Here is a 59503-nt window from a genome sequence, read left to right as displayed (position 1 = left end):
GCAATGTGGTTTGACAGTGAGCAATGAGATTTCCTCAAATGGAGAGCTGGAGGAAAAATGGGGAGAAGGCAGCTATCCTGGAAGACAGAAGACCTGGGCTGTTCAGTGGTCTGGCCACAGGTGAGCAGCTAAAATTACTGATTAATGGAACAACCTGAGACCTCAGTTTGGACGACACCAGCGGGACTGCCATGGCTCAAGCTGCCGAATGTTCTCTTGTACTAAATATAGACTTCCTCAGTGTAGGAGGTTAATTGAGTCACATCTTCAGTGGATGTATAGGGTAGCTGAATCTGTACCTGGTTGTACTGTACAGTCACAGCCTGTTCAGGGACAGGAGTCAAACAAATCCAAGGGGGCTAAGGCAGAAAGGCAGGGAATAAAAGGCTGAAAACCTTCGTGTACATTATAAGAGCACTCAGAGAGCACAAGTCCCCCCGGCTATTGTAAAACTTTGTTTTATGCTGATGTCAGCATTGTTAGTATGGAAACCAGCTCTCTCCATGACCTTTCATTTGATATATTACTCGATATGGTTTCTTGACATTTTCTTTCAAGGTTAACTTTGACCTTGTGTGTTAACAATGAAGGTCAAGGACAAATGCTTAGCCATCCTAAGTATTCATGAACCCCAAGACCTAGTACACTGTCAAGGGTGAAGATGATTTAGAAAAAAATTAAGTAATTAATTTTCAAATGTGGTGTGACCTTGACCTGATTTTCACCAAAATTAAATCAGCTTATTATTATCTACCATCGCTGAAAGGTAAGGGATCTGATTGAATAAAAGTGAATTCAATTGAGTTTTTGCTTATAAAAATGACCCAAAAGTCTAATTTTAAATGAAACTCAGAATGTAAAATGTTCTGTAATATTTCATTCATAACAGTTTGAATAGAAGCAGGAGAAATAAAGAATATGTTTAAATGCTAAGCTAAAAGGGAAAAATGAATTCGAGCATGGATATTAGACCTGAGGAGGAACTACAAGGCAAGTTCAGCAAGGACATGCTTTCTTGGCTCTCGTCAGACATAGCAGGATTATCTTTGTATTTTGCTAATCCAGGCTTTTTTTAAAATTAGGAATTAAGAATAATAACTGTGGTGATCCAACCAGAAAAAGAGAAACACCTTCATGAAACGATGAAAGTGTAAAGTCTGGCTTTTAGACTCAACATATTTGCCAACCATTCATCTCATTTTGCAGTGAAGCCTTGAGACAGACTTTACTTACAGTATTGTACAGCGTGATGTTTACTATCTTCACTGCTTTATTATGTAGTGAAAAAGTTCAAATATTGGTGAATAAGTTAGCTTACTAACCTTTTCTAATGAGCACTGGATATAACTTGCTAATTATTATGTGCCATTAGTTTGTTTAGTAGTAGTGGTAGAATGTTCATTTAATCTACTTTGACTGCTGGCGTGCAAAAAGCGATTTCCTGTATTTGCTAAAAAATGATCATCGGTATTTAAAAGATTCTAAATGAGCCTTATGTGAAACATATCTCCCACGAATGACATCAAGTCATTTTGATGCAAAAAGCACTTTTATATCACAGCGTAGATGCTGCAGTTAATCTGTGACACCGGGACTTTCATACGGGCTGTTCTTTATTTATCAAGGTAAAAACTCTCATTGATGCTAAAAAAGTCTGTTTCAAGAGAGATTGTGCAGGAGAAATTGCAACAGATTCAATATCACAGTTCTATCAGGATATTTTAAGTGAGCAAAGGAGTTGATCAATGATAACATAGAACATAACGTAGGTACAATAACGCAGAGGCATTACGATTCCTGCAAAATATTTCATTTCTTTATTTCATATATACCACTTTGTAAATCCTGCTGCCTAAAACATATTTATCAATTGAAGCAAATATTAAGAATTAAAAACCCCACAGAGAAACATCAGAAACTTCTTACCAGATGACTTTTTGGCTGAAATTTTGATGCGAAAGGAGGAAATGTTACAGAAAAGGTCATTGGAAAAGCATACTTACATCAACGCTACAAATGACGAGATTTTGGCAGTGCAGAAAGCAGAAATGACAGTGGGCTACAATAACAAGACAAAAACAAGGCATAAGACAGAACATGGGGAAAGTTCAAAGAATGGGGATAATAAATATTTGATCTCCAGCTAAATTTGTAAGTTTGTTCAAAAAAATAAACGCTGTCTATTTTTTTTTTATTGTAGTTTAATTTTAACAGAATATTAAAAAAGAAAAATATGAAAAAAAACACACTTTGCATAAAAGTTTTAAATTGATTTTAATGGTATTTATTTGACTCCCAAGCAAAACATGACTTAACAATTGGTGGAGAAACATCTGTTGGCAAGCACAGCTTAACACGTATATTAATGTTCATCATCAGGTTTGCACACATCTGAGGAGGGATGTTGGCCAACTCCTTTTAATAGAAATTCACCAAATCCTTTAGGTTTTTTGAATGCTGCTTGGTAACTCAAACCTTCAGCACCCTCCACAGATTTTCTACAGGACTGAGGTCTGGAGACCGGCTAGGCCCTTCCATCAACTTAATGCTTAGTGCTTCTTCTTTAGCCTCTCCATTGTTGTCTTTGTGGTATGTTTTGGGTCACTGTCATGCTAGAAGATCCATCCCGATCCATCCATCTTCAGTATTCTGGTCGATGGAAGAAGGTTCTGGTCCAAGATTTTACGGGACATGACCGCTTCATTGCCATCTCAAGGCGGTGAAGTTGTCCTGTATCCTTAGCACGACAACATCCCAAAGTATAATCTTTCCACCTACATTCTTGACTGTGGAGATGGTTTTCTTTGGGTCATCCTCAGCATTTCTCTTCTTCCATACATGGTAGGTCAAGTTGATACCAAAAAGCTCGATTTTGGTTTCATTTTGCTTTCCTCTCTTTCCTCACTTTTCTTCTCTTTGGTCTTCTCTATCGTGACGGAGAGGTCTGATTCTGTGGACAGGTGTGCACAGACTTGAGATCAGGAGTTTCTGTAATTGATTGATTAATATTAATCTCTGTCCCTCTTGGGTACTTACAAACTAACAAATTTCTCCCACTGTGCATAGCAAATGTAACGGCGCTCCACTTGGCCATAAGCTGGATTATGAACATGCAACTAAGAGAGTGGGCTCTTTGAAAACAGCCACATGACGTAACTGTCAGGGTGCAGTGCAGACATTGGGATTCATGTCAGAGAATAAAATTAGGGGGTGGCTGTTCACCTTCCTGAGTGCCCAGAGAAAACAGGCCAATATACGGGTCTTTGTCTAAATTTAACAACGTGTGGTTGGTGAAAGGTGTTAATTTTCCCACAAAGTTTCATGAGCTCCAACACCACCGTTTCCTTCTTCTTTACCTTTGTGACCTTCCTTTTACTTTCTCTCTTGTCTGGTATTCTCGTATTTGGCAACACCAGCAAGCAAGCAAGCAAGCAATTTATTTATACTGTATAGCGCTTTCAGATCAGCCACCAGCTGAACACAAAGTGCTGTACACTTGACATGCCAAACATGATACATTGAGCATGTTAAAAAAAATGAGAAAAATAGTAATAATAATATAAGATAAGTAATGTATATGTATATATATATATATATATTAATTAATTAATATATTAATTAATAAATTAATATATTTAAATATAAACACATTTAAAACAATAAAATCAGCACATTAGATTAAAACAATAACATCAGGGTCAGACTGTGTCATAAGCCAAAGAGTAAAAATGGGTTTTAAGACGTATTTTAAAAGTGGACAGTGAAGGGGCCTCTCTAATGTGCTGGGAAAGATTGTTCCACAGATTAGGAGCAACAATAGAGAAGGCCCTATCCCCTCTGAGCTTTCTCTTGGACCTGGGTACCTCCAGGAGCAGCTTGTCAGCTGACCTGAGAGACCTGGGGGGTGAGTAAGGATGCAGAAGCTCAGCGAGGCAAGTTGGGGCAAGACCATTTAAACTTTTAAACACAAACATGAGAATTTTAAAATGAACTCTAAGATATACAGGCAGCCAATGGAGTGAAACCAGGATGGGAGTTATGTGCTTTCTTTTACGAGTTCTGGTTAAAAGTCGTGCAGCAGAATTTTGGACCAGCTGCAGACGAGAGAGAAGATGCTGACTAACTCCACAATATAGTGCATTACAGTAATCTAAACGACATGAAATAAAAGCATGGATTACCGTTTCAAGATGCGGCCTGGATAAAATAGGTCTTATCTTTGCCAAGCGCCTTAGATGACACTTGACAGTACCCCTAATTTGACTATCTAATTTAAAATCACTGTCCATCTTAAAACCCAGGTTTGTAACAACAGATTTAAAATACTCTGCCAGGGGTCCCAAATCAATAGCGAAGGGTTCACAAGGTCCACAAGGACCAAACAGAATGACCTCAGTTTTGCTGGGGTCTTGTAGTGGGGGAAAACCTGTTTTCCATTTACTTTTGGTGCCCAGCACAAGGGTTAGTTAAATCAAATTGTAATGAGTTAGCACTCCTCCTGCAGCTGTTCTGTTTGAGATCGCTTTTTCCAAAATTGTATCATTCTACCAACTCAATTGCTTTTGGAAGAACATTTTAATGAAAAAGACATTTATTTAAATGATGACAGACTGTTATATAGCTGCTAAAATTAGCTATATTTTGAGCTTTGCATTCATGCAAAATTATTCAAATTGTTCACAAATACCAAGCATATTTCATTTTGCTATTCATGTTTCTCAGCTATTTAAGATGATCAAACTTTCTGACCTCCATGTTTCCATATATGATTAAAAAAATATATTGTGAGTTTTAATTAAAAGTCCTCATATATATATATATATATATATATATATATATATATATATATATATATATATATACAACAATGTGATGACCACTACAACAATGCGATGATCTGGGGGGAAGGGGGTGACTGTCCTCCAATGTAGGAGGAAGAGAAGATGTGAAGTCTGAGAAATGACAAGGGGTGGGGTAGAGGTGGAGAAGTCAGGACTGCAACTGAGGCATGAGTGACGATGACAACGGCATTCATTTATGTTGAAGAGGGTTTGTAATGGCTCCTGCATAGTTTCGCAAATTTTTTTCACAAGGTAACAAATCGAAACCAAAGCCTACCTAACAGATACCCGTGAGCTGACAGTGTGCACATGCTTTCAAAGAGTCACAATTCTTGTTATTACTTAAAAATGTAGAGTTGTATAAAAGTCATTTTGTGTATGCAGAGTGTGCAGCCTTGCATCGTGTGGGTGTATTCTTGCATAGTAACGCTGATTGGCACGCAAAGTGATCTCACGTTACACAATGTAGTAACTTTTAGCAAGGCCAGCTGCAGGCATTTACTCATAGTGTGGGTCTAGGATCAAGTTAAACTTACATGTGTGTTCCAATACTAGTCTTATACATAAGTTGAATATACCTTTAGGTCTGAGTACAATGAGGTCTTTATCTATTGTGAAAAAAAGACATGGGCAAATAAGGATCACAAAAAATTGTGCTCTTAGTTATGCAAAAAATGAAGGAGGTTTGTTTCCTTCTTTCATTTTAGTACTTGGAAATCTGGACAATAGGGGAAAGCTGTTAAAGCTCTTAGACAAGCTCTGCAAACCCTAAATCACCGCACCATGAACTGATGTGGATCCTCGTGTGTACTTCCATGTAGACTTCCATCAACGAGAAAGTCCAGGCACCGAGAACCCAACTTTTTGGCTTTTGCTGAATGCAAATTAGAAGTTACTGCACAGTCAGCAGGCAGCACTAAATGTAATTGGTCCTATTAATTGCTCACTCAAAGGGTTCTGCTGTCTTCTTCTGGTGGTAAGAAAAAGTAATGAGTGACTATGACTGGTAACAACGAGCCAGACAGAGACAGGTAAGGAGATGAATGAATGTTGAAGTTTATATCTAATTTCTCCTTGTTTCTACATTTTGATATCCAGACTATGAGCACATTGCCTCTCTCTCACACACACATATGCGAGGTCATGTTTAGTGATCTAACACTAAACTTAAACCCTAAGAGTCTTTAGTGTAAATCATACAGCTTTTTCAGAAAGCTGATAATTGGCCCAGTGTGCCTCTGCTTTGCTGCTTTAAGACCTAAACGTAATCAATATCCACTCAGCCACGTGATTCAGATGCTATTTAATGTTTTTGTTTGCAGTAAAGAGATCAGGAATAAAAAGCATCAGTACATTGAATTGCACAGCAATTCACACTCTTGTAAAATCAATACTTACAGTTTTTCCTCCTACTTACAGTCTTCCATTCAACCCAAATAATCATGATGAAACCTTAACCGTAAATCATTAGCATGGCTCAAATTTGTGGGAATGCGTCCATGACACTAGAGGGCGCTGTTTTACTGCCTAAAAAATGTGAAGCGGATTAAACTGATGCTGCAGGTGTAAAAGTCAGAACTGAGGGCAGACCATCGTAACTGTACATGATCAGACTGTTTAAAAATGAAAATAAAACCTTTTAGTTTAACACCAGTTCGATTTAATTAAAGTTGATCTTTAAAGGTAATTTCAAAGTGGCTTTTAAAGAAATACTCTCTTTCAAAAAAATGAAAGAAATGCAAGATTTTATACGGTTTACTGTTCCTAATAAGAAAAAGTTAAAAAAACAAAACAAAACATGAGGACACCCGTATGTGAATCTCTTTTATCAGCTTAAAAATTTCCAATCTTTGCCACAGAGGGGCGCTCTTGTTCCGCTCATTTCAGAGGTCAGATGACAGTGCTGCAGAGCCAGTATCCTCTTCATCAAAGTAATTATCATCATCATCATCGTGATCACGGCGGTCAGCATCAGGAGCACTACCATTAGCAGCATCCTGCAGATTAGATTCTAAGCAAAGAAAACACAATTACCATTTACCGCTCTCCACACTGCTTTCTCTGGGAGGTGGAACACATCATGACAATGCACTGACTCCTGCATGCTTCATTACTGCCTGTAAACTTGTCTTCTCCATTTAAATATTTGTGCTTTCCTAATGAGCTGTAGACACAAAGCCGAGGTGAAAAATATGCCCCGTGGTTACCACATTGCAGTCAGAACAGGAGCATGACTGGATAAATCTGTACCACACTGCAGTACATTTTCCATCAGACAAGAGAGGAGGAGGCGAAGGAGGAGGAGTTTTTATGGAGAAATTGATCAATACTGCCATTTCCACTTAGAGCTGCAGAGTTTGAGGGGATAGGCAGACAGTGAAGGAGAAAGAAGGGGCAAAGAAAATAAGCAGAGACAGCCCAGTGAGCAGTACTCAAGGCGAAAATGTTCAAACGGGGCGACTGGAGTCACACAGATGGCTAGACACACACAGAAGGTCAATTATGAAGCTGTTGAGGAGGCAGAGACTGCTTGGAGTCTGTTGTCAAGAACTTGGCCTGAGATGTTGGTGTGAGGATGGTGTGTGTGTGTGTGTGTGTGTGTGTGTGTGTACTTGTGTCAGTGTCAGAGGGTGTGTTTCTGTTTTCTGCATGAACTTTAAATCTGTGTCTCTTTGAGATATGAAAGTGGGTGGAGGGAAGTTAGGACGAGGCTGAGACAGGTTGGTGGAAGGTGAGAAATAAAACAAGACAGAAAAAAGTGATGGGTTGACAGGCGGGGGGGTTGAGACTGAGGGGGCAACAGAGACTTATGATGCACATGACAGCAACAGACAAAAGAGGCTGTGCCAGAGATTTAAGTAATAAATCTGTTACTGTCTGGATTACAGTAAGCTGGGCAAATTGTTTATTTCGTGTGTGTGTGTTTGAGTGAGTGCGACAGTGAAGATGTGATTAATCAAACATCAAATGATGGGGAATGAAATTATTTTTTTAAAATACCCAAACGTGGCAAAATCGAATCTAAAATTCATGACAAAGTGCGTTCAAAACAAAAACATCTCATCGTCTTTTCTTTCTATTGCTCTTTTCCTCCATCTGTAAAGGCAGAGGTCAGGAGGACCTAAACGCACTAGATAAAGTTGTTACTTTCAAATAACAACCATGTAATTACATTTGATTGTTGGCAGCCTTTGTTTTAGGGTTATTATTAAGATCTGTCCTTATTTGTGATTAGTTTGTTAGTTATGGGCAGATTTGCATGAAAACACAATGAGAGGTGGACCTCGGCCCATCTCTGGAGTCAGAGGCAGAGCCCCGCTTTCAGCCCCCTATTGTGGGGAACAAATTCTTAGTTTGAATTTAGTAGACTGACAGCCTCTCTGCCTTTAAGGTTGGGCTTAAAACCTTTTTTTTATAAAGCACATAGTTGGGGCTGGATCAGGTGACCCTGAATCCTCCCTTAGTGACACTGCAATAGGCCTAGGTGACAGGGAATCTTTCTTCTTCAACACTTGTCTATGTGTTTATACGCCATGTAATCATTGGCTATTATATATAATCTCTCCTCCCTTCCACAAGAAGTCTTTCACTTTGTTTCCCTTCCATCATCCCCAACTGGTCACAGCAGATGAGTCCTTTATATTACAGTTGAATTGCATTGAATACAATTTAATCTTATAAATGATGCTAACTGAAGTCTGGTGTGGATCTTTGGAAAGTTTCTTTATCATTGTCGGATAGATATTTCACATCAGATCTTCAGAAATACAGATCCACCATCCACGCCATCTCTCGGCTCATGATAGGCTTTAACACCACCACAAACATGTGGTTGGATAAGCAGTGAATAAATTAGGATGGATAGATTAATAGATGGATGAAAGCTATCTTCTTGATGTTCTCAACAAAATGTCACAAATTAATCTGAATCCAGTGATTCAGTTCATTCATGGTATGAAGGGAATTTTCAGTCTTATCAAAGATAAGCAGGCTGTGATTGTTGTTGTATTTTGACCATATTTCCAAATTACTTCCTACAAACAAATTTGCTTTTCTGAAGAAAATAAACATACAAAGGCTGCTTACAGGATATTAAATCCCTGATTTAACATGTAATACAACAAGAAAAATAAATAAATGAAAGACAGCATTTCTGTCAAATCCAACCTAATGGTAGAAAACATAAAATACAGAAAGGCTCTAAAGATCTGGTCAATGTGCCGACAAAAATATCCATCAACTCCAGGGTGTCGGGGGCCAAACATGCAGAGTAGACCTCTGAGTACTGCTGATGGTTACCTGATGAATGTTTGGCTGAATAACTTTCTAGATAACTTGATATAATAGTTATGGTTATTTGATTAATAACTGCAAAATTAGCCTATTTTACCAAAACCATTTATTTCTATGCAAGTCAATGGCTGTCACGTTTTAGGAAAATATATATTGTGCATTTTTTTATTCAAATATTGGAGTGGGCAACATTGGAGCCTATCCCAGCTGTCTTAGGGCAAGAGGCAGGTATACCCTTGATAGGTTCCCAGTGAGTCACAGGCCAGACGTATGTAATAACTGCAATCATTTAATGTATTTACCACATATGCACATTTGGCTTTCAATTTTTCTTTAAAAGGACAAGAAAAATATCAACCAAAGCTCAACAATGAGACAGACATCCGTCATAATTCTCTCATCCTCTAAATGTCCACTGCTAGAGTCAAAACAGCGGCAAATTTGGAGTCCAAGTACAAAGGCAGAAGCGGAAATGTACCATAAACACGCTGACATTTCTCTAAATAAACTCACACGCATCCTCACCTCCACAGGAACTGTCTGTCCAATCTACTGACAAACAGGAACAGACGTGGCAGATTTCTTTGTCGCACACATACACGTATAAGAATAAACTGTTATCACCATAACATACCATCCCCACTCATCAAAATAACCGTCTTAAAAATATCCCCCCCACACACACCCGCACATGGAACGTGTTCAGACATGGGTGTGGGTGAGCTGGCCTCCTGTCCAGTGCAATGCAGAATAGACCATTGTTAACAGTAAGTGACAGAGAAAGGAAAACAATTAGGAAAAGTCCCCCCTGACACACACATGCACACACTTCTGATACGTCACTTTGGTGGAAAATGACACAACTCACTCATAAACTATGTGAAATAAGTTTCTGTGTTTTATTATTTTGGTCTTCTTTGTCTGGTCCACCAAACTTGCTCACATTTACGCTACGCTCCTCAGATACGTGTGCACACTCCACCACCCGTCCACCCTACATCCATCATTCTTATCAAGTTTCCATTTTTTGTTCATTCTTGTCTGTCTCCTTGTCTCGCTACGCCATTTTTGTCTCCGCTATTGTCTTCGTCCAATTCTTTTTTTCTGCCAGCGCTTTCTAAATCCCGTTATCTCTCCGCCGTTTCCTCCTCAGCCTCACACTGCTCTCGCTGTGCTGGCATCTGAAACAAAGGGAAAAATGAAAGCCTTTGTACTCCAGTGACTTTGTATTTGATGTCAGAGCGGAAGCCTTTTCATGATGGTCCAAACTGTAATTAGGGTTTACCCATACAAAGAGCTGCTGCCCTTGATGGGCCTTGTGTGGATATACAACTGACAAACTCACACCTTCAGTGTTGTCGGGGGTGGTTAAGTATCTGTGGCCCCTGACAGAGGTGTCTTTGAGCCGGTTTCTGTGGTTGCCTTGTTGTGGCACAGCTGAGTCTTCGGCTTCTAGCTCTTTAATGTGTACACTGCTTTGTATCATGCTAAATGTTTTATGTGGTTAGTTATGTTTGATATTTTTAAAGAGATTTTCAGATAATGAAAGTCAAATAAAAGGCACCCAAATTAATCAATATTCTTTTAAAAATCAGAAAATGAAGTGCAGTGCAAGAAGTCATGTTCCCATATTCTATGTGTAAAAATGTCTAAATAGAAGCAATACATTTAGCCAACACTAATTAGATCATCATCAGCATAGCCCACCCATATATCCATCACCTGCCACATGCCCGGTTGTCTTGGTCTGGGTTACAGGGGTAACAGTCTCACAAAATATACCTGGATCTCCTTCTTCCAAGACACTGACTCCAACTCTTCTGAAGGGATACCAAGGCATTCCCATGACAGCTAAGAGATGTAATCTCTTGGCTTGATTGGGTCTGCCCTGCACCCGTATCCTAGTAGGAACACCTCACCTAGGAGGCAGCCAGGAGATGCCTGAATAACTATAACTGGGTCCTTTTAATGAATGACCGAGCTCCTCATCCGATTTCTCAGGGCGAACCCAGCTGCCCTTTGGAGAAAGCTAAAAAAACCCAAACTGCCACTTTTATCTGTAATCTCATTCTTTCAGTCACTACCGGTAGTTTGTGTCCAAACGTGAGGGTAGATCGACCTGTTAATCAACAGCTCTGCTTTCAGGCTCAGCTCTCTCTCTAGTCTTGTAGGGACTTGTTCATGAGTGAGGAGAAAGTTCAGCAGGAGAGTGACCCTCAAACAAACCACATGTTGATTGTGTTTCCCTGGAGTCAGGTTAAAATCAACATTCTGCCAATGAAAATCATCTGCATACATAGTCATCAGAGAAAATGAGCTGAATACTACTGCAGTAATGTAGGGCTTTACTATATAACCACCCAGGGAACTAATGACTAAATGAGTTTTCATAACTTGATTTACTTTTAGCAGGTTGTGGTTTTGCATTTAACACATTCTGATGCTCACAAACACTGATTTAGTGAATGAAGCATAGTTGGTTTAGCATCTCTGCAGTTTAACACTACTGAACACTGAAGTGAGAAAGCTGTCACAAGTCAAAGCTTGAACTAAGGTGTTGCATTTTTTTTTCTCTTTTCCCCTGTCTTCATATATAAAATATAAGATTTAAAAAAGTAATGTAAAAGCATTTTTAACTCATACAGGGGAGGGGGTCAATATGGGGATGGACGATATACAAACAAACAATTTATCTTTATTTCCCAATATACAGCAGGTTAAATGTAATTGTGTTTTTTTAGTTTCGTTTTTTTTAATGCTTCCCTAAATGCGTCTTTTGTGCTGCTAACGTACTGCAGCCAGTCTTCAGCACTTGTCGAGTACATTTGATTCTGTAAATTCCTGCAGTCACAGCCTTACTTTGCTGATCTTCTACTTGACCTTTAATTTAAACCCAACGTCTTCTCAGTCAGGCTGCATGAGTGGCTCATGGTGTAACTTTACACTGTTTGTATGGCTGTGTTTAGACTGAGTCCTATTTCATTATGATCATGTTGCTGCAGCAAGGATTACTGATGAAAGAAAAGGTTGGTCACCCTCATGGTATGTTTCAGCGTTCATTGATTGCTCTTATTTGAATTTTGTAGAAATTATTTTACACTGGGTTTACAGGCTGTTTCTGGGATTTGGATCTAAGGTGTTTAATAAAATACTATATACCCCCTTTGTGACTTTAGAAATCTTGGAGATCTCTAAACAAATCAGTCCAATGGCATCTGTCAGACAGAGGTAAGTGGGAAAAATGTCTTCCTTGTTATGGTGTATATTTGTGAACAGAAACCAGCAACTGCATGGAAAACATATTCAACAGTCAGATGTCAATGCATACTTCTACAAGCTTTGATAAGGTATTCCCAAGGAACTAAACACAGGCCCTTATTGCTATAAATATTGCTCTGTGGTTGTCATCAAAAAACAGTCAATTTTCTTCTCCTTATCTGGAAAGTGTAAAGCACTACAACCTCTTTAAAACTGTCAGTTGCGGTTCAAGGAAAGGAGTCTCCGCTCCTACTTTCATGTGTGTTTTGTGTTTTGTCTTTGCCTACATGCAGCATGCAGCTGTGCCTGCACCAATTGCACATTTACACTTTAAACAGCAACAGATGCAGGTTAGGATGCCGATGTGTTTGTGGGTATCAGTCTGAAAATGTACCCATACACACAAGAGCGAAGACAGAAAGAGATCAACTTTCACTTTCAAAACATCCTGAAGAGGGAACACATGCACTAATTCTTTAGTGATGCCCTTAGAGAGTGCATGAAGGATAGAAGTGAGCCAAAGTGCATTTATCCCCTATCAACAACTTGATGGGAGGAGGATCCTCTTTCACTCACAAACCACTACCACCACAGCTTTCAACACACTGAATGGTAGACACTGGTATAAAGGCCCTGCCTATACAACCCCAGGAATTACCACCTCTTTTGCTTTACAGCAAATAAAGAAAAATCACATATTTGACATAGATTATTGTATCTATGTTAACATTTAGAAAAGGCTTGTGATTTGCATTTCTAAAACAAATACCAGCACAAATTGAATATATCTTAATAGTTTCCAGTTTAAAAAAAAGAGTTTTTGCGGTCCTTAATGAGCTGTTTCACCTGGCTGATTGAAAGGAAGCACGGCCCCAACGGCAGAACTGTCAGGTGAAACAATGGAGGGGATTGTAAAGCTGCAGTGAGACAGAAATCCAACACAGAAAATGACAAAACATGGTGGTTGTTATCAGTCAACTGTGTGCAAAATCTGGAACGAGCATAAAAAATCCGAACGGTTGTGAAAGAAAAACATACGGGTAAGTGGAAGACAAAGTCAAGTGTCAGGACAGAAAACTAAAAGCAAGATGCCTTGAAAATAGGAGATGCAGAGCAAAAATTAAAAGAGTCTGTATTTGTTATAGAGCTGTAAGAAATAGGCTGGATGGAGCGGGATTTATGAGCCATAGAGGAAAGCTAAAAGTTAACCAGTATTAACTTCTAAATGGAAGAAAACAAGGTTTCACTGGGCTAAAGAAAGGCAGCCGTGGACTGTGCATCGGCCAAGAAGATAATGTTGAAACTTTAGTTTGATGCTGTTCAGTGATTTTTTTAGAAAATGACTGATCAAAAACAAGAAAGATTAATTTATGATACAAAGCTGCATGTCAGGTAAAGGACCAGATGTAGAGGTGTACTCAGATTTTGAACACTGTTCTCATTTTGCTGATGCAAAGTTTGGTTATAATGATGCACCCTACCACAGGCCAAACAGTCAAGCTCTCACAAAACATGACATTATGGGCTATAAGATGTTGGGGATGTGACGAGTGACTCCACACTTGAGATTTATTGAAATAAAATATATTTTATCAAACCTCCTCCCCCCCAAAAAAACTATTACAAAAAACCCACAAACAGTAAAGAAGGTTGATCTCAGGTGGAGTGGAAGACAGAGTGAGGTGTTCATTTGGGTCAGCTTTTATAGCCTAAAGGTCCAGGTGAGCATCAGCTGACAACCCTCCAATGTCAACCAGTTATCAGCCAAGAGTAGGCCAGGACTCCCACAGGGACAGAGAAAGGGCGTGATGCTGAGATTGAGTTGAGGCAGCCAGGCTCACCCTAAATCAATTATGTCAGTCAAGACATCTGCAGATGTGGACCACATATAGGCCAAGCACTGCTGTCTGGGTCCTGTGTATAGGTAAAGTCAATGTGGCGAGGATGGCGGACTTCTCATGGTATAGGTTCACAAATGGGAAGAGCTGCCTAACTGGATTTGTATTTCATTGGCCTTATGATATGAGATACAATAGTGAAGTTTTTAGCATTGTTACCAGCCACCTATGTGGAGTTTGTCCCTGTTGTACAGTTCAACAATGTCCTATATTCCTCCTACAGGTCAAAAATATGCAAGTTAGGTTACCTGGCGATTCTAAAGTGGCAATAGATGTGAATGTGAATATCAGAGGTTGTCTGTGTCTCTGTGTGAGCCCTACAACTGGTGCCATGTGCAGAGGGTACACTCTGCGTCTCACCCTGTGGCAGCTGGCATACACTCCAGCAGCCCCACAAAACTGAAGTGGATAAGCAGAAGAAAATGGGTGGCTGGTCTAATGAGACTAATACGGTCAAATCCTTTCAAAGTACAGTTTATTAAAACCCTTTTCTAGTGCACTAAATACATATCCTGTTTCAGTTCTCACAACTGGTTTTCTTTTCAAAGACAATAGCTTGCATGAAGTCACTTGGACGTCTGATGAGTTAGCCTGAAGTCGAAAGTTTTTAAAGTTTCCAGCTGTCAAGTAAAGCAACATACAACTCACTGCCTTTTTCTTCCAGCTCTGAATGTGAGCACATATTATAAAATCTTATCATAATAAACAGACTTAAATGCTCACTTCTTTCCTTGCATCGTGGCGATCGTGGTTCAAGAGTTGGGATTTAATCGGAAGGTTGCCGGTTTGAGCCCCGGCTTGGACAGTCTCGGTCGTTGTGTCCTTGGGCAAGACACTTCACCCGTTGCCTACTGGTGGTGGTCAGAGGGCCCAGTGGCGCCAGTGTCCGGCAGCCTCGCCTCTGTCAGTGCACCCCAGGGTGGCTGTGGCTACAACGTAGCTTGTCATCACCACTGTGTGAATGACTGAATGTAGTGTAAAGCACTTTGGGGTCCTTAGGGACTAGTAAAGAGCTATACAAATACAAGCCATTTACCATATTGGCTTTGTTCCTGCTTAATCTTGACAAATTCCACTCTGGGCTTTTAAACCTGCGTTTCAGACTGTGCAGTCATCTTATGAAACTGTGTTGACACATGGAGATAGGCAATCCTCATAAAAGCGCTCTTTCCAACACTTGAAAAATAATAACTGTGATGACATTTTGATTCACTTTTGCATGTGTACGTATCATTGTGTTTTCTATTGGATGAAAGATAACAGCACCTTAAAATAAATGGCAATCTGAGCTGCTGTTATAGAAGATGATAGTGGAAACAGAGCTATTACACCAGCTATCTGTGCCAATGCAATCATAAAGCACAACAGCTTCTTTATAAGAGGAGGTAAACATACCTTGTGCCGTTCAGCCCCAAGCAGAATGGCTTTTGTGGCAAGAACATTAGACTTATTTTTAATTTATTTAAATAAACTGAAAAACATAGTAGAGACAAGCTATAGCATGCTATGAGCACTTAGATTACTACTAGAGTTCTTTGTTAGCGCGTAACTGAAATGTTGTCTAATAACTTATCCATAGAGCGTACATGCTCAAACTTGAAGGGAAACACGTTCTCCTGAACTCTAAATCTCATCCGTGATCGTGCTCCATACAAATAAACAACTGCAACAACAACACCTGAGGGATAAACTATGAAGCAGGTTTAACGTAGGCCTTCCAGTTAACCCCTGCTTTCTGCTTCAGGCTCTGTGGATCCTCACATTAAAGTGACTATTTGACTTGTTTTCCACAATAAAGTGGGTCAGTTGAGCACCGCCCCACAATCAGAAACATTATCAAAAGAAAAGGTGATAGAGAGCTATAAAGATTATTAAAAAATATAACAAGATATAACAAAATGGAGCCTTTGGGTGCGAATAAAACAAGACTAATGCCGTACAGAGTTGTTAATATTATGGTTTAATAGAGCGGAAAAAGGAAAGCTGTGTTGAGGTAATTATACTTATTTTGCTGCTCAGTGGGCTGCATGTTACAGTTACAAATTACTGTGACTGGCTCTGAAACTTTAAAGTGTGGACATTTCATGATAACTCAGTGTGTTCGTGTCTGACTGTCCCACAGTCTAATAAAGGAGGTGAAATTAAATGCACTGACTGAATATTATTGGTTATAATTAGCCTATAATTACCCTACAAATGTAACTGGGAGATCAATACCCATAACTTACTCCATATGAGGCACAGATGTTCCTGTATACTATCTCAGCCACTAAATGTATCCCATCCCAGCTTGTTAATATATTTTGGATAGTCCTGTCAGGTGTGGTTGACTCCTGCTGTTCTTTAATCCTGCCTTTTCTAGCCACTGGTAGGATTTCTTGATGTTAGCCACTTCCTTTTTCATGTCGATGGCACTTGCTTATTCAAGCAGGGGCATGAAAGTTTCTTTTCCTCTTCCTCTTCCTCATCGTCGTCTGTCTCCAGCTGCCCGAGGCATTCTTGGAGCGGCTCATCTTCATTATATCCAAATAATGGATTATTATCGTTATTGTTGCCACTGTGTAGTCTCTGGATCTACAGCTTTGATAGTAGCTGCCATCTATTGATGTCATTGCACCAAGCTATAAGGTGCTTCTTAGTAAGTGTAGCTCAACACGTGGTGTCGAGGAACCTCGGTGATATGGCGCCAGTTATGTATCTCTCACTCCTATTCAGAGGTAGGCTTGGGTAGCATGGGGCACCTTGCCTTGTTTTTTTTTTTTAAAAGGTAATTGTAAATTACAAAATACAATAACCTTTATAAAGAAGGGAAGAAAACATGGATGGAAAGACTTTCAGATTCCATGATTACACGGGCACATTTGTACTCCTGGCTGCTTTCTCCAAAAAAAAAACACAAAAACACAAAAGTGAGGAAGAAGAGCTCGTTTACTTAGTTCAAAGCTTTTTATGATGCTCTCAATGAGTCCTACACCATCTGCAGTGTGTACGCCAGTGCGTGCTTGTGTATGCATGCGTGTTAGTGTACTGCCTTTGATGTGTACAGTAATGGGTCTGTGCATGTCTCCTGCTCTGTCTCTCCAATGACATCTGGATGGGTGTGAAACAGCTGTGTCTGCTGCAGTCCCTCTTGGGATTTATTGGTTATACACACACACAAATACTTCTTCACGTAACCCCTCATCCCTTATCTTTCCACAACATCCCACCTCACGCCACTCCCCGCCCTAACCCATCCTCCAACTCTCTGAGCCTGTTTGAAGGAAAGTATTTGGGGATTTTAAGATGCCTCTGGATATGATATCTTAACGTGTTCTGTGTCGTCATGTGGATTGTTTGTCTCTGGGACTGAGTCCATGTCTCTGTATCGGTGCATTTAAACATTTCCACAGAGACACAAAACCCCTAAAACTCCTTCTGTATCTGTTTTAAATGTGTATATGTGCGAGCACATGCATGTGGACATGCACAGTTTCATGTGTTCAGCACTCATGCACCCCCATGGCGAACATTCCTCAGCCTCTGATCTTCCTCGCTTCTCCTCCTTTCATCCCTGCCTTTCCCTCCTCCTTTTCTCATTCTCCTCAGGGCAGCCATTCATAATCAAGATCATTTTGGAAGAAAAGAGGTCTGTTGGGGGGATAAATACTATTCTTTCATCTTTTGCCCTTTTCTCTTTCTGCCATTTGGATTAAAATCAGATCCAATAATTTGCTACAGGATTTATGGGATGAAATTGGCATTATATCACGATGAATTTATTGTGTGCATATCAGTATCTACAAAACAGAATAAGTCTGATTAAAGAAATAGGGAAAAGAATATCACAAAAGCCCAAAATGTGTATCTTGATTCAGTTGTGTTAGTTAGTAGCTGCGTGGACCACGTGCACATGGATCTAAACTGTTCTGCCTCATTCAGCATTCACAGTACCATGAAACGATCTGGCAGAAACAACAATGACACAGCCACACCTCAACCACAGTCAGGTTGATCTGATTAGCACACGCTCTGTCGGTCCCTGACATCTCCTCCTTTACTTTGAAACTGTCCAGAACCAGCTAAACAAACCAAGCTTCCCCTTGGAAGGTTATCCCTTTCCCACTTTCCAAATCTGTCCTCCCTAACTTCTAATTCTTTTCATATGAGTGGACCAATAATGAGAAAATTTTATAGCATGGCTAATGCTATTCAAAGTTTTACTGCTTCATCCAACAGATGCTTAATGGAGTTCAATTCCTGGCCAATAAAAACTGCAATAAAAAAGAAGTGCAATAAACAGCAATAAAAACATTTTGATGTTCCTGGAACAATATAGAGATCAAACATCTCTTGAACTGATGTGGGATCGCTTCAAAAACACATTTATAACTACAACCCCAAATCACAGTGTTCTTTACAATCTGTAAAACATCATAAAAATGCATTCTGTAATATATGCACCACGCCCTCAGATACAGAAATAACTTTCTGTGGTCCTGTGCAATAATTCTGGAGGCTTTCTGAAGGTCCTTCGAAGTTTTCGTTGGACATCGGCTGCTTTTTCACTCATTTATAGCGTCCAGTCCTTCTGCCTGAACATTTTCAGAGAAACACTAACCTGACTGACTGAACACTGGATGAACCAACCAGTGTTGTGTCTACACATAACAGATAACTTAGCAAATAATTTATTTTAAACTGTAGTGACTGACGAGCAGATTTACTGTTACTAGCAGCCTGATACAAAAACACATTATTTGTTCTGATTTCTTTTTAATCTCTGAAAAATGTTACAGTTTGACAGGCATAACAGTGTGCTTGTACCAATTAGGTGATGAGTTGTCAGGCACAAACTTGGCATATCTCAGCATGATGTGCAGTGTGTCTTTAATATATTTGAGGAAACTGGGTGAATGGAGGACGAAAGAAGATGTGGCAAGCGTGAAAAACTATCAACAGCAGATGAACAGCATCTGAAGCTCTTTTAAAAATAACAAATAAATCCAGAAAAGATCCAAGAGATGCATCTGGCCCTCCATGGTTCATTTAAGGTTCACCAAAGCCACATCAGAAATGGTCTCAGTGTAAAGGTGGCTGTCAAGAAGCCATTCTTAAGGCAAAGAAAAAGGGAGAAAAGGCTGAAGTATGCAAATTTAAAAAGTACCATCAGATTTGGATCCACCATCTAGAAAGCATCTGATTGACAACACTTTCATTTTTCAGATAGCCAATGATCTAAAAAAAAAAAAAACTCTCAATGCAGTAAAAGCATACCTGGGTAGAAAAACACATGGACCGGCCTCCCCAGAGCCCGGACCTCAACATTATTGAAGCAGTGTAGGTGATTTTCAATTTCCTAATAAAAGAGATAGTTAGTTAGATATAGTTAATTGTTTAAATATAGTCTAATATATTTTGCTTTACAGTAATTCTTGTTATTTAGGTGAACAAAAATAAAAACATTTTAGATACGTCCAAATTTCTGACCTTTAGCGAAACACTGGACTTTAAGAAACCGACAACACATCACACTTTTTAAAAGTTCATGCCAAACAAATAAAACCTTTTTGTCAAAGCAGACTGAACCAAGACATGAGCCTGAAACTGTAATATTTGTTACCATGGTGTTTTTGTTTTAGCCATAAAATCTGAATAATCTAATGTGCCTAGCTGCCAGCGGACTACTTGAGTGAAACTTAGCGTCCTCATGTGAACTCTAACCTAAGAAGTGTTTTTATAAGCTGACTCTGAGTAGTTAATAGTCACGTCCTTCTTAGTAAACACTTGATACTCTTAAAAGCCCGAGATGAGAGCCGTTTAGAAGATAATGGGGTCTCATTTTTCTCAAAGGTCACACTTTTTGTTTGTTTTATATTTTACCCATGAGTGCACATCTGCCTGACTTCCAGCACACACACCGTGATAATGTGATGCATGGCTCTTTGGGAGGAACATTTTATGTTAAAGGTGGGAGGTGCCTGACAAACTGCACACTCTCGTGTACCACAGTTTCTATGAAACAGCATTTCTGTACGAGCTAAACTTTTTATTATGTGATTCATGGGAACACAGTATACCGAGGGAGAGAGGAAGTGATCGACTAATTAGAAGCCGGTGTGTGTGTGTGTGTGTGTGTGTGTGGTTTGTGTCTGATGGACTGCAGCTCCCGTTATAGCCCCAGTGCAGAGATTAGACTTGTCCGTGAGCTGATTAATATTCCCCAGAGACGTCGGGTGAGGTGGGGGAAATGATTATGGGATGGACAGATAATGGAAAGATAATGCCTCCATGGATCACACTGTCAGAGCAGAAAGAGAGGGAGGGAGGGCAAGGAGCAAAGGGATGCAGGTACAGCAGGCAAGCCAAATGGAGAAAAAAATGACTTTTCAAAAGATTTTTAAAGTGCTCTGTGAGAGGAGGAGATGCTGAGGAGGGTGGAGAGGAAGCCGTGAGAAGATAAACAATGGCTTTTGGATGTTTTTACCCCATTTTCTCTGTTTGTTGCAGAAGAACTTGATCAGTCTGCACAGGGTCCTAACTTTACTTACCATTTGTAGGCTGAATGCAAGTGCCAAAAAGAAACCAAGCCCTGTTGTCCATTGGTGGACAACTTAATCCATTCTGTTGTTATCAAAAACGTTCCAAATTACTGTGACAAACCTTGTGCATGAGGCTCTAAATCAGATTGAGTCTAACTGTTTGTCTTTCAGTCTTAATTCTGGGCACCTGGATCAATGATATCTCTTTGCTTTTCTGGTTTGTAGACCAGGCTCCATCGAACACCTCTGAGCCTAAAGAGACAGTATAAACAGTTTTGCAGAAATCTGCCAGCACGGCTGACACTATAAACAACACTAATGTAACACCTTTTATATTAGTAGCTGTTGTGATACACTAATATCTCTATTAAAAATGGCCATATGTTGTAAATATGCAATGACCAGTGTGTGGATATAATGCAGCAGACGTCAAAAATCCACACAAACACACTATTTCATACGTTCTATATGTATGTGCTGTGAGTGAGTGACACATGGACGGGGAAAAGAAGAACAGAAAGGGGGGAGAGGAAGCAGGAGGAGAAAAAAGGTGTTATAGCAGTCAAGGAAGATGAGGACAGGGAGGAAGTCGGCAGACTGGGAGGAATAAGGAGAAAAACTGGTGGAGATGAAGTCAAGCGGCGAGAAATGGAGCGTAAGATAATGGAAGAGAAGGGCCGCTGAAGAGACAGCGAAGGTGAAAGTGAAGGGGGGGGGGGGGGGGGGGGGGGGTGGATGCAAGAGGAGGGTGGGAGAGGTACAAACACTGAGGTGGAGCAGCGAGAAGGGATGTGGAGAAACAAATGGGACTGCTCTGAAAGAGAGAGAGGAAAGATGAGAGGGGAGGAGGGCAGCTGCAAAGGAGTAAACCCAGCTGGTGTTTGGCCTGGCATAAACTATGCCAACATAATAACGTCAGCCGCAAGCCGGGCTGACAAACAACGGGGATGAGCGTGCAGAGAGGGGAGGAGAGAAAGGGCGGTGGAGTGAGAGATGGGAGACAAGAAAAAAGGGTGAGTGAGGTGATGCGAGGGCACACAGAGGAGGAGGAGGGAAGCTGTTTGATTAAAGCAGAGGGAGGTCAGAGCATAGCACCGAGGAACTGCAGAGGAACACAGCAGGTTTTGTGGTAAACGACATGTCATTAGATTTAAATGTTAGAAGAACTCGGTTGCTGTTAAGACCTGCTGGCAAAAAAATGTTTCCTCAATGCACGCGCAGACATGTGGCTAAAAATATACAGGTGTAAATGCATCAAAGAGAAACTGATCAGCCACAACACACATGGATGAGCTCAGAAATGCTCGTCACCACGGTGTGTGAGCACGGATGAGTCCAGCTGAAAGTGAATGAGCTTTTTTTGTTGATTGCACGCTGTCCACTGATGTAAAAATAAGATGATTACAGTCATGTTTAATACTGAAAAAAACTTCATTTTCATAGCTCACGCTATAATATGCAGGATCCTTCTCTGAGAGCAGAGATGGAGTCGGATTAATGACTTGAAACGAGTCTGTATAACATATTGTGTTTTGATGGGGCAGCAAAATCCAATCACAAGTGGTCATGGGATATTGAGCTTGAGAAGATAGCTGATGCCAGGAGTAAATGCAGTTGATACTCAGTGAATACATTCATTAAAAGTTTGTTTCCTTCTTTTCTTAACACAAATGTGCCAGTCCTAATAAATACTATGAAGGTGACCATGCATACTGATCTCATACTCCTGGGATTAAAATTACTACACTTTTGTCAACAGGTAAGTTCGATGCACTATATAAGTAAACCACATAGTTATGCCATTGTATACAGAAGTTGCATACATATGGGGGGGGGGGGGGGTTAATAAAAACTCAGAAAACTGATCTTTTTTGCTGTCATGTATGTTCAATGTAAAGTGAAATGCATAACCGGTTTGTAGCTACAGTAGTTTCATTATATTAGTAGCCTTATAGTCTTATAACTGATTCTTATTTTTATTTGACCAGGAGCTAAGGCTCTGACCAGAACGGGCATTATTATCACAGCACATGACTTTCTGTGTACCACAAGCTAGCCGAGAATCTTATTGCCAGGAGCTCAAAGCACCAAACCCCGACAGCTCCTCATGTGGTTGGTGGGCCCACAGGGGAGGGGGCCCATGCAGCTTAACAGGGTCTGTATAGTGACCAAAAGCTCGAGGTTACAGATACAAGTAGAGGACATGAGTTTCATTCAAGGACTGGCTGGGCTCTCCCTTAGGAATAGGATGAGGATTCAGCCATTTCAGTAGAGCTCCTCCACACTGATAGGAGATAGTTGAGGTGGTTTAGGTATTAGGATGCCTCCTGGACGTGTCCCAGGTGAAGTGTTTTGGCATGTCCTACTAGGAGGAGGCCCCGAGACAGACCCTGAGGACTATTGAGGACTCAGAGGTTATATCGCTTAGGTAGGTTGTAAACGTCTTGTTGTCCCCACGGATGAGCTGAAAGGGATGGATGGATTGAGGGAAAACCAGGTCACATGTCACATGTTGTTAGATATTAAGAGTAATCAGTGCTGCTGAAGAAAACCTGGGAATGCTGAATGAAAACATGCAGAAAACCTTAGCCTAGGTTCTAACACAAGAACTTCTTGCTTTGAACTTAGCAGCATTAATCAGTGATGTAGGATTTGTCGTTGGTCAAATGTGTTACATTTGTCCCTATTAACTGGAAATTAAAAATGCCAACCCAGAGATGACACGCTAGTGGTTATGTCTTTTTATACAAAACACAGCAAGTGATGAGCCAGGGACAAGTAAAGGACCATGATTTATATAATCATTTCAGATCATTGGAGATGTAGGCAAAGTTTCCATTAAAGGATGAAACTGTACTTTTTCTGAAAATACACGTGAGCTGAGACTGGGATCATTTCTGTTGATGTATTGTATTAGCACACTGGATTTATTATTACTGCAGGACAGCAGTGACATTCCTGCTGAGACTGTTTCTGCAGATACAGTATGTGTGTATTCACCCATATCTGCCATACTTGCCTTTTCTGTCTTCGGCTTTATAATTGACCTTTTGTCTGTGTCTAGTCATCTGTGTGACTCGAGCCCTCCAGTTTGAACATTTGTGTCTTTTTGGTGAGGCTGTGTGTGCTGCTCATTGTTCTCTGTCTTTCTGGCTCTTGCTCCATCATGCTGGCGTAAGAAAATGCTGGAATTTGAGGCACTCAGTTTGTACTTCCTGTATTTTCTTCGTGTTGCTAAGGTAGCACTTCCTGTCTGGGAAGCTGGAAAACATTGCTCCGATACAAAACACATAAATGCGCCCAAACAAGCATGCACATACGTATTAGAGTTTGCCAGTGTGAGAACTTGAGAGAGATTATTATTATGATTATTGGATTTTTCCAGTTTAAGAATGCAAGTTCATACACATTCAAATGTTTAACAACGCGCTGGAAAAGATGTCCACAGTGAATGACATCATTCATTAGTTAGTGAGTTCCTGTTATAAATCCTTGCCATCACCATATGGACTACATGCCTCGAGTGAGGGTGGAGCTGACATCACACTAATACAGAAGCTTGTCAGTCACAAAGCAAGCTTCCACCAAAGCACACCCTGCTTTACTGTTCCTTTTTTAGGGACCAGGATATACATACTTAACATCATGGTTTACTCAACAAGACTTTTGAATAGTGACTGAGAATAGAGGATATGCATTCATTTAAACCTTACAGCACATGTCTGTCTCCAAGAATAGAAAAGAAATATCCTTTATTGTCAAAAAGAAACCAGGTTTACGGCACTTTTGCACTGACTTCATTTCATAGACTCCATATGGTTCTAAGCATTTCAGTAAAAAAGCGAGAGTCGGTGGTATCAAAATAAAGATAAATGTTAAATTGCTTACAGTTGTTTGATGTGGTTTTGTTCAGTCTATATTTTCGGTGCCTCCATAGCTATAAATGCACACCACAAACACCACAGCGACAATAAAAGACATGAAAATCAGGTTGCTGATGGCACAGACAGATCGAGGCGAGAACACAATCTGAAAATAGCAGCAGAGCAAAAGGAGAAAACCTTGAAGGGGATTTAATTTGGTACAATTTATTTGAACCTTTGGATTATATCTAGAACTGTAGCACTGAGATGGATTAGTACAGTTTTAAAGGGACCATGCAATTCACTTTTAAAACATGTCTATGATGCATTGCATTGCAGTAGTTCTAAATAATACTGCTTTTGGCTGCTCCCTGGTTCAGAGGGGGTAGCCACAGCAAATAGCTTTGCATATTTGATTTGGCAGATCTTTATACCAGAAGCCCTTCCTGACACAACCCCAAATGGGAATTGTGTCTCCTCCCAGGATCTAACTGAGGATCTTTTGCTTGTTAGGCGAATGTATAATCCACTGAATTATGAAGCCGTTCATTATAGCAGCTACAAATCTGATATTTACTCTTTGCTTTATAATAACACATTATTACTCGCTCAGATTTCCTTACTACTGTTCACACACTTAAATCTTTAAAAAAAAAAAGTCTTTCTTTGTTTTCTCTCTGACTCTTTTTTTTTTTTTCTGACTGTCACACCAGGTTCATGCCCCCTGTTTGGCCACAACGGGAGACTGAAATATCGTCTTGGTTTCATTTTGTCAGACTCATCTTTCTCTCTCTCTGGCCCTGACAGCCTGTGACAGTCCGTAGACTCTGTGTGCATCGCTGTCGCACACAGACTCACATTCTTTGTGTCTTACTCACTTGCGCACAGAAAATGTCATTGTCAACATCCAGAGAAACAGACAGAGGGGGAGCGGTGGGACTGCTGAGGGGGTGAGAGAAAGAGAGGATGTCAAGTGTTGACTTGTGGTTTTGTGAAAAGCCTGGTCTTGTGTTTTTAAGTTATCAGCAGAGAATGGACAAGGACTGACAAGTATAGCGGTGAAGTGCTGAACAGCTGATAGTATGTTTGAAGTGAAGCGTGCGGTCCTGGTCAAATTGAGATGACGTTTGGAAGATAAATGGTCTGGAAAAAACAAAGAAAGAGAAGAAATTCTCTCTGGGCTTTATGTCTGACCTCTTACAATTGATCCTTTTGCCACTAGAAGATTGGGATGTATTTTTTCACAGTTACACATGTTTCAAGGGGTTTTTGTCCATCTTGCTGCACCTGAGTAGATTGATTGGTAGGTTGAGGGATGGAAGGTGGTGTGGAAGGTAATGGGGAGTATTGATACCAAAGCTGGTACTGGTATCAGATCAATACTGGATGATCAATACTGGTCTGTTTTATTTATAGCCCATAGCATATTTAAACTCAGAAGTTGAAATTTGCAGTGTTACACACAAGAAATTAAAAAGTTTCATTATGATTACACTCAACCTCTCTACTTTCTTTGTTTTTGCTACTGTCTATTTTAATGTGCACCACTGAGTTCACCAATCCATCGTAATGGTTATTCCCAGTAGAATATATCCTCATGCATCATCACGTTTGCCATTTGACAACAAGTTTCTTTTCTTTGCTTTTAAAGCACCATCCTCAGATATTAAAGAAAGCTGGGCAACCACTGGGATGAAAAATTCAGCGTGTGTACTTGTCCTTGATCAGTCCAAAAATTGAAGTCCAAGTCTTTTTCTTGTCTTTTCTTTCTCATATTTCACACTAAAAGTTAAAGGTCCTCAGTTTGAGACAGGGAGGAGACGCAGCCCAGCCTCAAGGGGTCACGAGCTTGTGTACTCACACTGCTGATCCCACGCCTGGATAAATAGGAGTGTTGGGCATCTGGCACAAAAGCTCTGCCAAATCAGGGTTGTGGATCCATCTATTATGGCAGCCCGTTGGGAAATAAGGAGGCAGCCGAAAGTACCTATAAGGCTAAATAAGTATGGTTTGTCTGTTAATAGATATTTGGTACATATGTAATCAGGGCAGCACTCATTTGCCAAATTTTACAAGGTTTTCATCACGTATTTTATGCCCTGTGTGTTTGTGCCGTGTGTTATAAACAGATACACCTGGCTCCTTACATAAGCTAAAGCCTACAAGGCTGCGGCACACCTCCACTGTCAGAATTTCCACTGCACTTGCCTGACAATGTTTATGCAGGCATGTGCATGTACGCACAGGGGTACACAAACACATACACGTGCAAGTTCAGTACAAGGTTCATTAAAGAAAAAAGTAACAACAGTACACAATAACGTAAAGCTGAAAATGTGCTCTACACACATCCACCCTTACTTACCTCTGTGAGTAGGTGGAGGTGTGTGTGGGTGTTTGCTTTGTTTTGTTTGCGTTCTCTTGGTTTTCAACTTGTGGATTTAAATGAATTTGCTTATTAATGTGTGACTTCATAGTTGATGTTTTAACCAAGTCCACATGCTGAATCAGCAGTTAGCCCTCTTTATTCATCCAGAGAACCCAAACAGACGCCCACACAGAAAATGGGACATCACATGCACGCACACACACGTCCTATAAGGAAAGGGGCAGGACAGGGCAACTGAGCTACGACATAATAACCACTGGGCCAGAGAGGACAACGACGGATTAGAGAGTGACAGAGAGTGCAGAAGAGAGATCAGGGTCATTACAGAGTGACAGTGCTGAGAGTTAGCTAGAGCTGATAACAACACCAAAGAGTGAGTGATGATGAAGCCGGTGGTTACAAAAAACTGCAACACTGAGGGTTTGCTTTTTCTTTGGAATGTAATCATCACTGATAATATGTTACTCGTATTTGGACATGCAATAACCACACGCATATGTACTTGATAATGTAATTCCCTTTCAAGCTAACAGAACAGCTTGAGTTTTTTGTTTTAAAGCATCCATTTTCTACCACCTATCTGGGTCCAGGTTGTAGGGACAGTCAAGGCAGACATGTCCAGAAGTCTCTGTCTCCAACCATCTCTTCTAGCTCTTCTGAAGGAATACCATGGCTTTTCTAAGTCAGTAGAAAGACTTACAGTCTTTTCCAGTGAAAAACTCACTGCACCTTTACTGCTTCCAAAAGAATTAAGAGGAAAATTAGTAGCCAAATGGTGCTAAACAAATAAACTTGACTAATTCATCATTATCAAGTGTGACTAGATTTTGGCACTTTACTAGTCTGGAGCATTTAGGTGTATATTCACAGTCTTCCCAGGAGTGGACATTCCAGCAAATCCAGCAAATGGTTTGTTTGGAAGAGTTTTTAGGAGAAAGCCTCTTCTCCCTGGACATGGAAACATAGCATAGGTTAAACCTTCTTGGCCATAAAGCACAGCGCTAAGATTGTCAAAAAAAACAAAAAAAAAAAACACAGTACATTAGGCAAGGCAAGTTTATTTCTATAGCACAATTCAACAAAACAGTGATTCAAAGTGCTTTACAGAGACATTAAAAAACAAAAACAAATAAAAAGCATTATTTAAAATGAAAAAAAAAGGAAGGAACAGTAGATAAAATCAGTAGTTAAAATGTAAGTTTTAGAATTTAAGCTTAAAGGTAAAACAGTGTGGATTTGGTGCTTTATTCAAATGCAGCTGAGAACAGGTGAGTCTTCAATAAACTGAGTGTTTCAGCTGATCTGAGGCTTTCTGGGAGTTTGTTCCAGATATAAGGAGCATAAAAGCTGAATGCAGCTTCTCCGTGTCTGGTTCTGACTCTGGGAACTGATAAAAAAAAAAAAACGGATCCAGATGATCTGAAGGATCTGGAAGGTTCATACTGGGTCAGGAGGTCACTGATGTATTTTGGTCCTAAACCATTCAGAGCTTTATAGACCAGCATCAGAACTTTAAAGTCTATCCTCTGACGGACAGGCAGCCAGTGTAAAGACCTCAGAGCTGGACTGATGTGGTCCACTTTTTTGGTCTTAGTGAGGACTCGAGCAGCAGAGTTCTGAATGAGCTGTAGTTGTCTGACTGATTAGTATAGATTCAGTACTAATTAGATACATTAGTACAAATGCCCCATACAAAGTGTTTTGCAGCCACAGGACATGGGCACCTTTGAAGTCATTGAGTAAACCATGTAACCTTCTGTATACCATGAATTCTAGAGTTAAATGTGAAACTATCTGTCTGCCTGCCAAAGCTTGGCCAAAACTGAGTTGTGCAGCAACTAGAGTGGGCCTAAAATCCTCCACGCTGATATCAAAGACTGACAAAGTCATACAGCAAACAATGTGTGCTGTATGCAGTATGTCAGAAAAGCTAAAAAGGGTAAAAAGTATCTTCAGTACGGTGATGTGAAAAAAAGAATTACCAAATGAATTGGCTACCTTTGAATGATTAATGGGGCTGAAGACTGATATCAAGCAATATGTTTTTTCCACAGTCAGAAATCAACTTTCTCATGAAGGTTTTGGATATTAATGTTCAAGTTATGAATTATGGAGTGAACTTAGTTTTTCACAGCACTGCAAAGAGTTTTATGGTGAAAATTTTCTCTTTCACTTGCCTGTAACCCAGAAACCCAGCCCAAAACGGCACCAAAACAAACACGAGCACGTGAATGTTGTCATGTGAAAGCAAGAACTGTCCTTCCCCAATTCTTTGTACAAAGTTGAAAATCGAACTGCTGTCAAAAATAGAATAATTATTATTTTTGTTGATATTTTTCTTTATTAGCGAAGCAAGGTTTTACTTAATCCTATCCTTAGTTTGAAAAGATCAGATCTCTTATATGGTCTTTTGTAAGACCATATAAGAGAGCATATAATTACATAATATCATACAAATATACAGCAATTCAGTTATTTTTTGAATTGCTTTGCTGTGAAAAACTTTCACCACCAAGAATGCCACCATCTCTCTGCAACTTTTCCAGCTGGCATCGGCACAAACGTGTGCAATAATCGTGTGGTCATAATGAGGATTTAAAATTTTAAATGATGTAATGCAGTAAAAGATCATTTTTAATGCATTTATAGGAAACAATAGAATAGATGTTAGTTTCAAACATGTTTACTTGGTGGAGACTTTATTTTTTAAAACACTACATACAAATACTTGTACATATAGAAACCTGGCAAGAAAAAAATGTGACAATATTTTCCCATAAAGGTTGTTTTTCACGTTAGTTGATTTGGTTCCTTTTTTTCACTATTAAGTAATCTTCATGTGATTTTTTGAAGATGCACTGTCACAAAAATTGACCGGTTTTCTTTAGAAGCAATTGAGCAAAATAATTTTGAGGTTACTGTCGGATATTCAGGATTTTAAAATTTTCAATGGTTAGATTTCTGCACAATAAGCCATAAGGAAACGTATGTGTGGGTTTTGAGGATGTGAATACAAGCAGCGTTTTGCAATGAGGGTACCACATTACAACACCTTTCCCCAAGAAACCAGATACAAATATAGTTCTGGTTAGAAAGAACAATTCCTCATTTTAAGTTACTTCCCTTCCAATTTCATGAGAAGGGCAAGTGCACAGCAGTATATTGAGAAGGGTGCGATAAAAAAGAGGGAATGGAGGCAAATTGAAATGGATTTTAGCACGTCTCAGAGAAAAACAGGACAGGGAGAAGAAATGGAAGAGCAAGCACTTCATGTTTCACTTCTGCAAACCTCACTGGATATCTGGAAATGAGATAATGCCTAGTTACTGTAACTAAGAGCCCAGGGACAAATAAACTGGTTCTTAAAATACTTCTAGCTATCATGGGGATCTGCTGGCACCAGTACAACTCCAGCTTTTTTTTTTTTTCCAAGGACTGAAAATCAGGGTTAATGAACAACTGACTTAATGTCCCGGAGCAAATAAACTCTCCACAACCATTTTCACTCCAAGCATGACACAGCCGATACCCTGTCCAGACCCTGTGAACTGAGTTCTCTGTGCAGGAAAGTTAATTTCTCAGTGGACCAAGGGGGAAAAAAGACACCTTATACATCCACCCTGAAATGACTGATTTGTGCAGACATGATGTAGAAGAGAACAGCTAGTTTAAAATGGACAGACAAATTTTGGAGAAAACACTCTTACTCTATTGATTTTCTCTCTCACAGATACAGTCCTGTAAGTATGACTTCAGCTCTTTGTAAGATAATAACAGGAAACTGTGCAAGAGGATGTGCGGGAAAACCGAATACCAAGCCATTGTATAAAGAATTAGAATGATGACAAATATGGAGCACAAGACTTTGGACATATTTGTGCAGTCTTTGGGAGGGCCTGATATTTTGAGTTTGTACATTTTTAGAAAGTGAGGTCATTTGGGTGCCTCCTGCTACAAAAGGACGTTGTTCAATTAATAGTCTGTTCCAAAGTATTGGTTAGAATTGAGCTTTTCATCATAGTGGTAAATTGGTCTTAATTGTGACCCTAAACCAAGTTGACTTACAGCTGCTGTTTTGGAAAAGATGGGTTTTTCCAAGGATACCTTACTACATTATTAGTAAGCTATTACTAAAGATGTTGTAGTTCTCTTATAAGCCTAGCCCAGGGGTGGGCAATCTCAGTCCACGAGGGCCGGTGTCCCTGCAGGTTTTAGACGTGTCCTTGAACCAACACAGCTGATTTAAATGGCTAAATTAGCTCCTCAACATGTCCTGAAGTTCTCCAGAGGCCTGGTAACGAACTAATCATGTGATTCAGGTGTGTTGACCCAAGGTGAGATCTAGGTGAGGTCCTGCAGGTTTCAGACATCACCCTGTTTCAGCACACCTGAATCAAATGATTAGTTGATTACCAGGCTTCTGGAGAACTTCAAGGGATGTTGAGGAGGTAATTTAGCCATTTAAATCAGCTGTGTTGGATCAAAGACACATCTAAAACCTGCAGGACACCGGCCCTCGAGGCCTGGAGTTCGACACCTGTGCCTTATAGCCTACGTTATCCGGGAGTTAATTGGGTCATTAGGTGGGCACCATGCTTCATAGGTGTTTCGATGATAGGCCCACAATACCTCCAGAGTCCTCATTAGCAACATCTGGTGTCCCAGGTGCCCCCCCCCCCACCCCCTTATTTGGGTCCAGGTGCTGTCTCCAAAGTCAACTAATAGGCTGTTCGCAAATTTAGTAGGAGATTTACCAATGAGCTTTTCCTTGAACGCCTACGTCCTTCATCAGCCTAATAGTTGACTTGCCCTCAAGTCCTCTGCCGCCAACCTGAAATGGACAAAATCTGGCTTTCCATGCACTTTGCTCTGCATCAGCTACTAGTTCAGCATACTTCAGGCTCTTGTATTCCTGGGCCTCTTCAACTGCGTCCTCCCAGGTCATTGTCAGTTCTACCAAGCAGGCAGTTTTAAGAAGTATGTTCAAATTATGTGATCAGGTCTAAGGCTTGTCATGATCTTTGTTGGGATCATGACACTGTTGGTTCTGTCCTGTGTGGATGTTTCAGCCTTGCTCAGCTCTGTTTAAAACCCAACCAGGAATGTTTATGTCAAGAGTTAGAATGGCACACTTAATACACTTGTTCTGGGCTGCATGTCTGTGCAACCTGACTGTCTTACAACTTACACCACTGAAAGCACAGGAGCTCAATTTTACCTGGTAAGACTTGGAACTAAATTAATAAGTATTTAAAAGTGTGGGGCTAATTGTTGTTTAGTGGCTGCAGTTTAACAACTGAAAGCCAGACTGGAAACTTCACTTTCAAATGACACGAAAATCCCCTTAACAGGAAGCTTGGCACAATGCAAATAGCTGGAATGATTAAAACTAGAGAAGATTATGTGTTGGGGCTTTCCTCCAGTCACATTCAGCTCCTCAGTTTGCGTCCATAGCAAAGCCAGGACGTGTTTTGTTGTCTTGTTAAACTTAAAAATGCATTTTCAGAATAATGCGCACATTGATGTGCATGTGTGTGGTCTCAGACAGAGGGTGGACTGAGGACAAAGTGTGTGTGTGGGTGGGTGGCTGGTGGTGTTAGACAAGGCCGCACATGGAGCCACAACACCCTCACAGCAAACAACAAGGAGACCAAACTACCAGCTCAGCCCATACAAACTCACTCTCCCCACTTGACAACACTATTGTGGCAGAGGGGAGAAGGAGACTGTGTGTGTGTGTGTGTGTGTGTGTGTGTGTGTGTGTGTGTGTGTGTGTGTGTGTGTGTGTGTGTGTGTGTGTGTGTGTGTGTGTGTGCAGACTCTGGGGTGGGGTGGTCATCTGAATTTCCTCCAGAGAGTGAAACAAATGGATTGAGGGAGATTCACTTCCCCATTGGGACAGACAGATAATATTGACACAGTCTGTCACAATGAGAGGCAGACTGAGCAAAAATTTCTGACCTGCCGTTTACTGAAAATCTGCCTGATGAACAAACTAAATCAGAGTTCTTATGATGATCACTCACAGGATGTGTTTTGCAAGTAAACAATGCAAATTCAAAACAGCACCCAATTAACTGTTGTTACATCATTGTGAGCAGATGACATCTCCTCCTTCTTCTTCCCTGAAATCCTGACATCTGTCTGCTGCGAAATAACCCAAATCACTGCCAGGATGTAGGAGAAACAGTGTATCAAGCACTCCTTCACATTACTTCTGCTGTCATTCCTGTAATTCTTGCTATTGGTCCTTTAGGGATAACTGTTTAAGCTTTAAATCCTTAAATGCACCTTTACCTGTTTTGTGCAAGACATTTTAGATTTTAATTTCAGTTGTTTGAGTTTATTTTCAATAGACTGACATGACTAAAAGCGTAATTTTATTGCTGCCAGCTTAAATAAAGCTTGATCATTTGGCAAACTGTATGAATTTCAATGGTCAGGCGCTGCTATTCAGTCAGATGCTGTCATCACAGAGACAAACAGGAGATGTACCTTTGTAATGGTACCTTCATACATTACCTTCAAAGTACACATAATGATAAAGGAAACCACAAAGATGCCACAGTGCAACAGCAGAAAGCTACCCATGCCTCCTCCGAGTGGACTAGGAAATCTGCCATCCACAGCTGTCCACGTGCATGTGCACAAGATAGTATAATCCCATGCTTATGGCTGATTTAGACTTTTGCAGTAAATCTTTGTAGAGCCAGATATGATCTACGCAAGTGGCCAATGCACTCGCCAGGAGTCAACCTTGTGCATTATGCAAGTGTTTTATATGCGATGCTAACCACAATAGAATCAAAGAAAATGCTGGGAGTTTTTTTTCCTCCTGGGTCTCCACTATTTCTCTTTTTGTGGCAAACTAAGTTCTCAAATGTTTTCACTTCTTTCCCTCACAACCATTCTGATGGTTTCAGCAATTTCTCTCCAGGAATTTGCTGGCATGTGTTAGTACTTGTATTGAGCAATGGTCATTTTTTTTCTATTTTTAAACTGTTGTGAAAATTTTAACTGGATGAGTTTAGGAGGCACTGATGGTACTGAATAGGCCAATCACTACACGCAATGTGTAGTGACATTTCCAAGGAGGTGCACGTCAGGTTACAAAGTGGGGTCTCAGGCACAATTTACAATTTACATCACCAAAGATCCTGACAGCACAGATGGCATGTCCATCTGTGAAATGCTGATTGGAAAAGGAAATGGAGTGACAGCAGCGTTTACAGGAAATGTATTTGTATGTTCTAACTTTGCTCTTCTCTGTGGCTGGCTGATGGACCAACAACAACACAAGCACGAGTGCCCCACAGACCAGTGTACCACATGTTTTGTACACTGCCCCCTCTGGCAACAGAGCTGTCTGCACACAGACATCCCTGGACTGCTGTCTGCTAGCATAAAGTATAGAGCATAATATAAACCCTGTGTCAGAGTGATAATTGTCATGACATAATTGGTATCACAAGTATGTCACCCAAGAGACTGTTTCACCTACTGTTTCACTCTCTTCACTACTTAGGTTTAGATGCTAAAATCTACTACACTTGGTTTGGCTTGTGCATATTTAAGCAAGCAGCTTTGACAAAACAGCAACTTTTGACTTCATGGGAATGAAAATATCGTGTGAAACTTCAGCGATCATGGGAGCGTAGTTCTTACTGTCCTGAATTTTGGTCAGGCAGAGATGATTGCAGAGAAGAGTGACCCAGATAATCACCATTGTGTATTTACTTTCATCGTGTAAAAGTTGCATAACTTGTTTGTTTATATTCCACATTCTGAATAAAATTACACACAGCTACCCTTTTCCACAGCCCACAGATATTTACTGTTAATCTTACTGCAAGCAAGCAGACTCCCTGATGTACTGGTTTGTGTATTCCCCTCATTCAGCCTCTAGATTTCAGGTGAGTTTCTTTTTCTTTTTTTTTCTTTTTTTAAAAAAGTTGATTAATTTTGTTAGTTTTTTGTGTGTGTCTTTAATTTCTCCTCTCCTCACGCTACAGATATGTATACACTCCTACATATCTGTAGGAGGCCCTCTACAAGGGCCTGATATCCGCTTACAAGGAGGTTATACTGCCACTCTTCTATTGAAACTTAAAGCGAATGTCCTCATATGTGGATCTAATTAATCAGGTAAAAAAAAAAACAAAGAAAAAAAACATCACTAATTCTTTGTTTTTACATTCATCAGGTCCCAATCAGCCCAAATAGCAAAGAGAAATGAAAATGCATGCCATGAAAGAGTGTGGGCATTCGAGGTTAAACACTCTTCCTGTAGATATTTATACACAAACAAATGTGTGTAAATCTTTTTAGCAAGTGCAGTCAGCTGGGACAGACTCTCTCTGAGTCACATGCAATGAAACCTGCTGTCTGTGTCCCTTCTCGCCTCAGATACAGTAATGGTGCACACAACGCAAACACACATAGTGGTGCGTCAGGAAGGTGTGTCTACTCATGTGTATACTGTCTGCATGTAATCATCTGTGCATGTTTTTCTGCTAAAACTGTGCCCTAACCACCGTGACCTCTAGATAAAGTGTGTGTGTGCATGCGCGCATCTTGTCAGGAGTGTGTCAAACGTGGGAGTGACCGCTGCGCTGTTTACACACGACGCCTTGGTGCGACCTCGGAGGTTGCCGGTGACCGTGATTGGCTGCCAGCTACCAGCTCATTAAGCCGCTAGCATGGGGACAACGTGAGAGGAGACACACTCTCCATTTGTTTCACAACACATGAACATAGTCACACACAGTCGTCAGAGGGACACCGCAGGCATGGCAGGCGGCCACGCGCACATGCCCGGTCCTGCGTGTGCGTACACACATCAGAGCGCACCGGCAGCAGAGAGTCGATCTGGCCCCGGTGACCCGGCTGAACTTTGGCTCACCCTCACTGGTTCTCTCCACCACACAACATCGCACCTAGATGCCTGTTGGCTGCTGGACCAAACCACGGGGTCATGACTTTGAGAAGAGAACAGAACTAAATCATTACAACAAAACTGGAAATGTCATGTTTTAGAAGAAAGAAGAGGTGAAGTAAATGTATGTAGTTTGAGGAAAGTCATTAAAAAATGGGAACTTTAGAGGAACTAAGAAAAAAAAATGAAAACTGAATTTTATCCTGATGACCATGTCTTTTCTTGACACCATCCAGCGGGTGTTGAAAGAGTGCTGTCAGCAAAATCACTGAGAAACTGTTGTCCATTAAAGATCACCTCAGGACAGGAGAATGAGAGGTAATCAATGAGTCTAAAGGACGAGTCTTGCCTATTAGAGCACAGGGCTTATTTTCATTCCTGTCACTAACAATATCATAGTACTCACCAAGTGAAATTACAAACTTTGAGAGCATGGCATCTTGGTGCCCTTTCTAACTGTCTGACTGCTTTTGCTGCTCCCACTATTGATTTTCTGCCACTGTACTCCGAGAACAGAGCAATTACCTTGGAAAGTAGAGTGACAGCCGATAAAAGTTAGAGTCCACATTATGTCAATTAATATCAAAGTGCAACCCAACGCAAGTATTATCCTGCAAGAAAAGAGTAAACTTTATAACCAACATGACTGATTTCTGAGCATTATAAGACTTTATTTGTTGCCAAGTCATAGTTCACAACATGTTTGTCTGAATTTGTAAGAATGAAGGAGTATTAGCATATAAATAATGGCACCTTGCACCTTCTTATTTATGTGTGCTTGAGCCGCATTTTTTTTCTGCTTTGTTATTTTGTTTGCTTGTTCTCACAGGTTGTTTTTGAGCATGAAGGGTGGATGGGAGAACATCAGCATCCACAACTCCTTATCTGTTTCTCAGAAAAACCATTGTCTTCATTTTACTCGTCTCAGTCGAGGAACAAACATGCCATTGCTTCCGCTCAGTGCAGCCTTTGCTGTCTATGGCCCACATCCAAACAAGGCCCTACACCATCTCACTCCTCCACATTTACATGGCATGTCTGCCACATTAAGTAACCTACTAGCCTTGAATGGGAGTGAGTTATAAAGCCTGAGTCTTTATTGATTTGGTGGCTGTTTACTAATGACGTTCTTTGAAGGTGTAACACCTGGTTTTTGTCCACTGCTTATAAATCTTAAGCGAACCTGGCCAATTAAGAAGCATAAGTCCATCAATCAATCAGCAAAAACAAGAGGTGGTACAGGTGGTGACCACAGACCATTGCTCTCTCCTCATCTCACATGACTGATTTTACTCTAGTGATCAGGGGGCTCTTGGATGCTATTTGGGTGGTGCAAGATACACCAACACATAATGTCCCAGACGATTCAGACTGGGGGAAAATAAATGCCTTTAACTGGACTTTAAAACTGCTTTAGCACTCTGGTCACATGAGGCCACCGATTGTAAAAAAACACAAACAAAAGAAAAAACCCAAGGCCACTACACCAGCACAGTGTCTCAGGATTCAACATAACTAACAGCGCTCAGGGTATCTTTGGATAGCACTGCATAACTGGTCATTCCAGATCTTTTGCAGGCAGCATCATAAAATTCGCCACAGCACCTTCAAGCGCTTTCTTCTCTCTCTGTGAAGAGAATAGGGCGCCAGTAACAGACTAGCAAGGTTGGGTGTTCTGGCAAATCTCAGTCGATCGGCATGGTGCTTCTGTTCCTCATTACACAAAGGAGTAATGAGGAACATTTGATGCTGCATTAAATGCAGCACAAATATATTTAAATATACATAGCAATGTTTGCTGTTCTTATAAGGATTGCTACGAAACAGTAAGGAAGGTGAAAAGAGAACATGTGAGAATGAAAGTGAAACTGAACAGATGTTTTTTCCCTTAGATCAATGAAGATCCATCTTCTAGTTTTATAATACTGTAGGAGACACTGACTGAGTTTCTGTTTCTGTCAGAGAAAGTGAAGTCTTGTGTTGTTTCACCCTGCTCCTTACCTAAGAGACCCTCCAGAGCTACAAGTGTGAAACCACAGAGTTACACTACATGATTGAGTGGGAGGTATGTAGGGGCCAGTCTGGAAGTGGGCCTTTGTGTTGGAATTCAATTAAGAACTTTCCTGGTTACAATGACCGAGGTACACCCTCTGGTTTATGTGGGAATGTTCTAGAGAAAGTGGAAAGCCTCTTTAGCCTTTCTCCTATGGTTTTACAAAAAAAAAAACATGCAATATCTTGTTTGTTACTATACTAAATATAGCTAAGCACAGTAATCTTCAAGCTTAGATTTGCAGCCCATCTCCAAGGCAAATTTGCCACATGTGAGCTATTATGAAGTGTTTATACATGTCAGGTCCTGGTAAAGGACATGCTGAGTCATCGTCCTTAAAGAAGAGAATCTGCTGACCGAATTAGCTTTGCAGGGGGAAACCCCCGTTACACAAGAGAATGACATTTAAACTGCTTCTCTTTCTTAAATCATCTTTATAACGAGTTTCCATGTTGCTGTCTCTACTTGCTATAGTTTCACAACTGTATATTTCAATGAGTTGATTGTTTTACTACCCAATTTTTTTTTCTGTTTGCATTCCAGCTCCTTCTCTCTTCTTGTTTTTTCTCGGATGCCATTTCTGCTCCACTCCACCCCCAGCTGAGCCCTCACCCGCTCCCTCCCTTGTCGTTCATCTTCTGGCCATTCCTGCACTGACACCCTCCCTCCCTCGTCTCTCTTTCACCATACGATACTCCTCTGTTGACATGGCCGTCCATGAGTTGCTATAGCAACCAGACATTTCTGCTGACCCCTACCTTGCTTTGCATGACAGAGGTGCAGGACGTGCAGTCATAGGGTGAAGATTATCGGTTCGGTCTGATTTATTGGCGCATGCACACAGCTGAACATGCACGTGAACGTGCACTTGTATTAGGCATGCGTTCACCTCCATTTAGAGACTCATGCATGCATGAACAGTCAAGTGAAAACAAAATATTCATTCAATATTTTTATTTTATATTAAAAATAACATTCATTACAGTAACAGTTGTACAACCAATAATTATAATCTCAAACAACAATAATTACACTTGAGAACCAGAGGATTTCACATCCCCCCTTTTTTTAAATAAGTTAAGAAATAAAGTTTTTCTTTTTTCCCCGTGGAGATCATTTTCTAAAAGCATTTATACAATACAGTGTTGGCTATAACTGGCTCACAGCGATCTCTAACAGGCCAGGTCTTTAAGACTTGCTTTAATGTGGATATTCATAGCAGGTTATCTAAGCAGGCATTTAGCTGTTATTCCATTCCATTTTGATCTGGCAGTAGTACAAAATGAGCAGGTTATCGATATTTTCCAGTATATTTAGCTACAGTACACGGTAGAGCACTTCTCTAAAGTCAGTGTTGTATGGTCAGTGTACGGCTACTCCAGTGTTAGATAACTTTAGACATTTTAGGATAAGAGTAAGGTTTGGCATTGAGGCCTGAGCTGCACTCTGCAGTTTCCAGTTATCACCCCAGTGTAAAAATCCAGTTCTCCACATCTCCAGTCTCAAATTGAGACCCAAACACTTAACTTCCAAGTCCAAGTCGGGTTCTCCATCTGATGAACCACAAGGTTGGAGTGAAAGGTGTTACAGTCGCCAATCAATGGCTGCAAACTGCAAAAAGAGTCGACTCTGTTTCAGCACCTCACACACTTCCACTCATCAGTCCAGATCAGCTGGACTTGTGGTTCAACCAAATAAAATCCAGTGTGTCAAACACCCTCTGGTCCACAGAGTTCATATGATTGCACTTTTATAAAATCCTTAACGCTGGATGGGCCGCGGCATCTCTGGAGCAGGTGACTCCGTGTGAAGCCGTCCATTGAAAACAGCAGCACTGTTTGCACCCTCAGCTCTGTCCACACAGTCCGGACTGTCCAACGTTTAAGAAACCCATTCTTCTGGTGTTTCCACATTCCTTTGGAGCAATGTTTCTGGCTGAAATCTTCCTGTTAGAAAGGCAAAAGAAAAGTCGGATAAGTCACATACGTTCACTGTCAGCTTTTTGTCTACACTGGTATAATATTTACCTAATAACCCTTGGGTTACAGGGTATGTTGCATATCCCTACATAATAGGTTTGCCCTTACTTTTACCAAATTTATGTTTTGTTGTTTCTGCGTATTAGCTTTTGAAGCCTGCTGCTGATTCAAGATTCTTTATTCGTCACATGCATAGTTATACAAGTATAACACGCAGCGAAATGTAATACTTGAATCTTGAATCTTGAATTTAAATGCTGGCTGCCACAAAACTTTGAAGACTAAATATGGACAAATTCCTGTATTACTAATTACTGACAGAACCCAGCAGTGGCAGATGGATTTCAGAATTTTTACATTTAGCGTTTTATCGAACAAAATATTAACACTAGTAATTAAAATAATGGCTCAATTAGTCTTGAAGACGTTTCACGTTTCATCCGAGAAGCTTCTTCGGATCTAGGGTCAAATGGTGGAGAGACCCAGATTTAACCCCTGTGGGAGTATTCCCCCAGGAGGGGGAATAGGACCCCCTAATGATCCTCTACCTAATCACATGAGCCAAGGGGGGATACTCCCACAGGGGTTAAATCTGGGTCTCTCCACCATTTGACCCTAGAACCGAAGAAGCTTCTCGGATGAGAGGTGAAACGTCTTCAAGCCATTTAAAGAAGTCCAGACGCTTTTCTTTCCAAGCTCCTTAGACTACGATGACCTGGATGACTGAGAACCTTCACAGACAATGGCTCAATTATTTTATCAGCGATCCCAGCATCCATTCAGCATCCATTTAAGACTTCCAAGTACCAGTGCACAGATTACCACCCTCACGTTAAACAATATTGTCCCTTCTACAAAGCTTTATATTCACCTCTCTCTTAACCCTTAACCCTGTCTGTCTCCTTGATCTTACCTCGCAGGTTTACATGATCATAGCTCTAATGGCTGCTTTGCTGATGCGTTTGCGGTTCTTCCTCCTGCGGCGTGGTGAAGCGGGACGAAACGGAGCTTTACGGGCTGAAGGCGAAATGGGAGCCGCCGTAGAGGAAGCTGGAAGAGATAAAACAGGCAGTAGAAACAGAATGAGTCAACTTTTTTCTGCAGTTGTTTGGCCAAGTTTGAACACAGAACCTTTTCTTGCACAAGTAAGTGAAGCAAAGAATTAACACATGGTATAGAAATTGTGCAGTGGCTCCAATTGTACCCTGCAGGGCACCAGATAACTTTGAAGCCTGTGTAACAAAGCCTGTGGCTGCCTGCAGGTTTTCCCACAGTCAGAAGTTCAGCCTTCTGACTGCAGAGCTCTCAGGGGATTGAGGAAGAATGGCAGGACACATGTGGCCATGTTGTTTAGTCATACATGTACTCTGAGCTGCTTCCTGCCTGGGAACGCGCACGAGGTAAAAACTTACAGTGGAGTTGTGTGACAGGTGGCATTTGTTTGCTTGACTGTCAAATTGCATGCAACTTGCTGGAGCGGTGGAACACGAGTAAAGAAAGAGCCGGCTAGATTTTAATGTGGATCCTGACCACGTTCCTTAAAGGTGCAAAATATGAAAAAACAGAGCACTGGCCACCAAGATATGTCTTTCCAGTAAAAACTAAAATGATTGTTAACACTGAGTACAATCCACACATCCAGGGTGGTGGTGTGTATCCAAAAATCTGTCCAGCAGTGAGTTTGCTTTTCACACCTTCCACTTAAAAATGTATTAAAAAAACAATTTGGTTTTTTAATTCAGTTTTCAAAAATGCTGTTTATACACACACACACACACACACACACACACACACACACAGACACATACACACATACTTGAACAGTACCTGTTTTAAATGTAGTTGGCTTTGGTCTCTGGTGAGGATGAAGCGGATGAAGATGAGTCTGCTCACTCGGTTCTCTCTGTACCAGCTCCAGAAGTTTCTGCCTCCTTTCTGCCTCTGTTAAGCGACCATCCTCACCGGTCACATTAGAGTCTTTTTTCTTCCCCTGATTGGCCAGCTCTGTGGTGGCCGAGTCCCCGCTGTTGGCTGAGCCACTTTCCTCCCTCTCGTTCCCTTCTTTTTGACTGGCTGTTTCAGTCTCAGCCTGTTTGTGATTTGTGACCTCTATACTTTTTTGGCTGGTCACAAAGTCTTTCTGAATGGTTGTTAATGGAAGGGTGGAGGTTTCTTCAAATTTGGGTGGCTCGGTTTGGCTGGCAGGGGGTGAGGCACTGTCTGACTGGGGAGTGTCGAGGCGATACTGCGTTCTCAGCTCTCGGTCCTCCGTTGCTCCGTGGTTGTACTGCTGTGGATAATGTGACTGATGATGATGATGATGATGATGATGATGCCTTTGCTGATGCTCTAACAACTGTTGCTGCCTCTTTGTGTGATCGGGATGATGCACTTGGCCCCCACTGTGTGATGTATGCACACCACTTTCCTCCCTGCTCCCTTCAAACCCACTACCGTGCCCCACTTGCTGTGTACTTCCCATGACACTGTGCTCCGCCCTTGCTTCAGATGGCCAGCTGCTGACCGGCCTGGGCAACCCAGGCTGGGGTATCTGATGCACCCTGGGCTGGGTCCAGTGTACAAGCTGGGTGTAACTGCCATGCTGCCACTGCCTCACCGCCGGCTCACGCTCTTCAGGACCGTAATGCTGCTGGTTGTACTTTAGGTCATCGTGGCGATGGAGGTCGGCTTTGGAGGTCTGAGTCTTGGGTGAAGGGGGCTGAACGAGCCGGGGAACGTGGGAGGACAGTGGCGGCTGTTGTGGGGGAGGTGGAGGAGGAATGGGGTTAGAGGGAACAGATGAGGAGGAAAAGGAGGACAGGCTCTGGCACCTGCAGCTGACGTGATCTTCCACTGGGATGATGGGTTTTTCATAATGGGGCTTCTTGTTAATGTACTGAATCTTTATCACCTGGCAAAAAAAAGGTGGAAAAAGATCACAAAATTAGCACAACTGATTGTGATTTTAAAAAAATCAGAAATACAGAACTAAACTGTGAAATTATCTCTGTATTTTTAATGAGGAAGTTTTTGAATGAGTAGCAAAGAGCTCTAATTGCTGTTGACACTTTCAGACACGTTAGCATTTCCAGGCTATTTGATGGATCCTAGTCAAGACTTGTTTTCTCTTTTTAAAAAGAAAAAAATGTTGATTTACCTGTTCTTTAAGCGTCATGCATAGACTCAGGTTGCAAATAAATTAACAATGTCAGTCTAAGTCACTTCAGGCAATCAAATAAAAATCACAACTCAGACCTTAGGCTAGCTTTTAGCCTTTGTACTCCTTTAAACTGGCTAATATGTTATATAATTCTGTAAATGTGCATCCAAAACCATATATTAGACAATATTAACCACTTGTGACTCTCAGTTACTCCCTGAAGTCATTAATGGGAGCTGCATGATCTGCATACCTGTAGGTATCTGGTGGAGGTGACTATAGGGACACACTCCATCCGTGGACTGTTGCAGCAACCTGAACACCGCTGCACCTCCACACATGGCGGCCACAATAAGAAGTTGGCATTGCGGCGATCTAGCATAGACCTCGTTACTTCCATCACCTCTGTTCGCACTTTACAGGCCGCCTGCTGGGCTGGCTGCGCCTCCACTGTTAGGAGAGAAGAGAGGCAAAGGCAAGGATGAATTTGTGAGTTATAGTAGAACTAGCATATGAGGTAAAAAAAAATTTAAAAAAAATAAATAAATGATTTTGAGGGATAAAAAGGTAGATGCAGAAACTTACCAAGACTTCTAATGTAGCGACCATGGGTGCCTTTTGGGAGAATATCATGCACGTCCTCTTCCTCTTCTGCAAAAGAAGAAAGGAGAGGGGATCAAAGGATGAAAGTTAGCAGTGAACTTAATAGCAGTCTTGGGTAAAATTAAACAAGCACTTTCACAGGCAACAGAAACCCTGTAACATGCAAGTCCGTTAGGGCAGTTTTTAGCCAAACTCATTGTTCACTACACAAAGGAAGCCATTTTTTTCCTCCACTAAAACAATTAGGCTATTTTCTGCTACAATTTGTCTTGCTGCTGTCAAGAATACTGTTGAGGCGAGATATGAGCAGTTAAATATAGCTCATGCATGGAACTGTGAGCGTATGTTTGCACTCTCACATATGTCGTCATTTCACACTCTACCCTCTAAGCCCTAATTATATCCCTGGGTATAGATTGCATGTGGCTACTCCGTGTGTCTACGTGCAGTACATTAATGTATGAAGTGCTATTTGGCAGCACAAATTAATTGCCTGGTTCAGACAGAGAGCAGATCGTTAGGTTCTCAGAGGCTAATTTCTCATTTTATCTGAATATTTGTCTGTTTCTAATTGGATTGGAGAGCTAAATCTTGTCGTCCTCATTCATATATTAATATCTGACTCTTTTAATTTTTGCTAGCCGGCTAATCAGCAGGCTGTGTAGCTCATTCTGCTAATTCTGATAGCATTTTATTTCATGTTAAATCTCTTTCTGAGGGCCAAGACTTTCATGTTTTTATTAAAGTGAGTACATATATTTACACAGCGATAACAAGAAACTCTTCTGCAGAGAAAACTGCAAAACTGAGAAAAATATATTTCTGAGCATAGCATAATGCTAATGAACATGTGCCTAAATGCTAACAGTAACAGTACTAGCCTTGCTAGCATTTTAGCTAACAAAAAGAATGGTAACAATAGCATTTCACATGATGGTGTTAACGCCAGTTTCACATCATAAAGCAGTCAACTCTTCAACTGTTCAACTCTTTGCCTCATTGATTTTAAACACAGCATTATTGTTTATTATTGTGTATTGTATTTATCAATACACAATAAAAGTTTATTGGATAATTTGCATTAAATACAAAGTACAGCTCAGGCTTATGTCACTCATTCTGAAGATGTCAAACAACTTTTGTAACCTATTTGTGCAGGGAAAAGCCCAAACGTTAACCATTCAGTAGTACCAGAGAAAAATTCAGTGATTCAAGTTTGGAACAAAGCAAACTTAAATAAGATAGACCTGAAGCAGAGTTCCAACATCCACTGAGTCATGACAGAATTTAAGATGCTGAACAATTAAATTTGAACACTGGCATTGCTTAAAAAAAGAAAGAAAAATAACCAGTAAAATGAGTCATTCGTACTTCGTCATCTCAGAATCTTGATAAAACTAAAACTCAAAAAATAACTGGCTTCAGCCAAAAAAGGGAAAAAATAGTTTGATCTGCCATAAAAACAAACTTTGAGTCACTTCCTCGTGTCCTGTTTCTGAGCATCCTTCCCATTGCTGGTTCCTCTCTGTGGTTGACGTTATGTCACTGTTTTATTTATGCATTATGATCAAAAGTCTGTCTATTAATATATGTATCTGTGACTTGAGTCCTCTAAAGGGTAAGACTATAATTAATTTTTTAATCACCCGCTGGTGCGCATTTGTGGGCAACTTAGTTTGGACTCTGTTTGACGGTGCAGGCATAGCGGGGGGAGGTCTGTGTCTGTTATACAAACATCCATAACTCAAAACCAAGAGAGGAATCCAGAGCAGGAGAACAATGTAGTGACCTTGTGTTGAAGGCTTCTCTCTCTCTCTCCTTTTCAGTTTGTCAAACACACAAGGTCACTGCTACTCTCTCCTCCCATCTTTCCTCTTGTCATCAAACTGCTCTGTGGGTACACCCAAATGCTTACCTCCTCCACGTCAGTCTTATTACTTTCTGTATATGTGCGTGTGTGCATGTGTGCGTTGTGGTCATTAGTACCTATTGCATCGGTCTCCTCCTGCAGAAGTAGCTTCAGGTCTTCCACAGAGGAGATGGGAGAGTTCCTCACCAGGTCGACCAGAGATGAAGGGAGTGGATCGCCCTGTTGAGACAAACACAAGCATTTGTAGTAAATCATAATAATTTGCTTGGAAACAACTTCTATTGTGAGGTAAGCCCTACGACAAATAGAACACACATGGATACATGGAGGTTTTTGAATTTCAGCATCTTTCTCAAAGTGACTTTGATACGCAAGATTACCAAGCCGCTAATCAAAGTGACATTGCATCCTGTTCAATTCAATACCCAAAAGAGAGACGAAACCCCAACAACAGATAACCCCAGAGTGAGCAGGCACCTTGTGACAGTGGGAAGGAAAAAATCTCTTTTAACAGGAAGAAACCTCTGGCAGAACCATGTGGAAGAGAGCCAGAAATGAATGATAAAAAACTAATGACTAAATGCAGAGTAGTGTATAAACTCACGGAGAATGAAAAGAGGTGAGTCAAGAAGAAACACTCAGTGCATCATGGGAAACTTAACTGATGTGTGTCCCAAATCAGGACTTCCACACCAAATACATCGTCCTTCTTGTCACATACTTTGCTAAAGGTTGAGGCATGTTTAAGTAAGGGAAATGGTGCTTCATATGTTCATATAAAGTTATATAAAGAAGTACTCCCCAGGATCTGTAAACAAACTATGATATCTGCTTTAAGGCAGTTTTTTCTCACTTTGCATGTTTGCCTATCAGGAGATAGCTCTACAAGTCAAACCTAAACTGCCCTTTTTTTCCTTCTCAATTAGCAGCGTGGATATTTTGCTAGTGAAACAAAGCTGGTGTCAAATGCCTTGTCACAAAACCTGCATGACTCCAACACCAGCACAAGAACTATATTGGCTGTTTGAGGGCTAAGGTCAATCTTGAATTGCAATTAGCTGCATGTCTTGTTTGGGAAGGAAATGCAGGTCTAGTCTGGGTTTCAAGTCCAAGAGCCTGACCCTGAACTGTGGCACAGTTATTATTTTACACAGGAGGCAGGGAGTGTCCTCTTTGTAGAGGAAAGAATGCATTCATGGGAAAACAGCACCACACATATACACCATGAATACACGGGCTCGCTGTGTTTTAAAGAGTTCGGATCTTCGATTAATTTGGGTGATTATTTCTCACAATGCGAAATGAGGAAGAGGATTGACGTGCATGAAACAGCAGAAGACAGTTGCAAATGTATCACAACAGTTACACAACTAGACAGAATTGTGCGCTGGCGGATTGAGAGAGATACGAGGGCTGGCGTACAATATCTCAGTCCTTGATCTCCAGTTGAAATTTGCTCCACTTTCGCTTCCTCCATCAAAGGAAATGATGGTTGTGATTGGTGTTTGTTGCTCCCTCCTTGGCCGTTTACCCACAAGGACTATTTTCCCCTTTTCTCTGAATCAATCCTGACCATTTTTGTTCTTTTAGTTCAGTTGCAGTCCACCAGCCTAAACCATGAAGTTTGTGTTGTAAAACAACACAAAAAGGAATGAAAAGTATCCTTTAAGTTATGCAAGAAATCTCATTATCACTTGAAAAAAATTAAAAAAAAATAGAGAGAGAGAGAGAAGTCATGTATTAATGAATGAAGTTTTAATATAAAGTACTGCACGATTTCATTATGGATTCAGCGTCGCTGTTTTTAAGGGCAGACCCTTGTGGTTTCTTTATCGAGATCAAAGGCGGATGACTCAAAAGTCATTGGCACATTTTGCTGTGGTTGGCTCTAAGTTCGCGCTATCTCCAAGCAGTTGGAATAACACTTCATAGTGTCACATGCCAGAAAAATGCCAAAACAAATCAGGCAGTGTTACGATCATGTGGATAACTCTCACAGAGAGACGGGAAAATGAAAGCAGCGAAGTAGATACGGTCTCTTTAATGATGATGAAAAAATGTGTGGCCGTAAACGTGTTTATATTATCCGTTTTATCTCCCGTGAACACTTCAACTGCAGCAGTCATCACGATCAGGATCTCTCCTGACACAGCTAGTCAGGTGAGTTTTATGTAAAACCAGACTTGTGTCTTTACAGATTTACTGTCCAATTTCTCAATGTGTCTCCTATGGTTTTGTGAAGCTTATTCGCAAATGCAAAGGTCCCCAAACTTGAGACGTTTCTTATGATTTTAACAGTAAACCGATCTTTCTGATGAGGTGCACTCGAGGGGCATCATCAGTGTGCACCCTCTCTGCTTTATTCCTTTCTACATTTCAAAGCAGCCGTTTTCAGTTACAATTCTGCACCTAAATTGAGCAGAAGCATCATTAATGTTGTTAGGAGCACCCGTGTTAGGTTTTTCCACACACACAAGTGCAAAGATTCAGATCTTCACTCTGATTATATTTGATTTGCAAGCTGTAAGTCTGGAAAAGCTATGTTAATGCTGCAGACATCTAGGAGAAGCAGAGCAGCTCATCTGTTAATTAGAAGGTTGGTGGCTCGACTGGCTCCTCCAGTCAACGTGCTAAAGTATCCTTATGCAAGATACTGAATCCTGAGTTGTTCACCGGAGTGTGAACGTTTGATAGAAAGCACTTGGACACAGACAAAGAATCCTTGTATGAATGTGTGTGTTTATGAGAGACGTTGTATAAAAGAGTAGAAGAGCACCACACAAGAATCAGTCCATATCTACCATCACAATAAAGAACCTTCCATCTCCATCTTCCACCTTCTTAGCCGTTACATGTTTTACATGTGCTTCATGCAGGCTAAATATAAGTCAATACAGACTTAACAAGCAATTGAAACCCTACCCTCCCAGGTAAGGCCCTGCTGGACTGCTGAACCTGCAATTAGCCAAATCCAAGCCTACCATCAGTGGACAAGATTTTCTAAAGCTTCAAAACAAAGCTAAGAGGCAGTGCAGTGGCCTAGCTCCCTCTCAAACTACCTGATCACAGTAGGCTCAGTGATCACTGTGGTTTTTATTTGTTTGCTTCCTTGTTGCCAAACAGACTCCCCGTTTGTCATGAATATACCAACACTGTCTCTCAGATGAGCTGACAGATATGACTGTATACACTCTAAGAATAAATAAATTAGTCAGTGTAACATCTCCTTCTCCTCACCCCCAACCGGTCACAGCCGGTGGCTTCCCCTCTCTGAGCTGGGATCTGCAACATGCTTCTTCCTGTTAAAGAGGAGTTTTTCCTTCCCACTGTCACCAAGTGCTTCATAAAAGGGGGGTTTGTCTGTATTATTGTAGGGTCTTTACAATATAAAGCTCCCTGAGGTGACTAATGTTGTGATTTGGAATTATATAAATACAACTGAATTAAAATTAAAATCAATGTTTTCCTTAGGATGATCACCTGTTTAAAGTCTATCCGCTGTCTGATCCAGAATGATTTCTTTTATCATCATTTCATAGCCTCCTATACGTTCATTTCCCCGACTAGCTTTCTGTTCTTTTGTCTCCTTCTGTCTGCTTTGTGGGCGTTGATGGCTCAGGACACCTGGATGACTTTCACGAGCCATTGGCTGACCTAGTTAAGCAAACACACATACACATACTCACAGTCTCTTACACACACAACCTCGCCCCCTCTTTTCCCGTTTATGTACAGATGCTTAACCACTTAACTGTCTGCCAAATTTGTCCAGCGAGCACTGCCACAAACTTGCACTCACACAGGCTGTTTCCACTATGCAAGAAGCTCTCATTACAGCCCTAGTGCTAATTGCAAATGCACACAAACACATGCAGGCACAAACACTCACAGAGAAATTAGAGAGCTGAGCAGTGAGACAGGGAATAGTTTCTCACTTGGACATGCAACAACCCCCTGGTTATAAAAATAAGGAACACGAATGAGAGGACAAGTTAAAAACAGTGGTTTGAGCAGAAAATCGCTCAAATCGCTCAGCACAATAAATTAAATATCCTGGCTTATACAAATCTATTTTCTGCTGAGTGTGTGTGGCTGAGCTTATGGGTTAAAATAAGCGTATATAGGATGTCACGGTCTGCGAGGAGGTCATACACACATTCGTGATAACACACTGCATGGGGCCTGTGAGGAAGCCTGGAAGGCAAAGAGCTTGCATGGAATGTTTGAGGAGAAAGGCGAAGTGTAATGGAATGTAATTATGGGGCCAGCTGACTGCTCTCTCACACACACACACACACACACACACACACGGAATCAGAAGCACAGACCCTGGAAAAAAATAAACACAAAATAACAGCAAATCTATATCTGTGACTACTGACTCATAATCACACCGTGGTATCACAACACATGCCTCCTTTTATCAAAGATGAGGCAGACTGCCAACTTACTACTAAATAAACTGATAGACTTGAAGACAACAGTGGGAACTCTCTCACTTATGCACAAATATACAAACAAGCTGAATACAAAGATCATGACCGCCACCCAACACACACACACCCACACACACAATCCAACCATGACTGCAGAGATGAGGGTACGGATGATGGATGGAGAGCCAACATGAGGACAAAGGGGAGCGGACGGGCGGGAGAAGAGATGAGCTGAGATGGGAGGAATAAGAAGGAGGAGGAGATGTGAACAAAGTGACTGCAGCTACACAAGTCTGATCATTACAGCAAGTGCCACTTCTATAATTTGGCGGCTTTTAAGTGAATCTTGTGTTTGCACGTTGCGTAATAAATTAATCAAAGCGCACTGAAAACTCAAGGGAGTTCCTCTACACACACATTATTTGCACAGTAACCAAAAGGTGGAAATAATAACTTAATTAGCCATTTAGTCACTTGTCAAACAAAATTGAGAGATCGTCTTTCCTCTCAGCTCCTCACTTGTGAGCTGCTGCTTCTCTTTGTCTCAGTAGTCTTGTTTGGATTTTGGCCTGACAGTTTTGCCCAAGCAATTTTAAACATTTCACTCCAAATACAGTTGAATTAATGATAAAAATAATAAAAATAATAATAGACTTCAACCACTCAGGATAAGTCTTCACTATGTAAGGGGCTAGTAACCTGTTTCAAAGTAAAAGCCTGACTGCTATTTTATTAACTTCTTTTTTATCTTTATGGGATTGCTCAGTAGGTAGAGCAGTGGCCCCATGATCAGAAGGTCAGGGATTCAAATCCACTGAACGGCTACCCTGAGGTATCCCTCAGTAAGGTACTGTCCCTGCACATTGCTCCCCAGGTGCTAGATTGGTGGCTGCCCATTGCTTCACTGTGTGAAATGCAGAGAGGCATTTCCCCACAGGGATCAATATATTATTATTATTACGGTGGCCCTGAGAGGTCAAAAACACTGTAACTTAAGAAAGCATCACCAAATTACAAAATACTGCAAAAGTAAACTAAACTATATTAGAGCTGGACCCTCCAATGGTAGCCCACAAAACAACGGCGGCATCGCAGTGGCTACTGCCATCTTTTATATACAGTCTACAATATTTCCATTATTTTTCATTTTCATTCTGCATTACATAAGACTGACTTTTCTCTAAAAATGAACTGCACAGGCTTACAAACAAATACTCTTATGTGCCACTGCACTTTTTCTATTTGACACACATGCACTCACTCAGAGGCATAACCCCTCTGCAGTACACACAAATACAAAAAAACACAAGCACATATGTCCGCTAACACATACACAGCTATGCCCGGTCACGTATCCAGATGTGCACACACACCACAGAAATACACACACCGCTACACGGGACACAAAGTCCATGAAATCCCTGGCAGATTAGTTGTTGTTCTTATGTAAAATGGATCAAGCCGACAGGCAGCAGCAGCAAATCATCCCCACTCGCCCGCAGAGACAATAGTCAGACAACAACCTGTTCAGCAGCCACCAATCAGCATCTGTGATTTGAACAGCAGAAGATGAAAGAATTAAGGTCTGACCTGATGCGTGGGGGCTTTTGTGTATTTGACTCCAATTCCATTTAAATGGATTTTTAAGAAATGAAATGTAACAACTCTGTGTGTGCATTCACACTTGTACCTGTTTGATGCATGATGATGCAAAAGAAGTGACAGTTTGACTACATTACCCTTTAACAGCAGGCAGAAAAAACAGTTCTTGCCAAATAAATTAAAATAAAGATTTGGGGTTTAACTGATAACATCAACCTGCAATGTCACGATGTAGCTGGATTACCTCCGTGTGATTGAAGTGTTTTCCAGCAATAGATGTGACCAAACTAAGACAGCCAAAGACTTCATTTTGCAACGAGTGGGCCAAACACTGAGAGATACACTGACTTAACAAGTAAATTCATAATGCTAATAAACCCAAGTGTGCTGGCCTACAATCTAGGGGCCACAAATCTAACTCCCACCGTACTTGGGTTCAACACAGTGAAGTTACTGAACCTCTGAAGCAGTAGCACACTGTCAAAGGTGAACTGTGCAACACTGAAGCCTTCGTTTATTCAGAGTAAATGTTCTAAGTGTATAAAGGAAGACTCCATTTGTTGGTTCCAACCCTTACAGGATGATGTGGTTTTGAGGAAGAGAACCTGAGATTGGTAAAAAGGAGATCACACAAAATTTCAGGTCAACTAAGGTCTAGTCACACTTTCATTCACCTCAACGGTGTTACAACACAAACAATGTATATACTGCATATATGCATGTACTGAGTTGCCTTGGACAGAGCTAACCATGTAGGAGGCTATCCTGAATAGAAGTGTTAACACAACTAAGTGTGACATTCATGCAACACTGGGCTAGATCTTTTGGCATGTTAACTGTGACACTATATTTCTTGTATCAACTTAATCGTTGAGTTTAAGCAGAGCTAAAAATGTAGCTTGACCTTATTAAAATAACACTCACGGGGGTGTTTAGAAGGTGCCAACATTTTTTGTGATTTAGATGTGAATTATTTTTTTCCAGGGCTCCAGGGAAACAAATGAATGACACTGCGAAACACTTGTGCACCATCTCGTAAGGGGAAGTCCCAGCTGGTTAAATATTCTTGTGATCATGATTATGTGCTAAAGTGGTCCACAGCAAGTCCAAACAATTACAACTACTACATATGGCCCTGCGACAGACTGGCGACCTGTCCAGGGTGTACCCTGCCTCTCGCCCTATGACAGCTGGGATAGGCTCCAGCGCCCCCCGCGACCCTGAAAAAGGATAAGCGGAAGCGAATGGATGGATGGACATATGTATAAGATATTTACACATTATGTTTTTGTGGGGTTTTTTTTACTGTAATTATACATGTACAGTCTTTATTTGGCCAACTATGCATTTCTGTTCGCAGAGATATACATAGCAGCTGGAAAAATGGGTATCCTTAAAGAATCAATTATATAGAAAGATGATTTTAAAGGTGTGGCGACAGAGGCCCTTGGTGTATTTGCCATGACAACAAAAACAACAGCTATGTTGATGGATGGATTTTGGCTCCAACTCTTTAAAGACTGGTATAACTCCTGATGCTGGGCCACTAGCCAAGGCCCACCCTCAACCTGGCTTCCCCGCTCTCTCTGTGACACTGTTACTCTCAATACATCGGGAATATGACCTTCTCAAAACGTGACAGATAATGCACACGCTGCAGAGGCACAGAGAGATAATTGAACAGACTCGTGCACAGGTTCACCCATATAAACACACAAACTGTAGATTTTCTCTTTTACTTGGCCCATAATGTGTAACAGGAAACATCCACCAACCGTTCGCAAAATCACCTCAGGGAGTAATATATGTCAAACACTTACTCACAAGTCAAGAATTCACGTTGGCTCACTATGTGACATATCAGAGTCTGAACATGAACTCACAACCGTGTTGACGGTTATTTCACTGATATTAGATCCTACCTTTGGAAAACTGTATTCTCAGGTTAGTAACGATCAGAATAAGAAAGATATCCCTGCCAGTCCCATCCAAAACATCTACGTGCTAATGGTTTCAAACTCATGACCTTTTGCAGGCTTCTCAGTGTGTCCTGGATGTCTCACGGGTGACCCTAAAGCCAACAATTTTTCCCACGCAGACATAATGTTTAAGCCTTTAAATAAAAAAAACGGACAAAAGTTTTGCTACAAATATAAAATACCAATCTTAAATCAAAATTAATTTTGTTGTGGTTGCTTTTCAAGACAGATCACCTCGGTCTTACTACCTCCATCATCCTTAAATCAACAGTGCGATTATATTGATTCTTAACCTGTGTCCTCTCGTAAATATTTACCAGCAAGTCCCACAGTCTTACCTCAGCGCTGCCGAGCCGGAGACGGGCCGCCAAAAGCGCAGCCAGCAGCAGCACCAGGACCCAGGACCTCATGTTTCCGCCCAGCCAGAGGAGCCGCAAGCGACCGGCTGGGCATTTAGCACTTCGGTGTCCAATCCCCCGACTGCACCGAGCGTCCTCCCGGTGTTGTGTGCTGACCTCTGGTGCAAAGCACGCACTGTTAAATATCCCAAAATGTGTCACTGCCTACAAGCGCCGCTTGTCCAAATGTTTGCTCACGGTGACTCACGCGCAGGCTAGACGTCTGACTCTGTCCATACCGCTTTTTTAGAAAACTCGGGAGACGTCAAGGGTACCTTACAGTGCGCTAAGTGCGTAACGCCGGGTGTTGGGAAACAACAAAAAATGCAGCTACACAGTTCCTGTTATATCAGCATGTAATGCAAAAGACAGTCCAAATAACGTCCTCCAAATATGCAAATAAAAAGATTCGTGCGCGTGTGCCAAGGTGTTCGATTCGTCCACTTTCTGGATAAGAAAAAAAAATCCAGTAAAACTGATTAAATCGCAAGTTCTCGCTCCAAAACTGCAGTTAGATGTAACAATGATGCAACTTCATGGTAACATTTTGAGCCCCACATCTCCAAAGGTCCGTGCGTAAAAGTTGGTTCACCTTGGACTTGCGCGTCGCGCGTAATTCTCTGGACTGTGCTGTGAAATAAAAGTCAGATTGTTCTTATCCCAGCGCGTTTATCTCACTGCAAAACCCGAGCGCGTTTCTCGTTAATAGCTGCTCTTTTATGTCTCGTGCTTGGCTGCGTGTCTGTTCCTCCTCCGGGCGCTCGCACGCTCGTTCATCCGCTGGATCAGGTTGTTCTCTCCCGTCGTGCCTCTCTCCTCTCTGATTGCGACTCGAGCGGCGAGTCGCTTTTCCGAATCGAAACAGCTTGAAGTTTAATAATCAAGCTCGACTGATGGAATGAACTCGTACCGGAAAGCATCTTATTTGAAATTTAAAAAATAAACTATTCGTGTTTTGATAGTCATTCAGCCTCGTATTTATCATGATATAGTGATATTCTACGTGGGAATCCACTCAAATCACGAATTTCCACTAAATTCTAAGACACAGCGTTTCATTTATTAATATATACGGCGTGGGAAAATTTTATTTTGAAGGTTTCCCTGCGGAAGTCTGTATCTTTTTGTTGCCTAGTTGCAATTGACGTAAAAGTCGTAAAATTTTCTCCGGGGGTTCGGTTTTCTCTTTTTGCCACCTTCTTATTAGTCGCAAGGAAACCCAAGAGCCTGTGGGTGCTCTTAAAGGGAAAGTCTGTACTATAATAGATCGAATATTATTTTCCATCTGAATAAATCTCAGTCTCAGTCTGTGTTCATAATGTCAAACTGTCATATTTGGTGACAAAGTCTTTACGCCATATATTAAAATGCAGCTGTGTGGTTCAACTGGGGAATTTTTCCTTTCATCTCAGTGATAATCCACTGCGGCACTTTTAGAATATGAGAATGAGAAAAGAGATGTGTTCAGCAAATTCAGCCCGCTTTATAAAGTTAAGAGTCAGAGCTCAAACAAACAGTTTCACTAAAAAAGTCTAAGCATTTGCTGTAATCTGGTTGGATTATAGTTTAGATTGAACGATTGGGGGTGGGGGTTAGCAAACAGCACAAACCAAACAGAAGCAGAAAGTCCAGACAATCCTTTGATTGCATTTTGAAAGCACTTCACTGGCTGCGCTGCTTCAGTTGTTTAGACAAGGTGAACTCCACCTGTTACCAAGATAGAGATGGACTGTCTGTCAGACACATTAAAAAAAAACGACAAATTCAGATTTCTTGCTCTACCGAGAATGTCAGAATGTGCAAAATATGCAAAACAGCTTGGTTTGTCCTCACACACTGCCGCAGCATCACGACAAGCTGATTCTTATCAAGTTTGTTTCACATGTTTTCAAAAGGACTGCAGGCAAATTATTTTTCATCCTGCTGAGATAAGCCGTCAGCACTTTGAATATCTAAAAGTACTAGTAAGATTTACATTATCCTCTGGTACAGAACTTTACCTACAAGGCTTTAAAGATGGACTATTATGGCATGTTTCTCTTTTTCTTTTTAAAAAAGAGCATCAAAGGGCTTTATTTTACTGGCCTTTAGAAAGTCATCCTGCTCTATTGGGGAGAAAAAACTATTTTTGTTTTGAACTGAGAAGCTTGGTGACTTGAAGATAAATGCACTCTCGCTGTAGACAGTGAATGTTTTCCAGGAAGCTCATTTTGGGGTCATGGCTTGATGGACCACTATGGAAGCCGGGAGTCACGTTAGATTCTTCCTCACTGCTGAGGGAAGACAGAGGAAGCAGGCATCCCTCTTTAGCTATTCTTAGACCGCATGCACACACATGCACGTATACTTACACACTAGCAAATTGGCAGACCTTGGGATCACTCTGCTGTCAATGACAGGATGAAGTGTGACCTCTCAAATGTAATAATGAAAGCATGGTGCATATACAGTTTGTGTGCATGTATCAACTTGAAAGCGTATCACGTTTACAGCGCTGCTTGCTGTCAGTTCTGAAGGTTCAGCAAAATTCCTGGTATGTCAGACAGGAAGGATACAAACCACACACACGCACATGTGTTTGAGCAGGTGAACTACTGCAGAACAGCTTGCACAGCTGTCCGTGACACTGGGAGACACAGATGTGCAAATACAGCCTCTGTTGTTTGTGGCATCTCAAAGCCAGAGGAGGCACAAACTCACCTGCAAAGTCATTTTGATAAGACAGTGAAACAAAAGCAACAGAGCTGCACTGAAAATATACTCAATTCAATTCTATTTATTCAGTTTTTTTATATAGTGCCAAATTACGACAGTCACCTCAAAATCTCCGAAAGAAGTCTCAAGTGGACATTCAAGGTACTGCAGCTTTTTGACATTTTAGCATTTTGTGTGTTCATTATGAATTGGAAATAAATATGTTTACTGGAGGATCCACATTCACGTGGTTGCAAAAATAAGATCAGACTAAAGAAAACCCCTCAAAAACTGAATACGGACAAAAAAGACTAATTCATTTCCTTTGACCAGCGGCAACAAACAAATAATCAAAGGAGGTTTCAGCCTCAAATTTCGTAGCTGAAGTTGATTTAATTCAAACAGCATATCTGGTTTGTACCACATGAAGGTTATCGTACCATTCGTTTGCTTTCACTCTCACACTCTCTTTCTTTTTTTAAACCTTGCTGCACATGTGAGTCTGTGTAAGAGCGTTAATTAACTTCCTGTCTAATATCCTTATCTAATTAAAAGGGGAAATTTCATCCCCTCTCTCCTCTTGCTGACTTCCTCTTTCACCACAGCCAGTTGTAGAATGAAGAAAACACATGCTGCGCTCCTACCAAAGTTCAAGCTCGTGTCAAAGATTTAACACACAACATTGGAAGCTTGTCCTGCTGCTATCTTGGCGGGCTGTCTCATTTAGGGCTTATTGAATGTTAACCAAGGTGATTTTCCTGTTATATCCTATAGGATCAAAAGTTGAGAAGTTTTGTTGGGATACACGAGTTATCGTTAAAAATCTCTCCTTTGTTTAAAGCCAAGTGGGGTCACAATGAAGAAAAATGGGCAAAGATAAACTCTGAAGTAGGCATTTAGGATCACTGAAGACTTATACTTTATTTTCATCTGCTCTAATATCTGCTCTATTTTTAACTCCATAAACTCATCCTGCACAGTGAAATATTCTGATGTATTTCCATTCTAGTAAATAAAATGTTCTAATTATTGTTATGATGAACTGATGCATTCAGATGGTGTTTCATTAGCCAGAGGACTGCGTTATAGGATGAAAATGGAAGAAAACTGGAAATGTCACAAAGTGGACTTCAGCGAATGGCTAGCTTTTGAAGCTATCCATAAAACAGCTAGCCATAAAACATAAAAGCCTATCCCCATAAGCTTTTACGTTTTATACAGACTAGTACAGAATCAGCTTTGGTCTCTTTGTCTAATTTTTCCTGCATGTCAGCTATCGTTTGGGGGAAAATTACAATAATTTGCAGTCTTAGGGGTAAGGTTGATATAAGCGACAGGTGGCTGCTGACAGCTCTCTACTAGACATTGTTTTAGCTAATTGTAATTGTAGTCACTGAAAAAGACCTGTCACCCATGTCTGTGGTATTTGTGCCTTGTGAAGCATTTTTAATTCCATTATCTTTCCAATAATATAGCAAGTCATTATCATTGTGTGAGCAATTAGCAGTGAGTGATTATAAGTCGGAAGTGTTAGCATTGCTAACACTAAACTTCCCAGAGAACTAAGCTAGCTAGTGTTACATTTACCTCACCCTCTCTTGTGCGGTAAGTATGAGTCACATCTGGTATTTTTTTCAAGGTTTTCATGAAGAAGAAAAGGAAAATATTTTATTTTGGGTCCCTATTTTGTATTAGAATTGGTGCTAATCAAATACTAAGTGTGCTCTGGAAAAAAAAGCGTACCCATTGACATTGTCACAGCTCTGTGAATCACTTTACAATTTTTCTTTCTCAAACCAAGCTTTGATGAGATCGAAAGCGAATGAGAGACCGCTGAGTCAAAGCGAGGGAAGAAGGAAAAGGCAGGAGGATGCTGAGAGGAGAGGAAAAGAGAGGGCGGGCAGCTGCCTCACAGCTGTATTGTTGTGTGAGTTTTCCCAACATCAACAGCAGGGGAAGTGGAACAGAGCAGCTAAATATGCAAACGGCACAATGAGGCAGCGAGTGTGAAGCAGCTGTAGAGCACAGCCGTCGCCAGGTCCATGAGTATGAAATGCTGAGGACCGCCTTCGCTTTGTACAGGAAGAGCTGACAGAGCGTACACACTGCTTTTCAGACAACAACCCCACATAGATAACATTGTTGCTAATCTGAGCATCTCTTTTACTGAGAGAATATTGTGTTAATGAGACTTTGTGAATCTTTTGATCTTTGTACAGCCAAGAAACAACACGTGTTTCCCTGTGCAGGTAACACTGAAATCTCACCAACAAAACTCATATTTGGCTCAGTGGCATTTAAAGATGAGCCTAAATAGTTGAATGTTGGGGAAATTTATTCTAGATTGTTCCTTCCTGCAGGGTGGCATATGCGAGGGGGTATAGCTCAGTGGTAGAGCATTTGACTGCAGATCAAGAGGTCCCCAGTTCAAATCTGGGTGCCCCCTGACAGACTATGGCCGCGTGTGATTGGCACACTTTGACCCCACATTTAGATGTTAAAGGCACGATAGTACCTCAAATCAAGCTACAAAAGTTATGTTTCTCCTTTAGACACTCCAGTTTCTGTTGCACAGCCTACCAGTCTCTCACAGGGAGACAGAAACCAGCCGCTCAGACATCCACAATAAATTTATAATCAGCAATTAATTTAATGAGCATGGCTTTGGACTGTAGCAGAGAACCCACACAGGCACAGGGACATGCAAACTCCATTCAAAAAGGCTTCATGC

The 59503-nt window shown here is 41.0% G+C and overlaps 1 protein-coding gene and 1 non-coding gene across 2 annotated transcripts; one reads left to right on the top strand and one right to left on the bottom strand.

Moving 5' to 3' along the window:
- Positions 1-38990: 38990 nt before the first annotated feature.
- si:ch211-79m20.1 (mastermind-like domain-containing protein 1) lies at positions 38991-54928 on the bottom strand. Its single transcript, XM_040003970.1, has 7 exons — positions 54019-54928; positions 45780-45882; positions 43776-43841; positions 43444-43640; positions 41858-42941; positions 40944-41080; positions 38991-39997 (listed from the first exon to the last, which is right to left on the bottom strand). Exons 1-6 carry the CDS (start codon positions 54088-54090, stop codon positions 40953-40955), a joined length of 1650 nt encoding a protein of 549 aa, XP_039859904.1. The 5' UTR covers positions 54091-54928; the 3' UTR covers positions 38991-39997; positions 40944-40952.
- A 4218-nt stretch (positions 54929-59146) lies between these two features.
- trnac-gca lies at positions 59147-59218 on the top strand. Its single transcript has one exon. It is a non-coding gene; the product is annotated as a tRNA-Cys (tRNA).
- The last annotated feature ends 285 nt before the right edge of the window (positions 59219-59503 follow it).

Source organism: Simochromis diagramma, unplaced genomic scaffold, assembly GCF_900408965.1.
Source record: "Simochromis diagramma unplaced genomic scaffold, fSimDia1.1 OVJJ01000325.1, whole genome shotgun sequence".
Lineage (NCBI taxonomy): Eukaryota > Metazoa > Chordata > Actinopteri > Cichliformes > Cichlidae > Simochromis > Simochromis diagramma.
The sequence above is the reverse complement of the archived record's forward strand: the minus strand, read 5'-3'. Positions and strand labels throughout refer to the sequence as shown.

What these genes read in the sequence shown, in the direction of transcription:
- si:ch211-79m20.1 (XM_040003970.1), bottom strand. Translation starts at nt 54,090, where the DNA reads ATGAGGTCCTGGGTCCTGGTGCTGCTGCTGGCTGCGCTTTTGGCGGCC. An exon ending in GGAGGAGACCGATGCAATAG is followed by an intron (nt 43,842 to 45,779) that starts GTACTAATGACC and finishes CTTCTTTTGCAG; the next exon opens with AAGAGGAAGAGGACGTGCAT. An exon ending in GCCAACTACATTTAAAACAG is followed by an intron (nt 41,081 to 41,857) that starts GTACTGTTCAAG and finishes TATCTCTTCCAG; the next exon opens with CTTCCTCTACGGCGGCTCCC.